The sequence below is a fragment of the Hemicordylus capensis genome, chromosome 10 (assembly GCF_027244095.1).
Source record: "Hemicordylus capensis ecotype Gifberg chromosome 10, rHemCap1.1.pri, whole genome shotgun sequence".
NCBI classification, from domain to species: domain Eukaryota; kingdom Metazoa; phylum Chordata; class Lepidosauria; order Squamata; family Cordylidae; genus Hemicordylus; species Hemicordylus capensis.
Genome location: NC_069666.1, coordinates 18,469,340 through 18,541,027, shown reverse-complemented (window position 1 = coordinate 18,541,027; position 71,688 = coordinate 18,469,340). Strand labels below are relative to the sequence as shown.

The 71,688-nt window shown below is 47.1% G+C and overlaps 1 protein-coding gene across 6 annotated transcripts; it reads left to right on the top strand.

Annotated features, from left to right (window-relative positions):
- The first annotated feature begins 35,896 nt into the window (after window positions 1–35,896).
- C10H15orf39 (chromosome 10 C15orf39 homolog) lies at window positions 35,897–67,568 on the top strand. Of its 6 annotated transcripts, XM_053273118.1 has the most exons (4): window positions 35,897–36,475; window positions 54,844–58,288; window positions 60,174–60,207; window positions 65,675–65,808. In XM_053273118.1, the coding sequence occupies exons 1-4, from the start codon at window positions 36,413–36,415 to the stop codon at window positions 65,676–65,678; spliced, it is 3,546 nt and encodes a 1,181-aa protein (XP_053129093.1). In that variant the 5' UTR covers window positions 35,897–36,412; the 3' UTR covers window positions 65,679–65,808. The 6 variants fall into 6 exon arrangements, with proteins under 6 accessions (XP_053129093.1, XP_053129087.1, XP_053129089.1 ...); XM_053273112.1 differs by lacking the exon at window positions 60,174–60,207 and having other exon boundaries at window positions 65,675–67,568; XM_053273114.1 differs by lacking the exon at window positions 60,174–60,207 and having other exon boundaries at window positions 54,839–58,288; window positions 65,675–67,568.
- The last annotated feature ends 4,120 nt before the right edge of the window (window positions 67,569–71,688 follow it).

Here is a 71,688-nt window from a genome sequence, read left to right as displayed (position 1 = left end):
CCATGCCTGCATGCTTGGTAGCTTGGTCTCCCTTGCTCAGTATCTATATTTGAAAATGAATAGTGCAGAAACACCACAGTTCTCCATTACTCTCTCCTCACAAGGAAACTGAACTGAACCTATCGAAAGTCATCCTTAGAACTCCAGACTATTTGAGGGAGTGGGGAGCATTATGTGAGAAGGCCTTTTTGGTAGTTGCACCATTTATGAAATAGCCTCCCCAGTGAGGTTCGCCTGGCTTCATCATTTTGTTCTTTTAGATGCCAGGTGAAGACCTTTTTGTTCACTCAGGCCTTTAGAATTTTGATCTGATTTTAGCTTTGTGTTTTTTTTAATGTCTTTTAAATTGTTTTGGATTGTATTTTGTATTTTCTCCCCGACCCCCTTTTTTGGTCTGTTATGATTTAATGTGTCATGTGTTTTTACCTCATATTGTAATGTTGTAAGCTGTCCAGAGAACAATTTATTATGGGGGCGGCTAACAAATAACGTTTATAATTATTGTTGTTGTTTTATAACAAGTAATAAATCTTCTTGTTTTGGGTTCTCAAACTTTGGATCCTCAGATAGGTTGGTGTACAACTCCCATCATCCCCTGCCTCAATGGCCCTTGTGACTAGGGATGATGGGCACTGTAGTCCAACATCATCTAAGAGCCCAAGTTTGAGAAAGGCTGTTTTAGGTGACTTTAAATTGTTTTTCATTCTGCTGAATTGTAGCGATCGATTGTGGTCTCCTGCTTTCTGCTGTTCTAAATCTGAGAGATCTCATTTTTTGCATCTTTTGTTTTATTCTTCAAATACAGATGTCCGAGGAGTTGTATACTGGAGGGCAGCATATACGTGAACTAAATACATAAAGGATCTGATAAGGATGGAATCAGGCTCCCAAGGAGCACTTAAGAGACCACTCTTTGGTAGTAGTGTCAGGGTGAATTTCAGGGAGACCTCTCCGTGACTCCTCAGTAATGACACCAAAGGGAGTTCATTAGAGGCATTCACACCACAACACCACTATAGAAGGTAATTGTTCCCCATGTGGTACCTAACCATTGCTCAGCAGATCTGCTTGTTCCGTGCTGATGGAGCATTATGGAGGCTGAGCATGCCTCGATCCCATTGTCAGCAAAGCGGTCCACTGCAACCATTGACTTCAGTTGATTGGCTCATGCATTACTGCCCATGCGTACAGGTTTAGACAAAGGGATGTGCAGTGTTTTGGGTTAATCCATTCCTTGATCCAGGCCAGCTTTTGAATGGAGCTTTAGTTACTTGTATTCCAGCCCTGGAGTGGCGGTGGGGCTAACAAAGAGCCAGCAGCAAGAGGCGGGGCTAAAAAGAGGCAGGGCTACCAAGACAGAGGTGGGGCTAGCAAACAGCCAGCAGCAAGAGCAAAGCTCTTGAAAGAGCAAAGCTCCTGAAAGCTACCCAGTATTTCTTCCCCTCTTGCTTCCACACAATCATATATACCCAGGTTTTCCTCCTACCTATCCACTATGTAGTCCTTTAGATTAGAGATAGGTCTTTCCTGTCTAAGTGTATTTAACCAATAAATGTTTAGTGTTTAGTCACACAAGGATCTCCATGTGTTTTCTCTAAATAGCTGTAATATCCAAACCATCCTCTGCTACCTACTCTGTAACTGGAGTGTGTGCTCATTCCTTAGTGCTCTGCTGTGTTACCTATTGTGGGTAAAAATCAACAACCTCTGACATTTTACAAGCCTCCAAACAGGTCTGAACACTGTGGGGGGAGGTGTTTTGAAGTTCGAGGCCGGGGGGGGATGCCGCTTTAAGGGTGAGGGAGGGTGCACTTACCCCTCCAGCTTTCCCCCCACAGGCGCTTGTTGCCGTTAAAATCCTTCAGGGAGGCAGTGTAACTCCCTGCTGCCCCTTCCCCCTCCTCGGCCAGAAGTGGCCAGAAGTACCAGGTGCACGTGCACCCATCTGGTGTGCATGTGCAAACAAGCGACGGGCGCACACGGACCCGGTACTTCCGGCCACTTCCACTTTGACTTAACCACAGTCATGGTTACAGCACCAGAAATGGCAGTAAAATGCCAAACACTAGAATCCATATTTTCCAGACATCAAAAAACTCAAGGTAAACCCTGCCCCAACTAAGATATCAAATAGATCAGGGGTTCCCCACCTGTGGTCCTCCAGATGTGACTAAACAACAACTCCCATCATCCTCAGCCACATTGTGGCTAAGGGTGATGTAGTTCAGCAACACCTGGAGGACCACAGGTTGGGAGGCCCTGGAATCAATAACCATTGTGCTTCTTCTCACTGAAGCTTGCGTCTGGGCTGTCCTACTTCAGACTGCAGATGTGTGGGTGGGGAGAGGGCTCACATTACCAAACGCTCCTCCCTAGGAAAAAAACTTCCCTCTGCACAGGAAGGTAGATGTCACCAAAGTCTTGTCTGGAACCCTGAAATGCTACTTTTCTACATGCAAGGACTATTTTGAATGGGGTAGTGGTCAGTCATGTGAATCCCTCGAGGGAAGTGGTACAGTCCAGACACCAGTTTTCTGCTGCAGTGAGACCATACCATCTTTAAGATGCCAGAGGAGTGTCTTTGCCATCCATCACATAAACCTCTTGTCGCCATTTACCAGGGACATATATTGGGGGATCTGCCTCTGTTAAAAACACTGGGCAACATCCCTTGCACTGGAATATTTTGGGTGCATCATTTTTGCCAATGCCCTTTCCCTCTGGTGCCCCTGGAGCCCCCTGAAAATATGTATTGGAGGGCTGGGGGACCCTCAGGGACAAACATGAGGGGCAACAAAGGTAGGGAGGGTGTTTGGCAAAAATCATTGCAATATCAAAACATCTGAACGCAAGGCCAGCATTCATCTGGATGCTCACCATTGTCCTTAACTTTTCCTTACTTTGCTTTTGGAGGAGATTTTTGGGATGACTAACATCCCAACACCAATAACAAATAAAGATTGTTAGTGGGCTGATTCTTTAAGTTTCAGCCCCTTCCTTTTGCTGTCTAGATGCTAAGTGGGACTAGAGGCATTTTTTTTTACCTTAGTGCACATGCACATAGATGCATCCTCATTCATAGTAAGGCACTGTGCTGTTTCACATGCTGCAGCGGGCAAAGTTCATTTTGAACTAACATATGAAATTATATTATAGGAGCAGCAGATGCACAGGAAATTATTACAGCATGCTGTAAACCAATACATCATACAGCAGACAGACAAGAGCCTTCAGAAATGTGTAAAAGGGGTGGGGAACCTTAGGCAGTGACCTTCGGTCAGCGAAGAAAGGTGATGTAAGGATATAAATGTTAGAGGTGTGCAGCTGCGTCTTTTCTACATGCATGTCAGACCTGGTATCCCCTTTGTCAGGCATTATCGGACAAAGTTCTATCACTATGTGAGGGACCCCTGATGGAATTCCAACTAAATTTGCTCCTGTCTGGTCTGTGGTGTTTTTGGTTTATCCATTCCTTGATTCAGGCCAGCTTTTGAATGGGGCTTTAGTTACTTGTATTCCAGTCCTGGAGTAGAGGCGGGACTAACAAACAGCCAGCAGCAAGTGGCGGGACTAACAAAACAAGGAGGGGCTAACAAACAGCCAGCAGCAAGAGCACTGAAAAGCAGTCTGCACTCGCCTCTCCTTACATAATATCTGTTTCATTAAACTATTAACATTCCTGATTCAACTCCACTGCCTATTCCTTGCATGCCACAACCCTTGGATTCTACACTGTCCTGGCAGAATTCTGTCAGAGTTTCAGACATGCCTGTTTGAACCAAGTTAAACGGCCAGCATGCTGATGTGTTTCCAGAATTTCTGGGCAAAATCTGAAGTGCTGGTTATAACCTATAAAGCCCTGAACAGCTTAGGCCCAGGGTATTTCAGAGAATGCCTTCTGAGCCCCACTGCCCATTGAAATCATCTGGGAAGGTCTGCCTGCAGTTGCCACTGGCTCCTTGGGTGGCTACTCAGGGACAGACATTCTCTGTTGCCACCCCAAGACTTTGGAATGCGCTCCCTGCTGAAATGAGAGCCTACTTTGATAGCTTTTTAAAAGTCTCTTAAAATGCATTTGTTCATCCAAGCTTTTAATTAGTTCACTAGTGTGTGAATTTGTTTTAAAACTGTTTTTAATGTTTTATTCTTTCTTTAATTTATGTTATATTTGTTACAAACCACCCAGAGACATGACTTTGGGGCGGCATATACTAACTAACCTAACCCTAACCCCAACCTAAACAAATAAATTTGACTCAATCTGACAAAATTTTGGGGGGAAATCAGAGTTACGATCCAACATGACACAAGAATTTGGGTAGGGGGTATGTTGGCCCTCTTGATAATTTCTCTGTTGGGTCTATGCATATCCTTGTTGAGTATTTTATTTATTTATTGTTGAATTTCTATACCGCCTTTCATTAAAAACAACCCCAAGGCAGTTTACAAAAGTTAAAAACATACACTAAAAATGACAATCAAAATATTAAGCTAAAAAAAACCACAAATCTAATTTAAAAACTATAAAATACAAGCATAAAAACTATAAATAAGTAAAAACACATAGAAGCAGCATAGAAATGGTCATGTAAAAGCCTGGGTAAAAAGCCAAGATTTAAGAAGCTTTCTAAAAACTGTGACGGAGTCTGAGGAGCGAATGGCCACTGGGAGAACATTCCAAAGTCTGGGGGCAGCAACAGAGAATGCCCTGTCCCGAGTGCACAACAGACGAGCCTCCTTCATTGTAGGCACCCGGAGCAGAGCCCCCTCAGATGACCTTGTCAAGCGGGCAACAACCCTTGGGAGCAAAGTATAGAAGTAAGGTATCTTCACTTCTACTGGTCAGTGACCGTAGTAAAGATTCTGGTTCTGTTGGGTCGGATTGGAAAGGGTCCAACTTTGTTAGGAGTGCACAGGCCAAAAGTCTCTGCTGTCTTAGAAACTTTGTATGCTACAGCCATTAGGGGCATGTATGCTACAGCTGGCCCACACTGATGGGCGGGGGAGTAGCAGTGGGGCCTAGAGGAGCCACCAGTGACCCGCCACCATGGAGCCACAGCAGAGCCGCTGCAACTAAGGTGACCTCCCCCCCCCCCACCACTCTTTTCAATGCAATTTAACTGGCTAGGGATCTCCCAATGCTTATAAAAGGGAATGCTTATTAGATTCCCCTTTACAAGTATCTCATAGAAAGCTGCCATATACTGAGTCAGACCATTGGTCTATCTAGCTCAGTATTGTCTTCACAGACTGGCAGCAGCTTCTCCAAGGTTGCAGGCAGGAGTCTCTCTCTCTCTCAGCCCGATCTTGGAGATGCTACCAGGGAGGGAACTTGGAACCTAGATGCTCTTCCCAGAGCAGCTCCATCCCCTGAGGGGGAATATCTTACAGTGCTCACACATCAAGTCTCCCATTCAAATGCAAGCAGGGCAGACCCTGCTTAGCTAAGGGGTCCAGTCATGCTTGCTACCACAAGACCAGCTCTCCCCTGGCCAAACTGGTTCGATCTGGTTTGTGTGCACGAACTGGACTGGACTGACGGTACGGTTCAAATCTCGTTCAAATTCGAACCGAACCACCGCTGGCCGTTTCGTGCACACTGCTCACAGCTGTAGCTGTAAGAAATTGAGAATTGAGGCTTACCCATTTCAGCACTCAAAAGAACACTTGCCTGAGCTCCCTTACCTGACCCGAGCTGAGTTAACAAAGTGCACTATGGCACCAGTAAGACTAACCATTTAAAACATGCATATTAAATATTACTTGGCACAACCAAGGTGTGCCTAAGTGAAGTTATTGGTCATTTAAAAAAAAAAAAAAACCAGTCTGGCTTGCTCCAGTGTCTTTAACAGAGGTTTAATATGCAGCAATTATCCACAGAGAAGTTTTTCATGGGATGGAGCTAAATATTAGAACTTGCTAATTGCTGCACATCAAACTCCGGTTTAAGGGTGAGCTTCCTGGGACTTGTTGAAATGTTGGCAACTCTATGTGGCTGTGAAGGAACGAGGCCCGAATCTCCTCTTTTTGTATACAAGATTTCTGCATTGCAATTGCTTTGCTTACTCATGTTAAAATGCTGAGCAGGGGTCAAAGGTTCACAGCTCCTGTTCTGCCACTTGAATTTGGAGGGAGAAGAATTGTACTGGTTTAATTTTGGAGGGAAGAGAGAGTTGATTGGATTGGATAGGTTTTTAAATAATGGGAGGGAACTTGGGTTGTTTTGATTGGTTTGTTTGCAAAAAAATATGGAGTGGGGGAAAGAAGATAAGGAGGCTGCCTTCAGCAGAGTTTTAGTGCAAATTGGAGAGCTGAAGAAAAAGTGAAAGTGAAGGGGGGGGGGAAGAGTGAAAGTGAAGGAGCTGCTGTCACAGTCAGAGTGGAAGTGGAAGTGAGAAGTGAAAGTGAAAGTGAAGGAGCTGCTGTCGCAGTCAGAGAGAATCAGAACTGGTGTTGGAAAGAGAGCTGAGATATCACTGCGAGAGCTGTGACTCTCTGGAGGACTGAATCACTCCCAAAGCAGCTGAAGGAACAGCCTGGGACTGAACCCCCAGAACTGGGAAGGAAAAGCAGGTCCTGAGGCTGAGTAGGGGTCAGGCTTCTGCAGAAGCTGACTAGGGGTGATTGCAAGAGGACTCTGGGTAAGGACTCTGTGTGAGGGCCCAGGATTAGTGCAGGATAGACTGGACGTGTTTTGTTCCTATCTGATTTCTTCTTTGTACTCATTTGGTTGCTGTTTGGTACTACATTTCCCCAAAGAACGATTGTTTTGAATTGAAATATTTCAAAGTTTGTTTTGAAGTTAAAGATTTGTAGCTGCTCCCTGTTTCCCCGCCCCACACTTAGAAGCCTTTCCATCCTACCTAACTTTGAATAAGACAGAGGTTTGGGAGGCTGTTTTAGTAGATCCTGCCAGAGAAAAAGTGGCGGCAGCAAAGCTTAAGATCACAGGGCTGCTGGAGATCTTAAAATCTCAAGACCTTAAGATCGCGGGGCTGTGGCACATGGTAGCAGCACAGTGGGATCCGTGACACTGGCGAAAATAATTTCAAAAGCATATGTGAAATATTGGCAACCTTGTCTGAAGACTTATTAGGCCTTTTCTTATGGCCCAATGCTGGGTAGGAGGAGTGTCCCTTCAGACTACAAGCCCCACATATGCTCTCGAGCAGTGGTTCTCTTTCTGGTCCAAAGTCTGGTCCCCTGCAGGTCTACGGGAACCCCAAATGCTCAGAAAGATTGCCACGCATATTGCTGCCCATGCTGCCGCTGGCCTGCCCACGCCATGCTGGGTGGCCAAGCACACCAGTGAGACTCACACAATGGCTGGGCCTGATCCCTCCCTCCCTTCCACCAACCAGCCTGGCAGCCGCGGAGCCCTGGGTGGCCAGATTGGGAGCCCTGGCCATCACGGATCCTGTAGGGGCTGCCTGGCCCCTGGAAGTCCCGGGATGCCCCATATGAGTGTGTTGGGCAGCCTCGGCAGACTCCTGAGACCAGGAGGCTTGGTTCAGCCTCCTAGTGGGGGGTCTCCTCATGAATCGCCATGGCATGGAGCTGTACCATGGCAACTCATGATGGCCAAAATGGCAATCGCTCTGCTAACCTCATTTAAGGGAAGGGCTAATTTGGTGGGCTAGCCACTAGAGCCTCACAAGGGGGGGGGAATGGGCTGGTTTCCCCCCGTCGTGAGAACAGCCTCAGTGTGTGCGGTGGCAGATGCCGGAGCCTGACAGGGTGAGAGAAGCTGTGGGGCAGACAGCAGCTTCTGCCCTGACCGTCCATGACCTGAGTCAATTGCAGGGAAGAAATAGCTGGGGACTAGAGGAGAAGAAACGTGGGGTGGAGGGGAGGGAATGCAGTGGCGATAGCAGCAGCAGCCACAGCAGGAAAGTAGACTGCACTAGCTAGTGTAATGGTTAGAGCCAGCGTGGTGTAATGGTTAGAGTTATCAGCGGCCTTGTCTTTAAATACCCCTGTGCAAAGCTGACCGGGCTTCAAGCCAACTTCCAGCCCCGCCCCCTTCCTGACCTGGCTTCCTGTTTCCTGCCACACCCAACCTAGCTGTCTCCCTGGAGCAGTTTCCTGCTGCTCTCCCTGCCTTGCCCTCTCAACCCCACTGGGACCTGACCAGGCTGGAGCCTTCTCCTCCCTCCTGCCCCCTGAAGGGAATGGAAGCCTCACAGGAGGGATGCCACACCCTTCTCTGGACTCCACAGGGCCACCCAAGCAACCTGGTAACAGGGCATCCTAACACTAACCCCTTGGATTTCCGTGCTGCCTCCTGGTCCATCCCCGAAGAAAGAAAGAGGTCCTTCAGTTGCACCTGAGCTACAAGGATCCACCTGCCAATATAAAGGAAGGAAGGAGGTTGTATGATAACTGCTGCACCCCAGTCTGGCCTACCTCTATCCCTGTTTCTCCTCTCTTAAATCCAGGAACCTGTTTCTCTGAGCCTCCTTTCTCTGGTCAGCCTGGAAGCTACTTTTATTTGGACACTAAGCTACATTTCCTCTTAGCAATAGCACTTACATTTATATACCGCTCTATAGCTGGAAGCTCTCTAAGTGGTTTACAATGATTTAGCATATTGCCCCCCAACATTCTGGGTACTCATTTTACCGACCTCAGAAGGATGGAAGGCTGAGTCAACCTTCAGCCCCTTCAGGATCGAACTTGCAACCTTCTGATTACAGGGCGGCAGTTTTACCACTGCGCCACCAGGGGCTCATAGCAGTGATATGATTAATCTTGTAACTTTTTTTTAGTAATAATATTGCTTTAAAGGAGTTTCTTACTCCATTGCACCTCTTAACCTCAAATAAAACCTTTGTTTGTGAACTTCAGCATTCTCTCTCTCAATCCTTTTTCCTGCCACCAAAGCTTTGCATAACAATTATTCTGACGTGGAACTGCTCCACTCTGAGCTAATTTCCCCACACAAAGCCCAAACACAATTTTGGGGTGTTCACCAATCACCCCGGGGCAGTTCCATTAACATTACCCCAGTGCTGCTGGTACTTCTCTTCTTTCCACAGGCTCTATGCATTCATAAAGACCATAACATTTCCCACTTTTTCAGAAATAGACATACGATTAATTAAAAGTTGTATACCCTGCCTATTTGTCTCACAATATGGGAACCCCAGTAGAGTTGAAAACCATAACAAATACCATTAAAGTCGTATCAGCAGCAGAGCAAAGCAGTATCACAGAGCCAGCAGGCAACAAGATTTCAATTACTTTTTATGCTCAAAGCACACCGAAGCAAGAAGGTCTTTACTGGACATCTGAAAGTCAGCAGGGAGACTGTCAAATGAGTAAAGAGTTTCACAAACTGGGCACGGCAACCAAAAAGTCCCTGTCCTCTGTGGCTAGTGGAATGGAGAATAGTGTCTCCTGGCTACAGTCCTCAGCTGGGGGCTAGAAGGCTAGAATCTTGAAGGAGGGCATGCACCTAAAATTTAGGGCCAGAAATTAAGTAAATATAAATTTAGCTACAGCGCCATGGCTAATGAGAGTAATCCAGTATCTATCTATCATATCATAAATATCTATCATATTTCTATACCTCCTGATATAGACATCTCTAGGCGGTGTGCAAAGCTAAAATGTAACAAATGTAAAACAATATAAAATGGTTAAAATTCACAAAACAAAGGAAGTAAGAACAGTATGACAGTGTTCTTCATTGTAATGGGGTCAGGGACGATCTCATCACCCCTAAGTGCAACTCCCTGACTAACTGTTTATAGGGTCTGTGTGAAACATTTCCCAAAGCTGAATGCTCTGCACAGTCCCTCTGGCATAGGTTTGCCATATTCTGGCTTTCCAAATCCGGTACCTATTTTGCATATTATGTAAATTGGCTGGCAGATAATTTGCATGAGTTAATTAGCAGCTGCACTTTCCAGTTGACTTCTATTTGCTCTGGACCAACATTTGCTTTCAACCAACAATAGCTGGGGAAGATGTCTTTGCCTGGCCATTTCCCTTGGCACCCCATACCCACTGGTTCCTCCATCAACTAACTTCCCTGCTAACTTGGCAAAGAGGCACCTTTCAATGTGGTGATTCTCTTTGTTTAGCAGGGGGAATGTAACTGGCCCTATCCACCCCCAGAACAGTACTTCCAGTGACTGTTGCTGGTGTCTATCTTATGTTTCTTTTTAGATTGTGAGCCCTTCGGGGACAGGGATCCATCTTATTTATTTATTATTTCTCTGTGTAAACCGCCCTGACCCATTTTTGGAAGGGCGGTATAGAAATCGAATAAATAAATAAAATATTAACAGCAGTAATAGAACAACAACAACAAAATAAAATTAAAAATGCACAGCTTTTTAATTAAGGCTGCAATTCTGTACACACTTATTTGAGAGAAGATCTGATGAAACCAACGGTGCTTACTTCTAAGCAGGTATGCATTGAACATAAAGCCAAGAAAGTCCTTAAACATTACAGTACACAGCCTGGTGGGCAGGTAGTGATTCACATCAAAAGCAAGCTATCCTCTCAACTGCCAGATAGAGATCCCCTGCTGATAACAAACAAGGCAACATTCCTCAAGGGATTACTGCACTTGTGAAAGTGAAACCCTCCTAGTTAGTCTCCTGTGATCTTCCTCTCTTAATCCAAGTCCAGTGGTTGATACCCGGAATTCTGGGGTGCATGGAGCCTCTGCATCATCTTGGAAGCCATGCACAGAGCACTGGGATGTGTAGCCCTTCTAAGAGCTCTCCCCATCTTAAGAGAGAGCTCCTTCTCTCTTAAAAAGCCCTCCCAGCACTGAGAAAAGTGTAGTACTGTGGAGAGGTTAGCATAGTGGGGAAAGGCTCTTGCATTGAGGGTTGGTTTTGTGTTTTGTGTTTGGGTTTTTCAGCCAAAGCAGCCCCCAGTTGAAAAATAGTGAAGATCACTGCTGTATGGATTCTATTTATTAATTATTATTATTATTATTATTATTATTATTATTATTATTATTATTATTATTATATTTTATTTTATTTTATTTTATTTTATTTAAAATATTTGTGCCCTGCCCGTCCAGTACACTACTGCTCAGGGCGGCTCACATTTATAAAATAGATACTGTGTAAAATAAAAGACTAATAAAGTCAAAGTTAAACAAGTTAAAAGCCACATTTCTTCTGCTAACTGGGCAAAGAGGCACCTTTTAAATAGGGCAATTCTCTTTATTGAGCAGGGGGAGAGTAACTGGCCCTATCCACCCCCAGCACAGGACCTCCAGTGACTCTTGCTAATGTCTGTCTTATCTTTCTTTTTAGATTGTGAGCCCTTTGGGGACAGGGAGCCATCTTATTTATTTATTATTTCTCTCTGTAAACCACTTTGGAAACTTTTGTTGAAAAGCGGTATATAAATTGTTGTTAAAATTACAATCTTTTAAAAAATATTCTAATTAAAAGTTATTAATAAATAGCTAAAAGCTGAGAACTATAAAAACTAAAGAACCTACCAGATATAAAGTGCAGATGAAACATTTAAAAAACCTCTTTAAAAACATGTTTTTAATTGTTTTTAAAGACACTGAGGGAGGGAGCATGACAAAGCTCTTTGGGGCGGGTGTTCCAAAGCCAAGGGGCCACAATCAAAAGGACCCCATCCCTAGTACCCACCAACTGGATCTCTAGCGGGGCCATGAGCAGGGCCTGGGATGACAAGTGGAGGGCCCTGGCAAGCTCATATGGGTGAATGCAGTCAAACAGGAACCCTGGCACCAAGAGCTTTAGAGGTCAAGACCAGTACCTTGAATCTAGCCTGGAAGTGGACCAGTCATCAATGAAGCTCCTGCAGGATGGGTGTGACACTCACAAAGCAACTTACACCCGCAAACATCCGTGTAGCAACATTCTGGACCAGCTGAAGATTCCGAACCATCTTCAAGGGCAGCCCCACATTGCAGTAGTCCAGTCTGGATGTTACCAAAGCATGAGTGACTGAGATCAGGTCCAACTTCTCCAAGTAGGGACGCAGCTGGCTTAGCAGCCGTAGCTAGTAAAAAGCATCTCTGCACACCACCGCCTGTGCCTCCAAAGATAGCATCAGGCCCAGAAACTCCCACAAGCGGTGGAATTTGCAGCAAACTTCCCCAAATACTCCTCCTCTTAAATGAGGTTAGTGGAGCGAGTGCTCCGCTAACCCCGTCCTTCTGATCATGAGTCGCCACGGCCTGACTCCGTGCCATGGCGACTCGCGAGAAGACCTCCAACGTGGAGGCTGCAGCTTGACCTACTCTGCTCCACAAACGAGCCGGCAGCTCGCCCTAGGCGCCCAGATCGGCTGCCCACACAATTACGGGCTCCGCCGTGGAGCCAGCTGGGGCAGTGGGGATTGGGGACCTCCTGCTCCCAGAAGTCCTAGCATGCCCCACATGAGTGTGCGGGGCATTCTGAGGAGCCTCCTGATGCTGGGAGGCTTGTTGTAGCCTCCCGGTCAGGGGGCTACTTGTGAGTCACGGTGGCATGGAGCTGTGTTGCGGCGACACATGAACAAACGGGATTAGTGGAGTGCATGCTCCACTAACCTCATTTACGGGGGGCGCAATGAAACGGGCTTGCCGCCAGGAGCTGCACATCTCCCAGCGATTCACACCGCGCCTGAGAATAGCCTCAATGTCATATCAGAACAGGGCTCTAGCGTAGGTTCTATTGACCGGGGCAGTCCCTACTTTCTGAAACCTGCATGTTGCATATATCCAGACCTTGGGCCTTGGGCATGCGCCTTCCTTGCTCACTGCACATTGTGGGGGCGCATGACAAACAATCTTTTATGAGATGTTTCAAACAAAAACGCCAAGCAAAGTGTCATCATTTTCCCATGACATTCTCAACTGTCTCTCCCTTCTTCCCCTCTCCTCCAGTTTCCCAGCACACGGAGTTCAGATTGGAAACATTCCTGCTACGAAAACAAAAGAAAGCATCCAAGGACAGAACAAGAACAGACATATACACACAAAGAAAGACAAGAAAAATGGGGAGCAATGAAGCAATGCCTATAAGAAAAAGTTGTCAGAGGAATACCACTGGCTCTCATTTCTCTCAGATTTCTCCCTTAAAAACACACAAATACACACACACAGAGTCCAGTTCAGTCCTAGATCCAGTCTCCATTTATTTATTTAATTTGATATTGCACATATATCCTGCTCTTCCTCCAAGGAGCCCAGAGTAGTGAGCATAGGGTTGCCATATTCAAGCTTCCCAAATCTGGGTGGCCTAATTTGCATATTTGCATATTATGCAAATGGATGCAACTAATTTGCATTTTATTTATTTATTTGACAGACTTGTATACTTTCCCCTCCTTCTCTGCCCTCCCATGTGATCGGATCCAGAGTAAAATCCGGGCAGAGCATTGGAAGTCCATGTAAATCCGGGTGGAATTTAGCAGTCAAGTGGAGGAGCCAAAATCCGGGGGCTAGCCTAAATTCTGGGGGACCTGGCAAGGCTAGGTGAACATGGCCATGTTTCTTCTCATAACCATCTGGTGACATAGGTTAGGTTGAGACATAAGTGACTGGCCCAGAGTCACCCATGTTTGGATGCAGATTTCTGACTCTGGTCTCCCGGGTTCTAGTCAAATACTCTAACCACTACACCACACACCACACTGGCTCTATATGCAAGTAAACCTAGGCTTCTAGGCCCATTTCATGCACCCCTTCTCTCTCTATTCACCTCTTTCCTGATATCTGTCTCTAGTAAATTGCTGTCCTGATTTGTTGATCTGCCTCCTGTGAGGCCTTGGCTACTGCTGGCTCTCAGTCTATCTGCTGCCACCCAAGAAACTGTTAAACCAGTGTGACTGCTTAAGCTTACAGTCACTAAACCGTCTGTCACTGAAAATTTAGACCAAACTTAGTAGTGTGGTAAAAACGGCAGGTAGGCATGAGGTAGGACTAAAATAACTGTTAGACACCAAATATATATATTTTAAACAAGAACAGATTTACTTATGATAAAAAGGTTTCAAAAATGCAAAAATGCAGTACAGGAACTGTACAGGAAGAAAGATTAGGTTGGCAAGAATTAAAAAAAAATACAAAATACAAACAAGTAAACTTGCTAGCCTTCTGTCACAAGGCCTGGGCTTTAGTAAAACCAGCTCCCTCAATCCTAACTTCCCGAGCAGTTCAGCCCAATCTGAACTGGGTCATGACCCGGCCACGCAGGGTCCCACTGTGCAGGCGGCCTCCAAAATGGCTGGAAAGGGTCAAAGATGCCTGAACTGGGCGATTTTTACAAAAAGCAAGGTCGGCAAGAGGAAGTGGGACTTCCATGGACCCCCCTCCCCAAGTTAAAAGAAAAAAGAATTGTTTAAAAAGTTGACGACCCCACCCAACCGAACCAAATGTGGGGGGGAGTCGATGAGGGGCAAAGCCAAACTGGCTCGGTCCGATTCGGGTCCAGTTTGAACTCGAACCAAACCAGGCCAGGTGGTTTTATGCACACCCCTATTGAGGTGGCCCATGGCCAACAAGACTAGTAGCCCTTAAAAGAGGTCATTCACACAATCAAAAACTTTTCTACCCAGGTTTGGGAGCTGTGTGTGCTCCCAATTTTTGGTTGTGTGGAAGCAAGGTAAAAGGAAAACCTGGGTAGAAGATTGTGTGGAAGCAAGGTAGGAGAAAAAGCTGCCCAGGTTTTCCTCCTACCTTACTTCCACGCAACCAAAAACTGGGAGCACACACACAGCTCACAAACCTGGGTAGAACACAGTTTTTGATTGTGTGAATGCCCTCATATTGTCCTCCATGGATTTGTCTAAACCTTGCTTAAAGCTATCCAAGCTAGCTGCCATCACCACAACCCACTGCAGAAAACTCCATCGGTTGATTATTCATTGTGTGGGAAAGTAGGTCCTTTGTCCCTCCTACATTTCCTGGCCATCAGTTTCATGGGATGACCCCAGTTCTCCTGTTGTGAGAGGGAGAATAACTTCTCTCTCTCCACTCTCTCCACACCTTGCGTAATTTTAAGGACCTCCGTATTGTCTCCCCTTAGCTTTTTCTAAACAAAAAAGCCCCAGAGGTTGTAGCCTTGTCTCATAAGGAAGGTCCTCCAGGCTCCTGATCATCTTGGTTGACTCTCTTCTGCACCATCTCAAGTGCTATCATGTCCTTTTAGAGATACCATTCTTGTCTACACTGACTGACAGCAATTCTCCAAGATTCCAGACAAGGGGCTTTCCCAGCCCTAACTGGAGATGCTGCCAGGGATAGACTGAACCTGGGACCTTCTGCATTTGAGATTTAACCATAGGATCTTCCTTGACAGAGCAAACATAGGAGTTGCTTTAAAAAGTGAAAGCATGAAGGCTCCCAAAGAAGGCATTTCTGGACGAGTTGTGGTTATATAGACAAGCCTGCTGCCTTATCTCTGAATTGATCTGAGGCGAGCCTCACATGACAGGCAGCTAACAGAATGACAGTTTGGTTAGGATGGTTCAGGGATGAGGTGGCTAGTGCTTAGTAACCACAGCTGCATGCATATAAACACTGGTAAACAATGTAAGATGGCAGTGGAGGGGAGCTTTTGCATGCAAGGTGTTTCTTAGAAACCAAATGTTGGTTTTTATTTCCTTCCTTTTTAAAAACAAAAAAGGGAAAAAATATGTTTAATTTTTTGAGAAATGTACACAAGAAAACAAATTACAAAATACAGCAGGTAAATCTCAGCTCAGGGACCAATAACGATAACACCTCAGGATCATTACTTTTTACTTAATGCATGTAGAATATTTGTTAAAAAACAAAACTAAAATAAAATCAGCAGCAGCTGCATGGGTTTTATTGTGTGACTACAAGCCACTACAAACAATTTAAAACAGAATAACAATTTTCCAGAATCACATATGAAAACAGAAACATTCAGTTTCACAAATCACCTTTACAGTTTGCAGCAATATTCTCCAAGAATTTGGCCCAAATAGATTTGGCAGCTTTTGTAAACATGGTAGTTTGATATGTGACACATGGATCATTATCAGCCAGTAAAGTAAAGGTAAAGTGTGCTGTGGAGTCCATTTCAACTCCTGGCGCCCACAGAACTCTGTGGTTGTCTTTGGTAGAATACAAGAGGGGTTTACCATTGCCTCCTCCTGCGCCGTATGAGATGATGCCTTTCAGCATCTTCTTATATTGCTGCTGTCCAATATAGGTGTACCAGCGGGGATTCGAACCAGCAACCTCTTGCTTGGTAGTCAAGCATTTCCGTGCGGCGCCATTAGGTGGTCACCAGCAGATTTTCTCCTTGGCACTTTTATCATTGATCAACAATAACAACAACAAATATTTATATAGCGCTTTTCAACAAAAGTTTCCAAAGTGGTTTATATAGAGAAATAATAACTATGATGATGGTTCCCTGTCCCCAAATAGCTCACCATCTAAAAAGAAACATAAGATAGACACCAGCAACAGCCACTGGAGGGATGCTGTGCTGGGGATGGATAGGGCTAGTTGCTCTCCCCCTGCTAAATAAAGAAAATTACCACTTTTAAAAGGTGCCTCTTTGCCCGGTTAGCAGGGACAATACAACATTTGACCTAGAAATCTCTCTCTTGGATTCTGACAAAGGGGAGAGAACAACATATAATGTTCTATGTAACTTCAGAGACACCACAAAGACAACATTGCATTTTAAAAAAAAAACTTCCTTTAACTTCCATCTAAAATGAAAAATCATTTTCAGCCTTTCGGGTGTCTTGTATATGCAGGTTTGTGGGCATCAACAAAATTTAAAAAGAGTAACCAGTGTTCTAAAAACAAGCACTTCTATCTCCTTCCTTTAAAACAAGCACAGTCAGTTCTCCACCCCAAACTGGAGTGACCACAACAGCTAATAATCCATCTGAAACAGTGGTCAGCATGTAGGCTAGGCTCATCATGACAATACCCCATGTAAATTAATGGAACTTCAATTAACTGTGATTAACTCATCTCATTGATTTCAAAGGTGCTTAGGTCATAACTATCAGCTGCGGTGGGGAAGCAGCTTGTCTAGGGAGCAAGAGGCTGTGAGTTCGAATCCCCGCCGGTGTGCTTCCCAAACTGTGCCTAGTAAATATTTATCTGTAGTCACCTAGATTGGGCAGCAGCAATATAGGGAGGTGCTGAAAAGGCATCATCTCACACTGTGCGGGAGGAGGCCCTGGTAAACCACTCCTGTATTCTTCCAAAGACAACCACAGGGCTCTATGGTTGCCAGGAGTTGACACCGACTCGACGGCACAACCAAACAATCTATATCGGGCAGCAGCGATACAGGAAAGTGCTGGAGGCAGATGTTCACTTCAGTGACAACAGCAAAGGCATCATTTCATACTGCGTGGGAAAAGGCAATGGTAAATCACTCCTGTATTCTACTGTCGAAATTGACTCAACTGAACAATCTTTTCTTTTTTTTCTAGTCATAACTAAAAAGTCTGGATGCTGCCCAATATAATAAGAATAACAACAACAAAACAGAACAACCCAGAAAGCTGGTCTTCTGGTAGCAAGCATGAATTGTCTCCTTTGCTCAGCAGGGTCTGACCTAGTTTGCATTTGAATGGGAGATTACATTGAGCACTGTAAGGTATTCCACTTAGGGGATGAGGTAACAGCTCAAGGAAAGAGCATCTGCATGCTTGCATGCAGAAAGTTCCAAGTTCCCTCCCTGGCAGCATCTCCAATACAGGGCTGAGAGAGACTCCTGCCTGCAACCTTGGAGAAGCTGCTGCCAGTCTGTGAAGACAATACTGAGCTAGATGGACCAAGGGTCTGAATTGGTATATGGCAGCTTCCTACGTTTCTAAAGAGCAGTAACAGACCATAGAGCAGGGGTGCACAACTCAAATGTCCCAGGGGGCCAGAAACAACCATGACGATGTATGGGGGTGGGGTGGCGAAGTCATTTTTCAGTGCATTTATTCTTGCAGTAAAATTATAAAAATAAATATTAAAGCAATTTCTAGTTAGTTGTGTCAACCCCCCGCCATGGCTGGCCCACAATTTTAACCAAGGATAGTGGACAGAAAATAAGTCTTGTCCTTGCTCAGTCAGCAAGCACCTTTCCAGCTCCAAACAAATGCCAGATTTGGGGCCTCCTGCTGTTGCTGACTACCTGGGCCATCCAAAATATCCCCGTGGGCTGGTACTGGCCTCTGGGCCTTATGTTGTGCAGGGCTGCTATAGAGTAAGTTATTTTGCAAACATTAAATAGTTTTACAAACATTAATTTCTACATCATAGGATTTTAAAACATCTAGTCATATTGATGTATCATATATCATGTGAGTCCGTAAACATCTCTCTTCAATATATGTTTATAGATGTAAACAAACATCTATGCTTTTATAATTTTTGTTTTAATTATTAACTGATTTTAATGGTGTTTTAATGTAAACTGCCCTGAGCCTTTTGGAAGGGCGGTATAAAAGTTTTAATAATAAATAAATAAATAAATAAATAAATAAATCTTGTTTGATAATGCATAGCCAATGTTTCACTTCCTTTAGTTATACACATGTAAATTGTTTTTTTTTTTTTACATCATTGGGTAAGTCCATTATTGTTTGAAGCTTCTTTATTGGAATTTCATTTCATTTTGAATATCTAATCTACAGTATTCGAATGGTTACCATAATATTAAAATATTTTTAAAGCTTTGAAGTTGAGATTTAAGGTGCTTAGAATTTGCACTTGAGCTCCAAAAACTGTGAAGGTTGGTTTAATTAAGTAAGTAATTAATTAATTAGATTTCTAGTCACCTTAACCTTTTGGGCCATGTAATCAGCAGCCAAGTCTGTGTATATTTTTGTATATTATGCTGGCTTTAGAAATTAGGCTTCATGCACCTACACTTTGCCTTGGTCTTTCAGCTCAACATTGGGCTGGGAAGGATATGTGTCTAGGCAGAAATTCAACAAGTGTGGCCTCCCTTGGTAGAGCTGCACCTGATGAATTTCTCCCTGAGGCATTTTATTTACACTTCACTGGGATCCTGGGAAGAGATGTGGGATTAAAATGTAATATACTAGTAGGTGAGGTCTGTCGTTGACAGGGTAAATTCATTTTGTGTAGATTACGCTGATAGGAAAATTCAGAAAATTAAATATATATAATAGAGGTTTTTTTTATTAATGAGCTTATAAAAATGATTCATTTTACTGAATAATTACCATATATGGTAAATTTGAACTATCATAAATTTGAATCTGAGAAAGAACTTCTGCTTCTCTTGTGCACAATGTTTTTGAATTATTGAGCTGATTAAAGGTAAAGTGTGCCATCGAATTGGTTTCAGCTCCTGGCGACCGCAGAGCCCTGTGGTTGTCTTTGGTAGAATACAGGAGGGGTTTGCCATTGCCATCTCCCACGCAGTTTGAGATGATGCCTTTCAGCATCTCCCTATATCGCTGCTGCTCAATTTATGTTTTTCCCCAGACTATGGGAAACATACCAGCGGGGATTAGAACCAGCAGCCTCTGGCTTGATAATCATGTCATTTCCCTGCTGCGCTGTAATATACTAGGTGGCTACTGAGTGTTTAAATTCTGTTGAGACCAATAACTCTTAAAGTTTCATGATTATATTCAGAATTTCTCTTAAAAGTACAACTTTATTGTATTTTTAAAAAATACAACTTTAAAAATACAACAACCCTTCTCCCCAGCATATTCCAGTGTAAAAAGTAGTTCAGTTAATTTCAGTGGCAGAAATTCTATACAAAATTTGATATCTGTAGGTCATCAGGAAATATGACTTTCTCTCACACAAACACACTCACAGACTCTTCAAAATACATATGAGATTAATTTTCTGGACTTTGAAGAAACAAGATAGAAAAAGTATTGATGCTTTTGAACTTTGGTGTTGGAGAAGACTTATGAGGATACCATGGACAGCCAGAAAAACAAACCAATGGGTCACAGAACAAATCAATCTAGAATTTTCACTGGAGACACAAATGTCCAAGCTCAAACGATCCTACTTTGGACACATTATGCGAAGACCCAGCTCCCTTGAGAAGTCTATAATGCTGGGGAAAGTTGAAGGAAAGAGAAGAAGAGGATGATCAGCAGCAATGTGGATGGATTTAGTTACAACAGCAATGGATGCACCACTGAGAGACCTTCGAGGCCAAGTTGAAGACAGATCATCCTGTAGAGAATCTATCTATGTGGTCACCAAGAGTTGACACCGACTTGATGGCACATAATCAATCAATCAATCAATCAATCAATCAATATGAGATTATAGCCTAACAGCCCAGTTCAGTGCATATTTACTCAGAAGTAGTAAATCTGATTCTCACAGAACTCAATCGGGGATTACTCCCAAGTAAATGTGGACAGGAGTGCAAGCACAAACCCCAAGCATTAAGTACCTGGCTAAGTCTTCCTTCTTTACTGATTTTGCAACTCAGGGCTTGGCTTACACTTTGCTCTTCCGTTGTATTGTCAGAGCAATTAGGGCAGACAAGTTACAATTGTTTAACAGAGGTGAAGCATTCCCTGGAAATGAGCAATTGTGTAAATAAGGAAAAGGAATAACTAGCAAATCACTTGACATTTCCACACCAGTTTACATATCCAGGAGCAACAATTATTCAACTTCCATGCAAAATGAGCTTTTAGCTGAATCTAAGGAGAAGACTATGATGCAAAGCCTTCCAGATGGGTGCTTGCTACTCTTTTGCTCTGACAATGGTCAATGGAGCTTTGCAATTAGCAACTGCATGGCTGGCCAATATTCAACAATCCAACTTTCCCTAATATGGAGATACTGTATAATGGCATCTCGGCCTGAATTTCAGCCTATAACACAGCTGTGAAAACTACAAAGTTCCAGGCAAGGAGGAAAGGTGCTGAACCTATAAGGCGGGGATTGGCAAACTCGGCCCTCTGCTGTTTTTGGACTACAACCTCCAGCATCCTCTGTCACATTATTGTGGCTAGGAAAGATGGGAGTTGTAGTTCAGCAACAGTTGGAGGGCCAAGTTTGCCTACACCTGCTATAAGACAAGGATTTCCAGTCCAGATATGGTTTATTTGTTTATGTATTAATTTAGTTGGCATTCTGTGGATGCGAAAGCTGGACTTTGAAGAAGCAAGATAGAAAAAGTATTTACGCATTTGAATTTTGGTGCTGGAGAAGCATTTTGAGGAGACCATGGACAGCCAGGAAAAAAACCACATGAATCATAGGACAAATCAATCCAGAATTTTCACTAGAGGCACAAATGACCAGGCTCAAACTATCATATCAGAATTGATTATGACAGCAATGAATGCACCGCTGAGAGACCTTAAAGGCCAAGTTGAAGACATGGAGAGGAGAGCTGGTCTTGTGGTAGCAGCCTGCTTCTCCTCCAAGTGCACACGGGAAGAGCATTTTGCTGATACTGGTCTATTCAGAACCTTTTAGGGGAAACTGCTTCCAGACTTGAGGCACAAATATTCAAACCACCACCCCAACTGGATATACGAGGATGTTTCATTCTATGCAGGTAATCAAAATTGGAGTTTGGGGACCCTCACCTGAAAGTATTGGTTTTTGTGCATGCATCTGTCCACACAAGTGATTGTGACATAATGGGTGGGCTATGTATCACTGTAAACCAGGGCCTCACAGCTCCAGCACATGGCACAGCAGTTCCCATCATCTCCAGCCACAGTGACCAGGAAGGGGAGAGCTGGTCTGATGGGAGGAAGCATGACTTGTCCCCTTAGCTAAGCAGGGTCTGCCCTGGTTGCATATGAATGGGAGACTTGATGTGTGAGTATTGTAAGATATTCCCCTTAGGGGATGGAGCCGCTCTGGGAAGAGCAGAAGGTTCCAAGTTCCCTCCCTGACAGCATCTCCAGGATAGGGCTGAGAGAGATTCTGTCCTACAACCTTGGAGAAGCTGCTGCCAGTCCATGAAGACAATACTGAGCTAGATAGACCAATGGTTTGATTCAATATATGGCAACATCCTATGTTCCTATGACAGATCATCCTGGAGAGAATCTATCTCTGTGGTCACCAAGAGTCAACACCGACTTGATGGCACTCAATCAGTCAGTCAGTCAATTTATGTAGTACATTTGTATACCGCCCTATACAAAAAAAGTCCCTGGGCAGTTCACTACAACTCCCACTATCTCATGCCTCAATGGCCAAAAATGATGGGAGTTATACAGAGGTGGAGCCACCACTGGGCAAATGGGTTCAAAGAACCCGGGCCACCACCAATCAGGGGCCGCGAGCGTGGCCCCAGACACACACACACACACACACCCGCATCTGACATCAGACACAGGGGCATTATTTAGGTCCCAAACGGGGCCGTGCAGCCTGTTTGGAGCCAAAATCGGCCCACACTGTGTGGGCAGCGTGGCCGGAGTGACTCTCCTGGCCCTAAAGGCAGGGAGAGCTGCTCCTGGTCTCGCTGTCAATGCAGTGGGGACGATCGATCTCCCTCCCAAATGGGGCCGCGTGGCTCCATTTAGGATAGAGGTCGGCCTGCGCTGCATTGGCAGAGCGGCTGGAACGGTGCAGGGAGAGTTGCTCTGGCCCACGAGACATTGCCCCCCGCCCCGTGTGTGACATCAGATGCGGGGGCGTGGCTAGCCGGGCCCCTGCGTCTGACGTCAGGTGTAGAGGCGGGGTCAGGTGGCCGCAGTGGCAGCCACACATGGGCCGCCCCCAACCTCGCTAAGCTCCTGGAGTTACAGTCAAACGTTTGGCAACCCAGCTTTGAAAACCCCTGCTGTATAGGATGGCTCTTGATTTATTGTGCTTTACGTTGCCATTGAGAGTTTCAGGTGCAAGACCCTCTGTTGCATCAGCCCATCGGCATGAGCACCCGTCAGCTGGGAGGAAGACAACTTCAACAACAACACGATCGACGGAAAGCAGAACAGAACGTTTTTTTCGTGGCATGGTGCCAAGCATCATGGCCTTCAGAGGCGTGCCGACCAAACTGTTGTATGACGCACAGGACCAAAAAGAGAGGGACAGAGTTGGGAATGTTAGAACAGGGGTAGGCAACCTTGACTTTCCAGCAGTTGCTGTATTACAACTCCCAACATCCAACATCTGGGAACTCAAAGGTGGGCACCCCTGCTGTAAGGGGGCCATTAACTCAAGGCGTCCCAGTTGTCAACTCCTTTCCATAGGTCAAGAAGCCAGAGAACTCTCCCATTGGTTGCCACCAGGACTGAGCAACTGACTGGACAGCTCCTAGCACGGAGATAGGCAACCTTGGCCCTCCAGTGGTTGCTGAACTACAATTCCCATCATCCCTGGCCACAATTGATTATTGTGAGGATGATGGGTGTTGTAATTCAATAACAGCTGGGGAGCCACAGTTGCCGATCTCTGACCTAGCATTACTACCTCTTTCATAAGAACAGCCTTGTTGGTCAGGACCAAGGAAGCCCTTCTAGTCCAGCATCCTGTTTCCCACAGTGGCCCACCAGATGCCTCTGGGAAGCCCACAGGCAAGAGATAAAGGCACACCCCCTCTCCTGTTATTGCTCCCCTGCAACTGGTATCTAGGAGCATCTTGCCTCTGAGGCTGGAGGAGACCTATTGCCACCAACAAATAACTAGTAGTCACGTCACTCTATTTTTGGTACTGTGCTTTTAACAACCAACCTGTGAAGGCTATCCTGCTTTGCTCCATGCCACAAAAAACGTCAGCTGCTGCTTCCTACAGACCATGTTGTTGTTGAATTTGTCTTCCTCCTCCCAGCTGATAGGCGCTCATGCACTGGGCTGATGGTGCACCAGTTGCAACAGAGCTTTACCTTGCATATTTAATGGCAAGGTACCAAAGAAAACCACAGGGCTCTGGGGGCACAAGGAGTCAAAACCGACTTGATGGCACACTTTTTACCTTTAAAGTGCCCTCAACTCCTGCCTGTAGGCTTCCAGCGGCATCTGGTGGGCCACTGTGTGAAAAAGGATGCTGGACTTGGGCCTGATCCAGCAGGGCTGTTATGTTCTTATGTTCTAACTAAAGCACGTTAAAGCCACCTAATGGCACAGCGGGGAAATGACTTGACTAGCAAGCCAGAGGTTGCCGGTTTGAATCCCCGCTGGAGGAAACAGCCATATTGACTATGGGAAACACCCATATCGGGCTTCAGTGATACAGGAAGATGTGGAAAGGCATCATCTCATACTGCGTGGGAGGAGGCAATGGCAACCCCCTTCTGTATTCTACCAAAGACAACCACATGGCTCTGTGGTCGCCAGGATTCGACACTGACTCGATGGCACACTTTACCTTTACTAAAGCATGTTAAATCAAGAGGTATCCTATACAGCACAGGTTCTCAAACTTAGGTCCCCAAACATTGTTTGATTACAACTCCCATCATTTTTGGCCATTGTGGCATGAGAGTGTAGTTGGACATTTGGGGATCCAAGTTTGAGGACCTCTGCTATACAGAGAGGTCATTCACACAAACAAAAACTGTATTCTACCCAGGTTTGGGAGAGATATACTCTCCCAATTTTTGGATGTGTGGAAGCATGGTAAGAGGAAAACCTGGGTTGAAGTGATTGTGTGGAAGCAAGGAAGGAGGAAAAGCTACCCAGGTTTTCCTCCTCCCTTGCTTCCACACAATTAAAGTTGCCACGTCCCCCCCCCATTCTTTGTTTCACCTGGATTTTAAGCATCTCACCTGGATTGCTTAGCCCACCCAGATTTGCTTGGACTTCAGCTTTCATTAAAAAATGGAAAAGAAAGAAAAGCTAAACCCTAGCCCTTGTAGAAACTGAGTTATGGAGCAAAATGTACAGTCACAATTCTGCTCAAAAATTACTTTCAAGCTAATTTCCATAATATGCAAATTAGGCACATGGATTTGGACAGCTGGAATATGGCAATCCTACACACCATCACTTCTACCAGGTTTTCCTCCTCCATCGCTTCCGCACAACCAAAAATGGTGAGCACACAGAGTTCCCAAATGCAGGTCGAACCGTTTTTGATTGTGTGAATATCCTCACAATCGGGCGTGGCTAAGCCCATTCATTTCACTGAATTTAAACACACTTAATTCTGCATAGGCTCTTGGATAGCTGTTGCTCTGTCATGGCAGGGATGAGAAAAGCTGGTGACTCCCCCGTCTCCACCAGCTACAAAATCCCTCCCCTGCTGCACCTGGTCAGCCTAGCTAGATCTCTCCTGGAGGTGTTTTGCTTCCTTGGAAGTCTCCCTCCCCTTTGTATTAGGCCTTAAGCTTCTGCTGCCCATGGGTCTTATTAGAGGAAACTTTCCAGTGCTGCTGGCAGCTCATCAAAAGCAGCCAACAGTTCTTGCATCATTCTCCAAAGTCTGCCTTGTTGTGAAAGGTTGGCAAGGTGAAGAGAGGAAGGAGGGGTAAGGTAAGAAACAGAGAGAGAGAAAGAGAGACAGACAGAGAGATTGTATGGAAGGGAGAGAGAATGTACATCTCGACAGTATAGTTTGAGGAGCTTTGGAATCTAATTGCAGTTAGGGCATATTCTGACTGAAGCTGTTCCTAAACCTTTCCCCCACTGTTTCTCATAATATCATAGTAACGTAAAGTAAAGATAAAGTGTGCCACCGAGTTGGTGTCGACTCCTGGCACTCACAGAGCCCTGTGGTTGTCTTTGGTAGAATCCAGGAGGGGTTGACCATTGCCACCTCCCACGCAGTATGAGATGATGCCTTTCAGCATCTTCCTAGATCGCTCCTACCTGATATAGTAGCAGCGCGGATTTGGACTGGCAACCTCCTGCTTGTTAGTCAAGCATTTCCCTGATGCATCACTTAAGGTGGCTAATAGGAATGTAGGAAACGGAGTCAAACCACTTGTCTATTTAGCTCAGAATTGTCCACACAGGTTTTCTGGCAGGATGCCCTTATTTGAAAAGTCCATGTGCCAAAAACTGCATTGTGTCTTGTTAGAAGCTTGACAAAGAAGCCACTATGCAGGCAGTAACAACTTCTAACAACTTGTTGCGGGGAAAAGATCCCTCTAGAATCCAGCCTTCCTGTTCGATTCAGCCACTTTGCTTTCATCCGTCTATCACTTGGATAGAGAATGGGGCGTCTTGGCAGAACCAAAGAGGATTAGACTCAATTCTCGCCAATATACTTGTTGTCTTAACTAAATGAAGTCAAACAACAAGGGTACGTGCTCAAAGAAAGCGCTTTATTTCATGTCATGAAAGGCACGAGTATCATCAGAGCGCATCTGGATGATACTGCGCCCCGAGTTATACAGCAGGTAAGTTTTTATAGGTTTCAATCATACAAGCATATCGATAAAACGATTAATACACGTCATTAGTTATCAAACTTACATATTCCAGAGGTGTCATCTAGAGCCTGAGAAGATGATTAACTACCTGGCTTCTGACAACTTTAATCCCTATGGTATCTTTTCATACCAGCCAGACCCTCTTTCAGCTGGCGAAGGAATTCAACTAATGGCCTGTGCTTGACCACTCCTGGTACCTGTTGCCTCGGTGGGTCCCTCAACCCACATTCTTGGGAGGGGGGCTTCTTGCTCTTAACTCTGGCCTCCTGTTAGTTTCATATTCCATTAGGGAATATTACACTTTAATACATACTTTTATATATTTTTATATACTTATTTGTAGGCCTGGATTAAACATTTCATTATCAAACTTCTATAAAGCATATCTAAGATAAGCAGTTCGAATTGCATCTAAAGATGCTTCCAGAATATTCTGGTTCATGCCCATTGGCTCACATAGGAAGCTGCCTTATACTGAGTCGGACCCTTGGTCTATCTAGCTCAGACTTGGCTACACTGACTGGCAGTGTGACCAGCAAAAACCACAGCTGGTCATGAGTAAAGTGTGGGGCAACACACCTCCAGGTCATAGCAAAGACCGAATGGGCCACCCTCACCCCTCTCTTTCACAAAAGAGAAGGCACTAACTGGTGAGCAGACTAGATTTCTGAACCAATTAAGGAAGGAATCCTCCCTTCCACCAGAGATAATGATATCCCCTGCTAACTTGGCAAAGAGGCACCTTTTCAACATGGTGATTCTCTTTATTTAGCAGGGGGAGAGTAACTGGTCCTATCCATCCTCAGCACAGTACCTCCAGTGACGGTTGCTGGTGTCTATCTTGTGTTTGTTAAGAATGTGAGCCCTTTGGGGACAGGGAGCCATCTTATTTATTTATTATTTCTCTGTGTAAACCGCCCTGAGCCATTTTTGGAAGGGCGGTATAGAGATTGAATTATTATTATTTTTATTATTAACAACAACAACAACAACAAATTTCCTCACACATCTAACTTTACTGGTCCTAATTACTAATTCCTGGTCCTAATTGTGAGTCCTTTGGGGACAGGGAGCCATCATTTATTTATTATTTTGCTGTGTAAACCACCCTGAGCCATTTTTGGAAGGGCAGCATAGAAACTGAATTAATAATAATAATAATAATAATAATAATAATAATAATAATAATAAATAGCACTCCTTGGGAGTCGCACAAGATAAGCAGTACATTTCCAAACCCATCTTTGAATTAACTATCAGTCAGCAAGGACTCAGGGAAATCAGCGCATCAAAACTGGTGTGGGTTGAATAGAGCTGTGCCAGATTGCATATCTGAAGAGGAGGACAACTTTAGGGGTATAAGATTAATACCCCTAAAGACATCCTGCTCTTCAGATATGCAGTCTGGCACAGCTCTGTTCAACCCAAGTAACACATTTTGCACAACTTATTATTTATTTATTTATTATTTATTTAAAATGTCTTATATACCGCCTTCTCCAAAGACTCTAGGCAGTGAACAATACCAATAAATAATTAATAATAATAATAATAATAATAATAATAAATAAGAGCAAACGCCTGGCGAGACAGGTGGGTCTTAAGAAGGGCCTTAAAAGCAGCCAGGGAGGGGGCTGAACGAATCTGGGGTTAAAGAACTTCACCTTGCCTTTGTTGGGTAAGATCCACTCAACCCGATTACTCTCAAGTAGCAACAAGCTTCTTCGTCTTTCATGGAATTTGCTACCCTCTGGGTAGACAGCATGGCTTGGAAACTGCCTCCAGGCATGTTCTGCAGTATATGTACCCTCCCCCAGGGGCGTAACTATAATAGGGCAAGGGGAGACAGTTGTCTGGGGGCCCACTGCCTTGCCCCCCCCGAGGCAAGTCACATGACTGACTCCCCCAGCCACGCACCCGCCCGGGCTTCCTTCAGTTGTGTTCATCCTCCGAAATTGATGTGAGTGTTAAGAAATGGAGCTACCAGAACAGCATGTCTTTCTCTAGTACCATTAAATGGCTTGCATCGTTCACAATTTGATGTTCTATTGTGGCACATAAGTATCTATCTATCTATCTATCTATCTATCTATCTATCTATCTATCTAGAGAGAGTGTTACCACTATTCAGCCCCATTTAAGATGTCTTTACTTCATGAGCTGAGCTTCATGGGGGGGGCATTTTAAAATCTTGTCTCTGGGTCCACTCCAACCTTGCTATACCCCTGGTACCCCCAGTCAAAGCACATGGCTGGGAATCTGCTTGGATTACTGTCCACACGGACTCTCAGAAGCGAGTGATAGCCTCCGCTTCCTCACCCCTTTTCTTCCCTGCCTTTCTGCTTGTTCCCTGCAAGAGGAGGCCAACCAACGTGCAAGGGACGCACCAACAAACCGGGGAAGGAATAGGTAAACTAACCTCTTGCCCTTCTAAGCCTCCTCACCGCCTCTCCCTCTTTCCAGCGTCCCTGCCCTCGAGCACTTTCCATGACCTGCGTGTGACCTCTGCTTTAGAGACAACGGGGAGAGTGGGGAAAGAAATCTGTGGGATAGGAATATGTTAAGTCACGTGTTGAAATGTTCCTGCTCATTCTTACATTCTTGTGAGTTCCGCTGCTGTTAGGGATGTGTAAACAGGTTTGATGTCAAACCGGTTTGGTTTGACGGCTTGATGTCGAGCCGAACCCCACCCACCCGGCCTTTCGGAGCGGGGGGGGGGTCGCGAGCTTTATCTCTGTTTTGGACTTACCCCCTCTGTGGGGCTTCTCTGAAGTTCCCCCTCCCCACTGGGCCTCCATTATGCCTCAAATTTTTGTTGTAAACTGCCCAGAGACGTAAGTTTTGGGTGGTATAAAAATATGCTAAATAAATAAAATATGCTAAATAAATACTTAAACTTGTAAGTAAATAAATAAATAACTTCGCCCCCGTTGTGGCGGCCATTTTGCGTGTTGAAAATTTCTGCTAATGCATATTTGCACAGATCTACCTGTTTTATATCTTACATTCTTGTGAGTTCAGTTGCTGTTTGTGCCTTCATGAACCCACCTGTTAAAAATACTGTGTGTGTTACAGTGTGTGTCACGGTGTGTGTGTGTGTGTGTGTGTGTGTGTGTGTGTGTGTGTGTGTAGGGGGGTGCTTAACTTACAGTGGGGGTGGCGGGGGGGGCGCCAAAGGCCTTTAGGTCCAGGCTCCAAAATTAGATAGGTGCACCTCTAGATTGGTGGTCTCCAGGCAGAAGGTTCTGGCTGCTGGAGGGAAGAAACTCCTTGATTGGTTAATGTGTGGGACTCTATTGAAAGTCCATTGTCTGCCCTTAAGAGAGAAAGCAAACCGATTCTGACTCTCTTCAGTCAGTGGCAGCGCAAAGAAGCAATTTGCCAAATCTATAACACTATAATAATTTGCACTATGTCCAATCTTTTGCATTGTTTCTATGACATTAGAAATGACCGGTGCCATCATAGGTGTTTTCTCATTAACTTTCCAAAAGTCTACAACCAGACGCCAAGTCTTACTGTCAGCTTTTTTCACTGGCCAGACTGGCCCCAATTCTTCCACTAAAACCATGTCAGGTTTTCCATCAAGTTTTCTAAGATCTGCCCCTTCCTGCCTCAACATTTCCCAAATCTTTCTTCTAGTAGGTGTATTTCTCTGAGAAGCGTCCTGACTATTAGGGCGCCAGCCGCTCTGATTGGAGTACTTAATATCACCCCGAGATCGATTTTGCGGAGTAAGAGACATTGGCGGTGCTGTAGGTTGTACAGCTTTTACCTGGCCAACATTGCTAGATACCCCCAGTTGAATCCTAATCATATCTATTAATAAATATAATAATAATAATAATAATAATAATAATAATAATAATAATAATAATTAATAATAGATGACTGTGTAAACAAGAAATAGTAAAAATAATTCAATTTCTATACCCCCCCCTTCCAAAAATGGCTCAGGGCAGTTTACACAGAGAAATAACAAACAAATAAGATGGAACCCTGTCTCCAAAGGGCTCAAAATCTAAAAAGAAACATAAGATAGACACCAGCAACAGTCACTGGAAGTACTGTGCTGGGGGTGGATAGGGCCAGTTACTCTCCCCCTGCTAAATAAAGAGAATCACCACATTAAAAGGTGCCTCTTTGCCAAGTTAGCAGGGGTCTAAGCATTGCTTTAACTGTCCCCAATTCGCTGGAAAATTTAAAGCCACCACCCCTATTGCATTCCGCCATTGAGGAAGCAATCCATCAAAAGGAATCCTTAGTAAACCGGGAGTGTTTAACATAAGAGCTAGTTGGTCAATAGTCGCAGGTATAGCTTGAAGACCTTCTAAAAGACCAGTCAAATAAAGACCAGCATACATCCCTTTGCAAAATCGTTCTGGTTCTTCTCCTTCCTTTTGCAACATTGCAAGAGCTTGGGCACATAACTTAGACTTGGAACCTTTTCTTTTAAGCCACTCCTTTAACACCCCTAAAGGGCCATTCTGGTTAACATTGTATGCTGCTGCCTCTGCAAGCCCAGGAAGGGATAAAAATAAATGCTTCATTTCTTCATTATCTAACTGATGCTCACATTGGACCTCTAACAGGGATATGCAATATTCCAAAGGATCTTTCATGGGTCCCAGTTTCCCCCGTATGCCTCTAATTTCACCTATACTGAGATGCTTTTGTGTCTCTGTATATGTGATACCTGCGGTTCCTGGATATCGAGTACTCAGCTCTCTAATCACTTTAACGGAGGCACTTCCTACTGGATTACAGCACGGATCATCTCTACATTCATCATCACAACAGGAAAAATCAAAGCCCTGGCAAGGATCATCACTGGCACAACCCAATTGGGGCAAACTCTGTGATGATCACGGCCTCATATACATGTCTCTTAAAGCCATGCTTTGAGCCGTGAGAGTCTGAATTTGTTTAGTCTGAGCCTCTGTTTGCTGTGGTTTGCAACCCAAATCAACCATTTGTTCTCGTAATCCCACCAATTTTTCCCCTTTCTCAATCAAATCCTGTCTCATAAGTAAGTTTTCCTGTTCTATCTGTTGTAAGACTTTCACATATCCTGCATTTTTCATTGCTAAGTTCCCCAAAATTTTCATCATATCTTTCAAAGTAGAATGCATCAAGGCTATTAGAACAGATTTCTGCTGTGATGGAGTCTCTAGGTTATGTCCTATAACCATTTCCCTGTACCCCTCATAGATAACGGGAATCTACAGCCTGCTGAGCAACGTCCAAGCTACAGGCATCCAAAGTACGCTTCAGGGTTTCTAATTCATCTTTTATACCCTTACAAAGAGCGTCTCTCGTATCTTTCATGTCACGCTTCACAAGAAGCTCCTTCTCCAATGAGAAGGTCAAGTTACCAAGCATTTTATGGCCATCCGCTTTGTCCCTGGGAGTAGGATAGTGCTCCCATAAAGAAAGCGATGGTGTGTCCTCTTTCTTCTTAAAGAAACTCATAATGGGTACCCACAGTCAAGTCTGTTCCGCAAGCCCTGCTAACACTTGCCTGGTCCGCACAGTCACACAAGGACAAATTAGAGTGCCCGCATTCTCCACCAAATATGTGGGAATCTATTGTCCTCTAGCTCTGCACGGCCCAACAGCAAGGCAGCCCCAGGAAAACGAGCACAGACACCAGCTGGTTTTAGTGAATCAATGAATGTGTGTCTTTATTATATTTGATTAAACAGCAAGCTAGCTCCTAATTCACACACACACACACACACACACACACACACACACACACACACACTCATACTCACCAGCCCCACTTAAAGGTGATCAGTCTTTAAAGGGGTGTTGGGAGATGCGGGAGGCCTCACTCTGGGTGGTGATGCTTCTCAGGGATCTTCTGGTTTCGTGCCTGACTTATAAAGGGATGTTTCCACTTCGGCTGGTACATCTGTAGTCCACTTTCATGTCCGTGATCACAAGATGTACTCATCGTACCTTTTTGTTCTTTTCCCAGTTCTTTCTCCTTTACAATGTCTTCGGCATTTCTCCCCGGTTCTCACCGATTCTTCAGGCCTTTGGCATCTTTCCCAACATTGTTCGTGTTTGAAAGGGAGTGGGGCTGGGGCACACTTGATGTTGCTCACTCATGCATTCTTCCATACATACTGTCTGCAAGTACTACCTAAGTTTCTCAATTTGTCAAGATTACATAGCTCATGGAGTTACAGAAATGAGCTGTTACAAATTAGTATATTGTTCCTTATCTCTAGATCATTATAAACTTGAAGTTCAGCTGAGTATTTTATGCATCACTGCTACTACAAGGCTAGCATAATTCTACAAATGTATCCCTTTGGAATTGGATAAAAAGAGCCAGTATGGTGTAGTGGCTAGAGTTCTGGACTAGGAACGGGGAGACCCGAGTTCAAATCCCCATTCACCCATGATACTAGCGGGGTGACTCTGGGCCAGTCACTTCTCTCTCAGGGATGTTGTGAGAAGAAACCTAATTATGTAGTACACCACTCTGGGCTCCTTGGAGGAAGAGCTGGATATAAAATGTAATAATAATAATAATTTAAGATAATAATAATAATAATTTAAAATAATAATAATAATTTAAAATAATAATAATTTTTAAAGTGAGGGCTGAACAACCAGGGAGAGGTGGGCTGTGGGAGAAGAGCTTTTTGAGAGTGCTGCTGATGAGTGCTGTGTGAGCCGGAAGCTTGGAACACCAGCAGAGTCGGGCTGAAACTAAGTTACCGTGTTTCCCTGAAAATAAGACAGTGTCTTATATTAATTTTAGCCCCCCCAAATGCACGAGGGCAATTAGCGGTACATCAGAAATTACTGCTAGGTCTTACTTTTGGGGTAGGTCTTACTTTCGGGGAAACAGGGTAATAAGTACCACTCACGAATTACTCTAAAGGACTGTTTAATTTTGTTATGATTCTTATTATGTGTTTTTAATGGTGATTGATTTTACTATGGTTTAAATATTTTCGCTCTAAACCGCCTTGAGATATTTTAATGAAAGGTGGTATAGAAATGTAACAAGAAATAAAGAAAGCCACAGGCTCTCCTCTAGACCACCTAACAGGACAGGGCTTCAGGGAGTGTGTGTGTGTGTGGATTTGTTGGCCCCCACACATGGCGGTGGGTGGCAATCAAAAAGCATGATTCAGTATTTCAAATGATCAGAGTGATCCTTTTCATTCAACGCAGTGAAGCCAATCTGTTAAAATATATTTATTTATTATTTATTTACCTGATTTATATACCGCCCTTCCAAAATGGCTCAAAATATAACCCCAGGGTCAAGGGTAATTTCAGTAATTTCAACATCAACCCAGAATGGACAGACCAACAGTGCATGATTTATCTATGGCATTCTCTGCCACTAGTCCTGATGGCTACAGGGCTACCTCCAGGCTTAGAGGCCTCTGAATACCAGTTGCAGGGCAGCAGCAGAGAGGGCATGCCCTCACCTCTTGCCATTGGGCTTCTTGGGGCCACTGTGGGAAACAGGATGCTGGACTAGACAGACTGTTCTTACACTGCTCAACATTATGCATGTGATAGGATGTCGCATTTGCGCAAGGGCAAATATAGTGCAAAGAGATGCGCAAAATGGTGCGGCCGTTACGGCCACATCGCTGTGCAACTCCGTTTGTGCACTTTTTTGGCCCTTGTGCAACTGTGCAAACACTACACCACACCACATCAGAAATGTTGTGTTGAGGTCACTTTTTCCGGGAAGGCCAAAAAGGCCTACCAGCTAACCTGATAGGGTTTGTTGACTCTGGACTCCTATGATTAATCAGCCAAATTTAATAAGAAGCCAGAAAGGAGATATAGTTCAGTATATTTATTCAGCCGAGCAAAGCTGCTGGGTGCGCACGCCAAAAAGTGGCACACCCCTACAAGCAATTACAGTCACTTTTATAGTTTTCAGATAAACAAGCATTAGCCCACCCAGTCCCTTTCTGTAAAACAATGCCTTTGGTTATATTCAAACAAGTTGTTTTCCAGACATATTGTCACACACTTTCAAGAGGTGGCTTCCCGTCCCCCCGCTTGCGGTTTCCAAACTCAAGTGTTTCTCAAGTGTCAGGATCCTGCCTTGTCTAGCCAATTGTTTGTGGTTTCAGCACAGAAATGCTTGTGACATTCAGAAAACTCCCCTGCTTGCATTTTATTCCTTCATCATTTATTCCCTAATAGCTTTTAGCAATGTCCTACAGAAGCAAAATGGCGTTAGTTATGCTAAGAATAAAACATAGCTTTTTTTACGGCCCCTACATCTGCACAGCAAGAGAGAAGAAAGTGGGGGCGGGGGGGGAGAGATGCGCTCAAAGGCACATTCTTAAAAGGGCCTTGTGTCAGGGCTATGGGGAAGAAGAAAGGGAACGCCGCCTCAGAGGCGTATCTAGGGAAAATAGCGCCTAGGGCAAGCATTGAAATTGCGCTACCCTGTCCAAACATCCGACACCCATCTTTCAGATAACTTTACCATAATATCAGCTGAAAAATACAAGTCAATCTCGTTAATCTTTTAATATTTAAAAAACTATTTAGCATGGACGTAGCCAGACCAAAAATGCTGGAAAACTACAAATTTCAGTATGCTGGGGCTCATGAAATACCCAAATACTATGCGGAGGTGTACTTGGAAAACTCAACAGAGTTGCCTGTCTAATTCTCTAAGCCTTGAGCTCCTTGATGGGAAAGTGAGCACACCGCACCCATGCGCAAGAACTGGGCGCCTGCGCGCAGTGCTGTTTTAAGTCCCCCTGCTTTCTTTCCTAGACTTGCTTTGCAAACCTCGGCTCCGTTTCCGCGTGTTATTGATGCCATCAGCCTGTCTGCGCACCTTTTTTTTTGGCCCATGTGCAACTGTGTAAACGTTACACCGCGCCACATCAGAAAGGCCGCACAGCCAGAGAGAAGAAAGTGTGTGCGTGTGTCTGGGGGCGGGGCAGGGCTCAAAGGCACATTCTTAAAAGGGCCCAGTATCGGGGCTACTATGGGGAAGAGAAAAAGGAATGCCACCTTGCGCTCCTTGATGGGAAAGTGAGCACACCGCACCCATGCGCAAGAACTGGGCGCCTGCGCGCAGTGCTGTTTTAAGTCCCCCTGCTTTCTTTCCTAGACTTGCTTTGCAAACCTCGGCTCCGTTTCCGCGTGTTATTGATGCCATCAGCCTGTCTGCACACCTTTTTTTTTTGGCCCATGTGCAACTGTGTAAACGTTACACCGCGCCACATCAGAAAGGCCGCACAGCCAGAGAGAAGAAAGTGTGTGCGTGTGTCTGGGGGTGGGGCGGGGCTCAAAGGCACATTCTTAAAAGGGCCCAGTATCGGGGCTACTATGGGGAAGAGAAAAGGGAATGCCGCCTTGCGCTCCTTGATGGGAAAGTGAGAGCACTCTGCACCCATGCGCAAGAACTGGGCGCACGTGCGCGCGCCGCCTACTTCCTCTTCTAGGCTCGCTTTGCAAACTTGGGCTCGCTTTCCGTGTGTGATTGATGCCATCAGCCCGTGCCGGCTCCGATTGGCCCGGCTCGTCCCAGCTTACGCGGAGGCTGGCTCTCACATTGCTCCCGCTCGGCTCCTCCCTCTCCCCACCCATCTCCCGCGTGCACCCTCAGCCTCCGGCCGGCCAGCCTGCGTTCACTTCTTCCTCTTCAGGAGATGCGGGGAGTTCCCGGAGCGAAGCGGCGGCGGCGACTCTGAATCTGAATCTGAATCTGGATCGACAGAGGAGCCAAGCGGAGGCGGCGGCGGCGGCTCGGAATCAAGCGATGGCGACGTCCGTTTCTGCGGCTGGAGTTGATGCTGGGCTGGGCGGGAAAGCAGCAAGTTTCTGGGCCTGAGCTCCGGTGTGAGTTGCTCAAAAAGGAGTGACTCCCGATCAGCCCTTAATCCGGATTAAAAGAATCGGGGCACTCTCCCCCCACCCCGCGGCTCCTTTGCTACCCTTCGACTCCCGTTTTAGCCCGAGGTCCCGATCCGAGCGCGGAATAATCTGCAGAGCGCTCCGACGTCCCAACTTCTATCTCCAGCAAGAAGGATTAAAAACAAAAATCGCACCGAATCAGCCCTTCGAGCGATTCCGCCTCCCCCCCCCCAGCTTCCCGGGGAGTAAGATGCGCTTGTGGGGGGGCACCTTACCTGCGGGGAGCGACGGACCCAAAGCCCCGCCGCGCCAGGTAAGACGGAGCCCCTCGCAGGAGGGATCGCCGCCTTTTGCGCCGCAATGTGGTTTCCTGCCCTTTGGTGCCGGAGGAAGGCAGAGCCCGCCTAAGCCAAGCCGGCAAGGCTGTCAGCGTGCACTTACATGCGAGTAAGCCCCGTGGGGACTTGCTGCGGGGTAAACATGCGCTGGATCGGGCCTTCCACACGAGGAGGGGTCTCTCTGGATAAACAGGCGCTTGAATCGCCGCCCTCTCCCGAAGTATAGCATAATTTCAGAAGAGACCCTGCATGGCAGCAACTTCACCCTCGCACATGACATGGCTGGGTGCAGAAAGGGGGCAGGAGGGGTCCTGCCCCCACCCCACCCCCCGTGCCTCTAAAGGGCTGCCGTGTTTCTGCGGTGGGGAGCAGAGAGTTGGAGGCTGGCTCGGAACGGCTGCTCCAGAATAATACAAAAAATGAAAATGAAAATATGTGTGTGTGTGTGTGTGTAAATAAATACACCCTAAAAATATATGTTCGTGTGTGTGGCAGTGGTGGGGTTGGTACATGGCCTAAAAACATTGTTTAGTCTGGCAGTGGTGGGGTTGGTACATGGCCAGAAATCGTGCTTCATGGGATGGATCCCAAGAAAGGATTTATGGCTCCCCGGGAAAGGCTGTTCCAGCTGTGCCTTTTCTGAGTGTGTGTGTGTGTGTGTGTGTGTTTGTTTTTAAATCGACCTGCATAAGTTTGCATTCTTGAAATAATGCCAGAAGGTCTGATATCAAAAAAGTGAGCTCTCTCCTGTTAGGGGGAATACAAACAAATAAGAACTTCCATAATTAACTGGAGAGAGAGAAAAGAGAGAGAGAATTGTTTTCTCCCTGGAAGCTGGGAATCTCTCTGAACTCTTACTGTCGCTTGCTTCTGTGGAGATGCCGTAGCAGTTTCCTGCACTGAGCCAGAGATTGGACTAGAAGATCTCAAGGAATCCTCCACCCAACACTAAACACTCTGTGATTCTGTGGTCTTGAAGTGCTTGGGGACACCCACTTCCCTATTGGTGCTTCTCTGCAGAGCCTTTCTTCATGTTTAAAATCATGGATGCTTTGCTGTTTCTTTTGTGAGCAAAGAGGTGAAGCTTGCTCTGTCTTCTCAGTGAAGGGTAACATAATCCCACCCATCCTTCCAAGGGAAAGGCTGGTTTTCATCTGCTGCTGACAAAGTGTGCTGTGTGTTTTTAAACTGACACTCCAGCGCCCCCACATTGACTAAGGGGGATTTGCTTTTTACTCCTTACTCATTCCCACCAGATCATCTGTTTCTTGTTGGAGATGCTTACGAAAACATGGCCTTCAGGCTCTGGTTATGGCCTCCGTAGCCATTTATGGGTTGCCAAAGTGGTGCCTGTGGTTTGCAGGGGAGAGTGTGCGTATGCGCGCGCATGTATGTAAGTATAGGGCCGACTCTTCTTGCTGGGAAGGCGCACAGTCAGCTCCTGTTGAATGCAGTACGTTGCCCCAAAGTATCTGGGCAGTGCCTGGTTGCAGGGCTTATTTTTGTGGTAACTATAGCACTTGGATGCACAAATGTGTTGGGCAGAGAGAGGTTAGGAAATTCCATTGGTGTGAGTGAGTGTGTAACGATTGGAGGGGAGAACATTTGGCTGCCTTTTGTTGTAGATGGCCAGAATGTGTAATTTACAGTTGTGTGCTTCTCTTTCCCCATTCTTTGTATTTGTGTTCGAAGCAAAGAATGAAGGTGGTGGTGTTAAGCTGTGCATTTGCATCCAGAAGTGTCAATTTCAAGACAGCTCTAAACACCCGGAGAGCTTGTGCCAGGTTTTGGGTCCCCAGATGTTGGATTACAACTCCCATCACCCCCCTCCACAGTGGTGGCAGGGGATTATGGGAGTTGTAGTCCAACAGCATCTAAGGACCCAAGTTTTGAGGACCCCTGGTTTAGTGGGTAAAATGTTTGGACTTTTGCTGGGAGTAAATCCCCACTCAGAGGCGACTTTTTGGACCAGTCCCTATTTCTCAGCCAAACGAGCCTACCTCATAGGGCTGTTGGGAGGCTAAAGCAGAGTTGCCCACATCCATATATAACTACCCTGAGCTCACTGGGGGAAGGGTGGGCTTCAGATGTCAATTATCTGTAGTTAAACAAAGGCTTCTTTGGAATAAGCCAATGAGAGCCAAACAAAATTATCACTAATAACCAGAAGTGCTAGTTCTAGATAAAGAAACACGCAGGCAGCCTGAATGGTCTCTTTAGAAAAACCCCAAATACCTAATGCTACTGTTGTGTTAGAGAGACCCTCCCTTAAAGGAGTTAATATCAGATGTGGTTGCATGCCAGGCTGCTGGTATTTGGTGCACAATTCTATTCCCCTATCATCAGTGGTAGTTAAGATCCCTCGGGTGCTCCCCAGTAATTATGACAATTGCACATGGCTGTGCGTACATTGGCAACAGGCATTTCGCAAGGCCAGTGGTGTACCACCAGTATTCAGCTGCCATGGGAGCAGCAACGTTGCACATCTGAAGCCAGATTCCAGCAGCTTGACGGGACCTATGAGCTTTCGAGCCATATTGGGTTAGTTGCCTGGCACAGATGTGAAGCGGCGCATCAAGGAAAATGGATGATATGCTGTGTGCGCGTAGCCAGACTTGGGCTCTTGCCACGTTGTGGTTTTGAGACAAAGGTAATTCTCAGGGGTTTTAATAGGATTGCAAGTCAGTAAAATTCTCCACACACACACCCCCCGGCAACGAGTTTGGAAGTGTGTTATAAGACATCTGTCATTTTGCAAATAGCCTTTTGACTAGGTGACATCCTTTCCAAACGGTGTCGAACTGAGTCCTTGAACAGGAGTAAAGTAAAGGGTGCCCCCGAGTCAATGTTGACTCTTGGTGACCAGAGCACTGTGGTTGTGTTTGGTAGAATACAGGAGGGGTTGACCATTGCCTCCTCCCGTGCAGTATGAGATGATGCCTTTCAGCATCCTCCTATATCGCTGCTGCCTGATATAAGTGTTTCCCATAGTCTGGGAAACATACCAGTGGGGATTCAAACCGGTGTGTTCTTGTTAGTCTAATAATGCTTGACTTCTTTGGTCACAATTCATAGTAGGCATTGATTGGAGAATTGACTTCATATAGAGCAGGGGTTCCAGCGTGTGCTGCTCCCGATGGGGCTCAACTACAACTGCCATCATCCACAGCCACAATAAATTATAGCTGGGGATGATTGTAGTTCAGCCACATCTGAACATCATAACACAGGTTGGGCTTGGGAACCCTTGATAATAGAGACAACACATCTCTAGAAACCTGATTTCCCACAAGCTATACACTTGATAGGTTTTCAACATGGGGATAAGACATTGCTAATATGCATGCACAGCCACCTAATGGTGCGGCGGGGAAATGACTTGATTAGCAAGCCAGAGGTTGCCGGTTCAAATCCCCACTGGTCGTTTCCGAGACTATGGGAAACACCGCTATCGGGCAGCAGCGATATAGGAAGGTGCTGAAAGGCGTCATCTCATACTGCGCCGGAGGAGGCAATGATAAACCCCTCCTGTATTCTACCAAAGACAACCACAGGGCTCTGCAGTCGCCAGAAGTCGACACCGATTCGACAACGATTCACGATTCGACAACGATTCGACGGCATTCAGAATGGGGCCTTGCGGATTCAACCTGAGCAGGATCTAAAATTTACTGAGTGTGTGAGTGCGTGCCTGTCCGTATGCCTTAGAGGGAACACTGGCCAGAACTATCCACAGCTTGGCATGCATAGGCCAAGGTAAAATTTTAGCACATTATTACATTAAAATTAAAAATATTACTTGTGGATCTATTCCCCCTGTCAATGGTTGCCAGCCCCAAACAAATGCTAAGTCCTCTCCTCTCCCTAGATTGTTGTTGCTTTCAGGCTGCAATGCTAGGCATGCTTACATGGGAGTAAGCCTCACTGGGCACACCATGGAGCGTATTTCTGAGAAAGCATGCGCAGGGTGGCGCTATAAAGTAGCTTCCAGCTCCTGTGTTGTGGCAGGATGCCTGGGGCCAGTAAAATGGTCACTGCCGGCTGAATCTGCTCTCCCCTTGCCCTTGGGCCTTATGGCATGCACATCTGTATGCACTCACACATTTTTTGATGTCCGCTTAGTAAATTTTGGATCCCGCTCAGGGCCGACTCTGAATGCACATGCGCACATAGTGCCTTGATACTGCCACTCAGAACAAAACTCATTCTGCACGAAATAATTGGAGGGAACAATAGCTGGAAATGACCTCCGAGGTCATTTCCGGCCACCATTTTGCTGCATAGAGCCTGGGGTGGGGGGTGTCCCTGTGATTTTTTTGTGCAAAAATGGCAGAATGGGGGGGGCATTGCTGGATGGCTGGAGACCCGCAGAGCATGGTACGGCACTTTCTTTTTCTTATTTCTTAAAAAATTCATTTTTAAGTAGGAACCTAACCCCCCCAATTCAAATCGCTTCAATGCCTCATCATCTGCTGTTTTGCCATCTGCGGCTTCAACTGAGAACTGATCCCCTGAGGATAATAAGGGCCACCTGCACAACATGTTCCAGGAGCCTTGTTCGCGAAAGGACAGCCAGAGCTCAGTGGTTGAGCATCTGCTTTGCATGCAGAATGTCCCGGGTTCGATCCCTGGCATCGCCTGAAAGGGCTAGGAAATGTCTGAGACATGGGGGTGCCGCTGCCAGTCCGTGCAGACGATAGTGAGCTCGATGTAGGAACAATCAATATAAGGTCCCTCCTTGAGGGGAGGGCCCACCGCTCAGTGATAGTGGATCCAGTGTTCAAACTCTGCCATTATCCCCATTGCAAGGATCAGGTAGTAAGTGATGGGAATGAGTTTTGCTTGAGATCTTAGAGTTGCTGCCAGTCAGTGTAGACAGTCCTGAGCTGGATGGACCAACATTCAGAAACTTTCTAAATTTTGTATTTTAATACCTAATCAAGGCAACCTTGACTCTCCTACAACCAGTGGTCCCTCTAATTTTTTTTCCATCTCTGTGTGGAATGAGTTTTGCTCTGGGTGGCAGTATCAAGGCAGTCTGTGCGCATGTGCATTCAGAGTGGGTCCTTCCTGATTCAACCTGAGCGGGATCTAAAAATGACTGAGCAGACATCCAAAAACGTGTGAGTGCTTGCACATGCGCATGTGTTAGAGGGAACACTGCCTGCAACTGAGCTATAACTGCCATCACTGCCAGCATGGGTCCATCTAGCTCAGTATTGTCGACCCAGGCTGGCAGCGGCTTCTCTGAGGTTACAGGCAGGAGTCTTTCTCAGCCTTATCTGGAGATGCTGCCAGGGAGGGAACTTGGAACATTTCCCAGTACTCAATATACCACTTAAGTGCTAAACCAAAACCCCAGGAAGCCAGCAAAGTGGGCACATGAGGCAGCTAGGAACCTAGGGAGCTGCCATATACTGAGTCAGACCATTGGTCCATCTAGCTCAGGATTGTCTACACAGACTGGCAGCGGCCACTCCAAAGTTGCAGGCAGGAGTCTCTCTCAGCCCTGTATTGGAGATGCTGCCAGGGAGGGAACTGGGAACCTAGATGCTCTTCCCAGAGTGGCTCCATCCCCTGAGGGGAAGATCTTACAGTACTCACACATCAAGTCTCCAATTCATATGCAACCAGGGCAGACCCTGCTTAGCTAAGGGGACAAGTCATGCTTGATACCACAAGACCAGTTCTTCTCTCAATGCTAAAAGGCCATAACAACCATGCTAAAGAGAGGAGAGCTGGTCTGGTGGTAGCAAGCAAGAATTGATAAGCAGGATCTGCCCTGGTTTGCATTTGAATGGGATACTACATGGGGCTGCTCTGGGAAGAGGACCTGCATGCTTGCGCGCAGAATCTACTTCTTGGGCTCCTCTGTCTGCAATGCTGAATCTGATTTTCCAGGAAATTCTGCTGAATGAATGACTTGTACTTTCAAGGCAATCTGCTACGAGTGCCAGATTGTTCATTGCGTTTTGTGGGTGAGTTACAAATATTTAGAGAAGAGATTAGAATCTTGTTGTAACATTTAACCTTTCATCTGTTTTCAATATGCCCCTTTGAGAAGCAGCAGCAGCAGCAGGAGACCATCTTCTGTATGTAGAACAGGGGTGCCAACCTCTGCCCTCCAGCTATTGTTGGACTACAAATCCCATCACCCCTGGCTATTGGTCATGGGGGCTGGGGATGATGGGAGTTGTAGTACCCCAACCGCTGGATGACCGAAGTTGTGCAGAACTGGTTTAGAGACGGAAGTTTGGGGCAGCATAGAAATATTTTAAATAAAGAATAAAATAATCTCTGGCTCACTCCCCTCCTCATCAGCGACCACAACAAAGTTTTGTAAGAGGCTGAGCATATCTTGCAAGTTGTAGTGAGACTTCGACGGATGATCCTGGAAATGGGCGGGAAACTCTGGCGGAACCCGCATGAACTTGTTTGAGTAGGACTAATAAATATTTGGCCGGGAGATGCCGGACTGAGTCAGACCGTTGGTCCATTGGACTCAGTACTGTCCACTCTGACTGGCAGCACCCGGGGATTCCGAGAGGGTTCTTCTTTTCCAGCTGGAGGTGCTGCTAGGGATTGAACCGGGGACCTTCTTTCTGTGTGCAAAGCCGCCACCTGGCAACCCCCAATCCTGGGGCCACCCATTGGCTGATCTACCATGAAGTTTCCGGCCGTGGTCGCTGCTTGCAGGAGGCCGGTCTCATGCAGCTGTGGGTTTCTGGAGGAGGTTGCAGCCTGACAAATCACTCGATGATGTTGCCTCGTTGGCTGGCCTGGATTGGCTTGGAGTTGGCGGCTTGAGAGTTGCAATGTGTGGGAAGCCGCAGAAGAACGCCCCCCCCCCAACGCCCCCGCCTGGCTGTCAAGTTGCTGGTCATGCGGAGGAAGTGAAGACTCTTTCTTGAGGATCCCTCGTGACTTCTCAGGCTCCTGAGAGCTGGAGTGAGTGTGCGTCTCCAGCCAGTGCCAACAAATGAGGGCCAACTTGGTTCACCGTGGTTGCCTGGAGGATAGTAGGTAGTTGCCTCGCTCCGATCGGCAAATATTTAGCCTTTGCAACTTGCCCAGGACACTTGCCGTTCGTTCTCGGACCTGCCCCCCAGCTCTCCCCCCCCCGCCCGCCCGCCCCCCGCATCCCGCATGGGTGCTTCTGGGAAAATCCCCTCCGAAAACAGGAAGAAGCCTATTGATCGAAGCTGCCCACCTCTTTCCTAACCGAGAGGTTTCGAAATGGCTCACAGAGGACTTTGCACGTGTTGCAATTCTGTCAGGCGTTCCCCCCCCCCCACCTCCCTGCTTGGCAAAATGATATCAGTGGCCTTTAGAGACGAACTAAACTGGGGGTGTCCGTTGGGGAGGAGCAGAGGGGTGTCTTTTCTGGAAAACCGTTTGAACTGGAAAATGTTCCAGTGCAAATTTCCGCTTCCTTGGTAGAGATTGGCATCATTTTTTTTCATTTAAAAAAACCTGCCCTAAATCAGGGCTGTACAACAGGGTTTTCTCTCTCTCTCTCTCTCATTTTTTTCATCTGTGTGTGGAATGAATTTTTGTTTCTGGGCGGGAGAATCAAGGCAGTGTATCAAACCCTGCTAACTGGGCAAAGAGGCGCTTTTTAAATGTGGTGATTCTCTTTATTTAGCAGGGGGAGAGTAACTGGCCCATTCCACCCCCAGCACAGCATCCCTCCAATGGCTGTTGCCGGTGTCTTCCTTATGTTTCTTTTTTAGACGGTGAGTCCTTTGGGGACAGGCAGCCATCTTGTTTGTTTGTTATTTTCTCTATGTAAACCACTTTGGAAGTTTGTTGAAAAGTAGTATATAAATATTTGTAGTTGTGTGTGCACACATGCATTCAGAGTGGGGCTTTCCTGATTCAACCTGAGCGGAATCTAAAATTAACTGAGCAGACATCAAAAAACTTGTGGGCGTGCGCACATGCGCATGCCTTAGAGGGAACACTGCTGCACAGCTGTAGAAGCTTCATTACTGTTCTTTTAGATGCCAGGTAAGGACCTTTTTGCTCACTCAGGCCTTTTAAATTTTGATGTTTAAATTTGATTTTTAACACATTAAACATTGTGTCGTCTCCCCCCCCCCCCCCGCCCCCGTTTTGGTCTGTTGTGATTTCATGTGCTAGGTGTGTTGTGAGCCGCCCACAGAACAATTTATTTTGGGGCAGATAACAAAGTTTGTTGTTGATATGAGCAGGATCTAAAATGAACTGAGCGGACATCAGAAAATGGGTGAGCGCACGCACAGGCGCACACCTTAGAGGGAACACTGACTACTACTGTCATCTTCAGCTTCAAGTGAAGTAGGGGATGGTGGACATGCTGGAGAGGGTGAAATGTTGCATTGCGGTGTCTGTGCATTAAACCTAATTGTGCAGTCAGCTTCTCAGATCATATCTGGGATATTGATGGTGCTTTTCAGGTCTCTGATGCTGAATTTTATGCACCAATATCCTTTTGGACCTTGGTTTTTTTAATCTTTACATCCATATCTCACTCTTCCTCCAAGGAGCTCAGAGCAGTGTACATGGTTGTCTTTACCCCCACAACAACCCTGCAAGGTAGGTTAGGCTGAGAGAGAAGTTACTGGTCCCGAGTCGCCCAGTGTATTTCATGCCTGAGTTGAGATTTGAACTCGAGTCTCCCTGGCCCTAGTTCAACACTCTAGGTGTGCCAGGTGGATGGGGAGGAAGATGCAACTGAGGTACAGATTCAGTTTAATTTGATTTTGAATGACTGACAGTTCACGGTGCTTTTTTTAAAAAAAATATTTTGCAATCATCACATCTGTGGTTTCTGAGGGGGAAATCCGACAAAGAAATCAACATTTCTTAGTCTGGTTCTTGACAGTCTTGCATTACAGCATTTGAAATAGTGCAGGGCAGTGTTTCCTCTAACAGGGATTCCCAGATGGTATTGACTACAACTCCCATAATCCCCAAGCAAAAGCTGGGGATTCTGGGAGTTGTAGTCAACAACATCTGGGAATCCCTATTAGAGGGATGGTGCAGGGGTTCTCAAACTTGGGGTCCCCAGATGTTGTTGGACTACAACTCTCACCTCCTGCCATGGTGGCCCAACATCATCTGGAGACCCAAGTCTGAGGAACCTTGAAATACTGCATTTGAGATGATGCCTGTCTTTAGTGAAAACCGATGCCAGCCAGTCAGCTGCGCACACTTCAAAAATGTAGGTTGCTAGATGGGTTGAAGTCAAAATGTAGGTTGCCAAAACGTAGCTTGCCAGATGGATTACAGCATTGGCTGGCTGGTCTCTGTTTTCTGCAGCGGAGAGAACTAGTCACTGCTCCCTCTTCTTGACAACAGTGTTTCTCATGATGATTGTTGTACATCACGACTGTGGGTTGCTTGGCTGTTCAACTGTCCAGATATATTGTCCAACGCGTCAACGATGCCAGTCCTATCACCGACCATCGTTTTGCTCGCGCCCTCGAAAGAAGCCTGTCGTCAGCATCTTCTGATGGGCTTAGGCTTCTGAAGGAGAATTTGGGTCTAGCTCTGAGCTTTGGAACGTGAGCCCGTGGCAATGTGGTGGGCTTGATGAGAACTGGAGCCCCTGACACAATCTGGCTGCGTATGTGGCTGTTGAGACTCTGACCTCACCGTGAATCACTTGTCCATCCAGACCACTGATAAAGCAATGGTGTCTCGGGATTCTGGTTGGTTAGAGGGGTGAGCTAGGGGTGGGGAGTTGCCTAGGGGTTGCCTCCAAGACTTTATCAGCTCTTCCTAGGGATTCCATCAGCCACAGCCTAGAGAGACATGATGATGCCAGGATGTTGGGCAGCCACGCCAGCATCCAGATTTGACGTGGGTGTACTTCAGCTCAGGATTTGGCGTGGGTGTGCTCCAACCGGTGTTCCCTCTCAGGCGTGTGCACATGCTTGCACTCGTGAGATTTTTCATGTCCGCTCAGTTAAGTTTATATCCCGCTTCGGTGGAATCAGGAAGGCCCCACTCTGAATGTTGCCCAGAACAAAACTCATTCCGCACACAGATGAAAAAACGAGAGAGAGTGCACTGGCTCCAACTCCAGGATTTGATGTGGGTGTGCCCCAACTCTTCCATGCAAGCAGGGAGAGCCAGAGCGTCCCTTGAATGAGGTGAGGTGAGGCAGTCACCTCAGGTGGCCGATTATGGGGGCACCAGCCAATAATAGGAGCATAGGAAGCTACCATGTGTTGGGTCAGACCATTGGTTCACCTAGCTCACCTAATATTGTCTACACAGACTGGTAGCAGCTTCTTCAAGGTTGCAGGCAGGAATCTCTCCCAGCCCATTCTTGGAGATGCTAGGGAAGGGACTTGGAACTGTCTGCATACAAGCCAGCAGTTGCTCTTCCCTGAGCAGCCCCCACCCCGGGAATATCCTACAGTGCTCACATGTAGTCTCCCATTCAAATGCAAACCAGGGCAGATCCTGCTTAGCAAAGGGGACACAGGAAGCTGCCTTCTACTGACTTGGTAGTCCATCGTAGCTCAGCATTGGTCTATCTACACAGTACTGTCTCAGCATTGGTCTATCTACACAGTACACACACTATCAATATTGTCTACACAGGTTAGCAGTGTAGAAGGCACTGCCTTCTACTGAGTCAGACCATTGGTCCATCTAGCTTAGAATTGTCCACTCAGACTGGCAGCGGCTTCTCCAAGGCTGCAGGCAGGTGTCTCTCCCAGCCCATTCTTGGAGATGCTAGGGAGGGAACTGGGAACCTTCTGCATGCAAGCCTGCAGGTGCTCTTCCCAGCATGGCCCCATCCCCTAAAGGGAATCTCTTCCAGTGCTTGCATGTAGTCTCCCATTCAAATGCAAACCAGAGCAGACCCTGCTTAGCTAAAGGGACAAGCCATGCTTTGTACTACAAGGCCAGCTTTCCTCCCTGTCCTCAGAACAGCTTTTTTTGGGACTGATCTGACCCTTTCAAGGAATGCCTCTTCCTTGCAAAACTTGCAAGAAACACAAGGAGAGAGGGGTGCTGGCAACCTTCCCTCCTCTCTGCGCAACCGTATCCCCCCCTCCACTCTCATTGCAAGAGTTGGTTTTGAAAAGGAACTGGTTCCCAGTGGTGTCCTGGCCCTGGCGCAAGGAAGTACTTGATGCTTCATCTCGGGTGCCACAAATTCTTGGGCCAGCCCAGAGTCGAGATGGAGAGGAGATTCTGCTCCGTTGACCAGGCAAGAAGAGGCTAAGTTCTGTAGATATTGGCCTACAAATCCCATAATTCCTGGCTATTGGCCACTGGGCTGGGGATTATGGGAGTTGTAGTCCAAAAACAGCTGGGGAGGCCCTAAATTGAGTAGGCCTGGTGTAGACAATACTGAGCTAGATGGACCAATGGTCTGACTAGGTATAAGGCAGCTTCCTATGATTTGGATTTCCTCATCTATTGCAAATGATGCGTCGTCTATCTGAAAGGGCTTCTAAGGACTACCATCGGGAACTGCTTTATTTCAAGTCCAACCACTGCACCACCTACTTCAGTATTGTCTACACCAGGGATTCTCAACGTTGGGTCTCCGGATGTTATTGGACTTCAACTCCCATAATCCCCAACCAAAGACCACTGAGGCTGGGGATTATGGGAGTTGAAGTCCAATAGCATCTGGGGACCCAACGTTGAGAATCCCTGGTCTTCACCAAGATGCTCAACTTCACCCCGCCTGCAGATGTTGGCCTAAGGTAAAGCTTTGACATCGAGTCAGTGTCAACCCGTGGCAACTACAGAGCCCGGGGTTGTCTTTGGTAGAATACCATTGCCATCTCCTGGCATGCAGTATGAGATGATGCCTTTCAGCATCTTCCTATATCGCTACTGCCCAATATAGGTGTTTCCCATAGTCTGGGAAACATACCAGTGGGGATTCGAACCGGCAACCTCTTGTTCCCTTGGCAAGTTATTTCCCCGTTGTTGGCCTACAACTCCCATAATCCCTGGCTATTGGCCACTGTGGCTGAGTGTAGTGGCGCTGAGGAAGATATGACAAAGAGTGGTATGGTCCCCTTTGCCCATGTAGGATTTTTTCTTATACTCCTACATATAAAGGGTTTCAGTCTAAACTTTTGTAACTATTGTCATCCTGTTTTTTCCATGGAAGACGGTGTATCCACCTGCATTCCTGTATTCATATTTTGAAAGTATATCTTTGTGCCAATTAGTATAGCAAGGCAAAGATAAGGCAAAGAGTATGTTAAAAACATACTCCCTAATCAGCCACCTGAGATGGGGAGGATGAAATGTTGTGCAGCCAAGGACGATATCTTGATTGGAATGTCCAGTGTCTGAATCCTACACATGCTACTGATAAGGTGTACCATCGGCCCTTCTGCAGGTGGTGTTTACGAGTTTTGTAAAACTATAAGACTGACATAGGAAGCTGCCATATATTGAGTCAGACCATTGGTCCATCTCACGCGGTACTGTCTACACCAGGCCTGATCAATTTAGACCCCCAGCTGTTTTTGGACTACAACTCCCATAATCACCAGCCATAGTGGCCAGTAGCCAGGGATTATGGGAATTGTAGGCCAACATCTGCAACAGGGCTGGAGTTGTGCAGTCCCATACAACTCCCATAATCCCCAGCCAAAGGCCACTGCAGCTGAGGTTGCTGGGAGTTGTAGTCAACAACATCTGGGAATCCCTGTTAGGGATTCCCTGAGGGAACAGGGGTCCATTGACAGTGGGAATAGATCCACAAGTAACTAATAATATTTTTAATTTTAATGTGATAATGTGCTAAAAATTTGACCTTTGACCCTTCACGCCAAGTTGTGGATGATTCTGGCCCACCATGGCATTTGAGTTGTGCAGCCTTGAGCTAGAATGGACCAATGGTCTGACTCGGTATATGGCAGCGGTATATGGCAGCTTCTTATGTTCCTAAGTAGGTTAGGGAGAGAGAATGAGAGCAAGACTGAAGCCAGAGATCATCAGAAAGGACATATGAGCCCAGGTCTTTCTGTCCCAAGTGCATTATTTTGGCCACTACTCTCCACTGGCTGTCAAATATAAACAAATCCTAGTTGCAGAACCTTGTATGAACCTTTCCAAATCTTTGGAAGACCTTTCCATCCCGTCAGCAACAGCAGACCTTAGAGCAGCGACTCCTTTTTGAGACAGTGGTGTGTTGCACTCTCTTGTTTTCAGATGCTAGGATCTGCTTTCGAGATTGTGCGTTGCTTGGAAACACCAGATGCTGGCCCACCCGATGAGGGCATGCCCTCTCTCCTGCTCTTACTCCCCTGCATTGGGTTGGAGTTGGCCTATAGCCCTCCGACTAGTAGCCGCCGATAGACCTCTCCTCCATGAAGTTATCCAAAATCCTCTGAAAGCCATCCAGGTTGTTGGCTGTCACCACATCTTGTCGCAGAGAATTCTACAAGTTGATTATGCGTTGAGTGAAAAAGTACTTCCGTTTGTTGGTCCTAGATTTCCCGGCAATCAATTTCATGGGATGACTCCTGGTTCTAGTGTTAAGTGAGAGGGAGAAGAATTTCTCTCGATCCACTTTCTCTACACCATGCATGATTTTATAGACCTCTATCATGTCTCCCCGTAGTCGTCTTTTTTTCTAAACCAAATGGCCCCAGACGTTGTAGCCTTGCATCATAAGAAAGGTGCTCTAGGCCCCTGATCATCTTGGTTGCCCTCTTCTGCACCTTTCCCAGTTCTGCAATGTCCTTTTTTATTTTTATTTTTTGAGAGAGTGTAAAAAAACCGACACAACTGAAAGCAGGACCTCAATGTCCGAATGAGCACTCTGGCAACAAAGTAAGTTTAGAACTTGCCTAAAAGTTGCTGGGCTCACCTGAAGTGGCACAGCGGGAAAATGCTTGACTAACAAGCAGAAGGTTGCCGTTTCAAATCCCCACTGGTACTATATCGGGCAGCAGCGATATAGGAAGATGCAGAAATGCATCATCTCAGACTGTGTGGGAGGAGGCAATGGTAAACCCCTCTTGTATTCTACCAAGAAAGCCACAGGGCTCTGTGGGCGCCAGGAGTCGAAATCGACTTGATGGCACACTTTACTTTAAAAGTTGCTGGAGCGGAATCTGAGTGTTTTATCCTGTGCAATCTGGTAGGCAGCAGAGCAGGACTTAGAAGAGGAATTGGGAGAACCTACTAATTCATGTGAAACACACCGGCCCCAAAATGGCGTGGGTTGCTGATTATGCACTTGCTGAAAAGCTAGTTCCTAAAAAATATTTTGATGTTGTGTCTTGGAGAGTCACGCAGAAGCCTTGTGCTGTCTGAGGCTTTTCTTCTCCTTATTCAGACCCTGCCGACTGCTGAAAAATTTCAGCTAGCTGCAAAGATGCAAGTATCAATGGACGCTTTAAACCAGTATAATATTTGAGACAGTAGCCAGCCAGTAAAAATCAATTTATGCAAGGGTTCTCAAACTTGGGTCCCCAGATGTTGTGGAACTACAACCCCCATGATCCCCAGCTACATGGTGGCTGGGGGTGATGGGAGCTGTAGTCCCACAACATCTGGGGACCCAAATTTGAGAACCCCTGCATTCATGTGAACAAGAAGCACATCCAGGAGCCTGGCATTTCTATCCACACAGAAGAACTTCAAAAAAAAGAACCTCAAATGTCACATTGTACGTTTCTCCAATGTTTGGTATTTATTTATTTTATTAGCCACTTAGGGTTTATTGTTATTTCTTGGCCACATTACAGAATTCCAGTCTGGAAAGTGCATCCAGGTACTAATTCAACATGCAACTCACATGTGATGCAACTTTTTTTGGTTAATGCTATGTGTAAATACCCCTGCTAACTGAGCAAAGAGGCACCTTGTTAAAGTGGCGATTCTCTTTATTGAGCAGGAGGAGAGCAACTGGCCCTATCCATCCCCAGCACAGCATCCCTCCAGAGGCAGTTGCTGGTGTCTATCTTCTGTTTTTTTGTTTTTTGTTTTAATTGTGAGCCCTTTGGGGATAGGGAAGTATCTTATTCATGTATTATTTATATGTAAACCGTTTTGAGAACTTAGAGTGGTATTTAAATATTTGTAGTCGTCGTTTTAAATGTGCTGGGAAGCCATTTCCTCTTACAGTGAAAAACCCGCATGTGTATTCATCCCAGGACAATGGGAGGAAAGCTGGTCTTGTGGTTGCAAGCATGACTTGTCCCCTTAGCTAAGCAGGGTCTCATTTGTCCCCTTAGCTAAGCAGGGTCTCATTTGAATGGGAGACCTCATGTGAGCTCTGTAAGATATTCCCTTTGGGGATGGAGCCACTCTGAGAAGAGCATCTAGGTTCCAAGTTCCCTCCCTGGCAGCATCTCCAAGATAGGGCTGAGAGAGATTCCTGCCTGCAACTTTGGAGAAGCTGCTGCCAGTCTGTCTAGACAATACTGAGCTAGATAGACCAATGGTCTGACTCAGTATATGGCAGCTTCCTATGTAATGTACTCGTGGATTGGACACTGATTCTTTGATGATGTGCACTAATGATAGTGGACAGCATCGACTAGTTAGCAGTGGGTACCGTTGAAATCGATGGGAAAAGTTACCGTAGTAATGCAAGTCATGTTAATGTCGGTGGGATTTAGTCGTGATTAACTTAGTCTGGATGTTGTTTGTTGATCTTTTCTTATCTTCTCTCTGATCTTCCTGTATCTTCCCTTAAAAAGTATAGGGTAGAAAATATTGCCAGTATGAAAACCATACGGGTGTCCTTCAGTGAACTGATGGCCCTGTTCGCTGTATTTAAATAACACTGATCTGATCTATTTCACTAGAGCATTGCACAGGGGAAAAGCAGGCAGTGTTTGGGCACCATCTGCCGGATGCATGTTGAATTAAAATCTCTGGACGCTCTGGTCACATGGCGAAATGACTGTAGTTCTCGGGGTGAAAGAGCCCATAGGAGAGCCTTCTCTGTGACTATCAGTTGTTATTGGTATTGTTGTTCACTGCCCTAGAGTCCTTGGAGGAAGTGGTATATAAGAATATTAAAATTAATTAATTAAGACATCCGAGGGAGATTATCACTGTAAATTTATATACTACTTCTCAACCAAAAAGTTCTCAAAGCAGTTTATGGAGGAAAAAGAAATTAGATGGTTCCCTGTCCAGAAGGGCGCACAACCTAAAAAGGAACATGATAGACACCACCAGCAGCCACTGGAGGAATGCTGTGCTGGGGCTGGAGAGGGCCAGTTGCTCTCCTCCTGCTAAAGAGAAGAGAACCACCACTTTAAAACGTGTCTCTTTGCTCAGGTAACAGGATTAGAGGTTCTGAATGATATGGAGAGAAGTGTTCCTTCTAACAGGGATTCCCAATGGTTGTTGACTACAACTCCCATAATCCCTGAGCAAAGGCTATTGCAGTTGGGGATGCTGGGAGTTGTAGTCAACATCTGGGAATCCCTGTTAGAGGGAACACTGACGGAGAGTGGATATTTTTCTCTCCTTCTTTTATAATATTTAGCCCTCTGGGCCAGTGTCACGGATGGGTCAGTCTAGTTTTATTCCCACTTGCATTTCACAAACCAAATCATGGAGAAGCAGTTTTCCATTTCTCATACCGAAGATCACAGCCGACACCTGCTCCAGGCACTCCTGTGTTTTCCTGAAGACTCTTCTGTCTGATATTTGTTGTGTTCATTTACTCTGCAATCACTTGCCTTCCGCCAGTTTTCAAAGCTGGAAAGGTGCTTGTTAATATTCACACACTGGTTCAAAAGTTGCTTAAAACTAGGTAAAAGGAAAGATTGTGCCCTTGAGTCGGTGTCGACTCCTGGCGACCACAGAGCCAGGTGGTTTTCTTGGTAGAATACAGGAGGGGTTGACCATGGCCATCTCCCGCCCAGAATGAGATGATGCCTTTCAGCATCTTCCAATATTGCTGCTGCCCGATATAGGTGTTTCTGGGAAACATACCAGCAGGGATTTGAACTGACAGCTTCTTGCTCCCTAGGCAAGTTGCTTCCCTGCTGCTCCATTAGGTGGGTAGTAGGTTTCAAAACAAAAAGCCATGCTTAATACAAACACTTCTAAGATCTGCAGAGGACAAGTTCTGTCTTGGAAGAGGCATTCCCGTTCTCCTTGCACACAGGCGGGAATTCCTCTTCTTCTAAAGTCTTCTATTAGACATGCATGTAGCATCTAAAAAGAAAAGGTGCAGGGGCATAGGGAGCTCACCAACGGCCATGGGGCGGGCTCTCCCTGGCAGCTCCTCCCTTGTATTGGTTTGTGTGTGCCCCCAGCCACGCCCCTGCATGTGATGTCATAGATGGGGCGTGGCCACTGGTGGCAAGACTGCCCTTCTGCCTCTCCCGGTTGGCACTTTGTTCATGCGCTACGTGGGCCAGGTGCTCTCTTTCTCTGCCTTGCTCTGAGCAGAGGAAGAATGCGCCCAAACCGGACAGCGCATGAATGAAGTGCCCGGCTGGAAGCAGCCGACAGACAGTGCGGTCCACTAGTAAGTGGCTACGGGTGTGGAGAAAGCGGGGGCGGGTGAGCATCTAGCAGCCCCCCAGAGGAGTGGGGGAAAGCAGGGCTGAGCCCTGGGAGTTCTCGGGACAGCGGCCTGAGGACGCTTGTCTCCCTCTGCCCCCCCCCATGTGCCATGGTAGCCACGAACCTGCACAGTGGTGATGGCTCCTAACTTGGATGGCTTCCAAAGGGGCTTAAACCATTTCATGGAGAATAGGGCTGCTAGTCTTGTGACTTTAGGCCACCTCCAGCCTCCGAGGCAAAATGCCCCTAAATACCAGTTGCAGGGGAACAGCAGGAGGAGAGGGGGCATGCCGTTGTCTCTTGCCTGTGGGCTCCCCAGAGGCATCTGGTGGGCCACTGTGTGAAACGGGATGCTGGACTAGATGGGCCTTCTTGGGCCTGACCCAACAGGGCTGGTCTTATGTGCTTCTCCTTCGGAACGATTGCTTTCTTTGCTTGCAAATCTAAGAGCAGAACAGGAGAGCAGCCCAGCTGGATCAGGCCCAGAATCTAACAGAGATTCCCAGATGTTCACTACAACTCCCATCATCTGTAGCCACAATGGCCTTTGGCTGGGGATTATGGGAGTTGTAGTCAACAACACCTGGGAATCCTGGTTAGAGTGAATCCTGATCAGGCCCAAGGAGGCCTATCTAGTCCAGCATCCTGCTTCACACGGTGGCCCACCCGCTGCCTTTGGGAAGCCCGCAGGCAAGAGGCGAGGGCATGCCGCCTCCTCTTGCTGCCGCTCCCCTGCAACCTGTATCCAGAGATGCCTTGACTCCAGTCCTAAAAAACTGGTGTGGTGGGCTTTGCTGATCGGTCCCTTCCTCTTGTTTCAGAGCAGCCTGAGCAGATCTCCCGCCGCCCGTCCGAAACCAGAGACCGAGAGGGCCGTATGATGGCAGAGAAGCGGTGTCCGGAGCCGGTGGGGTCCCTGACGTACAGCAAGCTGCCTCGGCTGGAAGCCCATCAAGGTCATGTCCTCACGGAGGGCTTGTGCCAGTCCAGCATGCTGCCGGCTGGAGGCCATTACAGGTACAAAGGCAGCTACCTTGCGTACTCGCTCCAGTGCCCTGAGGGGCCCGAGGCCATGGCACACTGGAGTCCCATGGAGGGCTACGTGCACTGCGCAGAGGGTGCCATAAGCCAGGCGCCCGGGACGGAGAAGGCCGTTTGCATGCTGTACAGGCAGGAGCCCGAAAGCTTTGGGACCCGGCTGCAGCCTTCCCGGGAGGAGAAAGCCAAGGATTGCCTCGCTCGAGACACGCACCCGACTCAGGAGAAATGGGCCAGTTATTTGGACCATCCCGCCCTTGCTCCGCAGGGCTGGATCCACGGTTTCTCGGTGCAGCACCCTTCCCGAGCGCCATTGGGTTGCCCGACCTTAGCTGCCCCCAAACCGGTCTACCGAAACCACGTTTATTGCACGGATCCCGGCTACAGACCCAAAGGCTCCATGGCACTGGCCGTGCAGACAGAAAGCTCATCCCAGCGGCCTCTGGACGCGGAGTGGGCACTGCCACCTTTAGGGCACCCGATTCGCGGGGAGAGCCCAAGCTGCAAAACTGCGACGCCCCCCAAAGCCCACGCTCCAGAGTCCGGCTTCCTGCGGTTACAGCCAGGTCCCCAAGACACCGAGGGGGCCCCTCCTGGCTTTTCACCCTATCGCAAGCCATTGGAAAAATGCCATCCGGCCCTGGGTGCCTCCTTTCTGGAAGGAACCTACCCTGCAGTGTATAACAGTCCGAAAACCGCCCCAGAGGTGCGGGGCGACAGTCCCAGCAAGCCTGCATGGTCTCAACTACCTCCTCCTCCTGCCAGCCCGCTGGGCAATCCCCAGACTCTGGTGTATCCAGATAGGTCCTCTGCCTGTTACCCATTCCCTCCGTACCCAGTAACTTCACATGAGCACATGTTGTTGTATCATCAAAGCTGTGCGCAGGCGGAAAAGCAGAACTCTGTGTATTCCTTGCCGGCTTGCAAGGGCTTCCTTTCCCCAGGCCGCGAGGAAGCCCCGATTCTTCCCAGATCGTATATTCCACCAGCGCCTAGAAGCTATTATCCTAGTCACCTCGAGAGCTATCTCTACAGGACAGTTGGCTCCCCACCAGTGGCTCCTCCTAGCTCCGACAGGGACCAGGGGTTTCCACACAACGCCAGGGCCCGGGTGGATTTTGTTCCACAGAACCCCGTCTCTGCATGTGCCTTGGCCGAAAAAGCTCCCTACTGTGGCTTGCTGCCCGGCAGAGACGGCCTTTGGGACTGGCGGGAGAGCGGCAAAAGCACGAGACCCGTCGCCGAGAGCGTTCTGCATGCCGCTCCCCAGACGCTGGCTTTTCAGCCCCTACAGCCTGGAGACCGCTTGCCTGGCTGTTTTGGTGGCTACGGGCAAACGCGGGCGGGCCTTTGTCATTTGGAAAGGCGCAGTGGGACCGAACAGGAGCCTTCATGCACACACAACAAGTCCAGCGCGGCCCCTGAAATCAAGAAGAAACCGGTCCACAAAGCCGAGTCGGGAGCATGCATCGTGATTTCGGACAGCCCCGTGGCAACCCAGGACTCCAGCCCCAAAGGAGATCTGCCGAAAAACATCCCCCCGGGTTCTAATTCCTCTCTCCAGAATACGGGGCAGGCCTCTGAGGAAGAAGCAAAGAGTGTGGGGAAACCAGAGGGCTCCCCGCCTCCGTCCTCCCCGCCCATGCCAGTGATCAACAATGTCTTCAGCTTGGCACCTTACCGAGAGTACCTTGAGGGGTCTGCGGGGATCCCTTTCTCGAAAGCCTGCCGGGATGAGAAACCCGGCTGCAAGCGGATGGCTAGCAAATGCTCCCCTCGGCCTGCCTCTGTGGAGACGTCGGAAGCGTCCCGGGCGCCGCTTCCGGAGGGGAAAGAAACTGCCGGTAACGTCCTAATGGAGGTGGGTCAAAAGGTTCCCGCTAGCAACTGTGCAGTGATAGAGAGAGGCGGCGGAAGAGATTCCCTCGGGTCTTGGGAAAGCGGCAGGCTTGGGCTGCTGCCTCAAAATGGGCCTGTGATGAATCGGCTGGCCCCAGCAGGTGGCGTGAACAGCAGGGTCGGGGATCTTGCCAGAGAAGACCGTGTGCTAGACCTTAGCTTGAAACCGGAAGGATTGGTGGGAGTGCCCATTTCCCAGAAGCCGGTTGGAAAGACTGAGGCTCTCGAAAAGGTGAGTCCAGAGAGCAAAGTTGAAGAGGGAAAGGAGGCCCCAGCCCAAAGGCCGGAGGCTAATTCGAGCGCCAGAGTGCTGTCAGTGACAAAGAGCAATTTCCACAGTTCTGCGGCGTTCCTGTTCAAAAAATTCAGGATCCTGAAATCTCACACAGCGGCCGGGGCAGGCTCCCGGGCGCCTCCGAGCTGCTCCTCCCCCTTGCAGCCAAGCGCCCAAATCGCTGTCGTGGCCCACAGCTTCTCGCTGCAACAAGGCTCCGAGCAAGCGGCCGTTTGCCAGGGCAGCGTCCTCGTTCAACAGAGCTCTGTGCCGGTGCCAGGTGGGCAGATCTCTGTGCGGCCGGCTGCCCAGCCGACGGCAACGTGGCCGCTTCCTGTGCAGCAAACTGCCCAGCCTAAGCAAAAGCGTCTCGCCGTCACGCCGCCGGAGGCTTCGAAAGCTCTGCCTCTGAGCACCCCGGCCGGCTCCCCTGTTCTCGGAGAAGCCGGTGACCCACCCCCCGCCAGCTGTGACTCTCTTGCCCAGCAGAACTCGCCCTGGCAGTATTTCACTGCGCTGCACACCGCCATCTGCGCCGCCGTTTCCTCCTCCGTGTCTACCTCTTCCCCGGAGCAGCTGGAGGCGTGGCTGAAGCAGGCCGAGCCCAGTGAAGACGAGCTCCGAGAGAAGGCCGTGGGTCCCGCCAAGCACAGGAAGGCCTCCGAAGCCCCGAAGCCAGCCAAGGGCAAGGAGATCTGGCTGGCCTTCCAGGACGTGGCCTTGCTCCTCAACAAGCTCCTGGCTCAGCTGGAGACCTTCCTCCTGACGCGCAAATGCCCCTTCCCCCACGTGGTCCGGGCGGGCACCATCTTCATCCCCATCCACACGGTGAAGGAGAAGCTCTTCCCCAGCCTCTCGGGCGCGGCGGTGGACCACGTCTTGCAGGGCCACAAGGTGGAGTTGCGTCCCACCACCCTGACCGAGGAGAAGCTGCTGAGAGACTTGAAGCTGAAGAACTGTACCTCCCGGATGCTGAAGCTGCTGGCACTGAAACAGCTGCCGGACATCTACCCAGATCTGCTGAACCTCCACTGGCACGACTGTGTCAGGCGACAGCTGGGTAAGTGGAGGGCGCTGGTGACAGACTGTGGAGTTTCCTTCCTCACTGCTTCTTTTCTTGGGTGTCCATCTTGCTGTGCTCTGCCCTGGTGTTCTTGGTGTTCTTGGATGCTTGGATTCAGAAGACATCTACCCCAGTCTCATCACTAGTATGCAGGGAATCTGGTGGCGTATGTGGATATCACCACTATAAATATGTATACAGGAGAACCTCGTTAATCGCGTGGGGGGTTCCGTTCTCGCCTACTACTACCAGTAATGGAACAGTGAGTAATGAGCTATTATTTCTATGGGGAAAGGATGCATAGGTTTCAAAAAAGTGCCACTGAGTCGTCAACGACCCCTGGTGACCACAGAGCCGTGTGGTTTTCTTGGTAGAATACAGGAGGGGTTGACCATTGCCTTCTTCCACGCAGTATGAGATGATGCCTTTCAGCACCTTCCTATATCGCTGCTGCCCAATAATAGGAGTTTCCCAGCTGGGATTCGAACCAACAACCTCCTGCTCTCTAGGCAGGTTGCTTCCCCGCTGCGCCATTTGGCGGCTGCCAAAGACAAAATGGCAGGCGGAAGTGCCCTCTGCGGTCACTTCTGGCCCTCTAGGAATCATGGATACGTGAGTTTTAACCCTTTTGTATCTGCAGATACTTCAAACAGGTGTCAGTGAGACACCCCGCAGATATGAGATTCTCCTGTATAGCGCTTGTCAACCAAAGTTCTCAAAGTGGTTTGCATAGACAAACAAATAATAAATAGACAGTTCCTTGTCTCCAAAGGGCTCACAAGCTAAAAGAAACATCAGGTAGACACAGCAACAGCCACTGATGGTCTGGAGTGGTCAGCCAAGGGTCTGCCCATTCCACTCTTTTAATCTGGACAGGATACAAGAAACAGTGAATTTAGCCTCTAGGGAGGGCAGACATAGGAGTGGTTAAGGATTAGGAGGGGAGAGGTCCTGGGTACAGGAGAACCTCAGTATTCGCTGGCGTTCCATTCTCCGCTACTACTGCGGATACTGAAACCGCAAATATGGATCATTGGGGCTATGGAAATCCCAGGGGTCAGAACAGTGTCCCCAAAGCGGGTAGAATGGCCTTATAAACATGGGGGGAAGTGGCCTACTGTGTGGGTCCCCAACAGTGCAGCAATGCCCCCCAAGAGAAGAAAATTGGTGAAAAATTGCAGGGGGTTTTGGCATTGAAAAAAAGAGAGCCATAAAATGGCTCCCAGTCTCTACTGAACCCAAAATGGTGGCCAGAAATGACATCCAAGGTCTGCGGATACACCCCCAACCTGCGGATACATGGGTTTAACCCTTCCCCTCCACACACACACATACACACACACACACACACACACACCGAGGTTGGGTGTCCATCACTTGACTGCGTATACACTAAACGCGAGTGCCGGACCCGCAATTAACGAGATCCTCCTGTATATGTAAAACTAAATGTATGGAATGAATGTGGTCGTGGTCATTGGCTTCGAGCAAGGGTTTTCAGACGGATTCTCAGATGCTGTTGGACTGCAACGCCCATCACCCCCTGCAACAATGGCGGCGGTGACGGTAATTGTTGCAGGGGATTATGGGCATTGTAGTACAACGGCATTTGAGGACCCAAGTTTGAGAACCCCTGGCTCAGAGGGCTTTAAGAGGAGATCAGAGACATACATGGAGGATTGGTCTCTCAATGGCTTTTGGCAAAGCCCTGGGCCTTTATAAACACCAAAAACCCTCCAGTCACCAAAACTAAATTGCACACACCTCTTTGCAGAAGAGCCTCTTGGATTAGCTGGGAGCATCACCCCCCTGCCCCATCAGTTTTGTGACCAACGCTTCTGCTTGTACTTCACATGATTATCCATAACTTTATTTTTTCCAGGTTCAAGTTCACAGGCTGGCCTGCATACCTCCAAGTAGGTATCTGTTTTTCGGGTGGGGTGAGGGATGTTTGATATACAACTGCTCAAAAAGGAAATAAGAGTCCAAATGCACTTTAAAAAACTGTTGGAAGAAAGGGGTGGAGGCGGGTGCCAAAGCCAAATGCGAGAAACTGGTTTGGGGTTCCTTGCTTGGAGAAGGAGAAGCCCGATTCAGACATGATGCTGTACAAGCCTCGAGATGTCAGTACACTCGTACATGTGTTTGTGTGAATGACTGTACCTGTGTTCATTTTAAAAGTGAACCTGGATACAGGTCCCTCAAATGCATGGGACATATAGGAAGTGTATTTCTGTACCTGTGCTCAGCATAATGTGTGAATGACTGTACCTATGTACATTTACACTTTTTGACATGTGAATAGAGACGTGCTCTAGAGAGAGAGGTCTTGTAAGATGGTAAGAACACGTTCTTTGGATGCAGAAAGATGTGCTGTCTCTGAAATCAGAGCTTGGGTCCCCAGATGATGTTGGACTGCAGCTCCCATCATCCACAATGACTGGGGGTAATGGGAGTTGTAGGGTAAGAACCTCTGGGGACCCAGGTTTGAGGACTCCTGTTGAAAGGATTTCTGGTTGCAGGAGCTAGAAAGAGCCCTCTTCCTAAGACCCGAATGAAACACGTCCGGTCAGAGATGATGCTTGTCTGTGGGGAACAATAGACTGCCTTAGATCAGAAGCATCGGATGACTTGTCCCCTTAGCTAAGCAGGATGTGCCCTGGTTGCATATGAATGGGAGACTACATGTGTGAGCACTGTGAAATATTCCCCTCAGGGGGTGGAGCCGCTCTGGGAAGAGCATCTAGGTTCCAAGTTCCCTCCCTGGCAGCATCTCCAAGATAGGGTTGGGAGAGATTCTTGCCTGAAATCTTGGAGAAGCTGCTGCCAGTCTGTGTAAACAATACTGAGCTAGTTGGACCAATGGTCTGACTCAGTATATGGCAACTTCCTATGTTCCTCTGCTGTATCCAGTGGCAAGGAATATATCCTGGCTTCCTTATGTGGAGCCTTTTAATCTAGAATTCTGACTTCGTGTTACGTAATTCAGGACTTTGTGTGCATTTTGTCCAAGTGGCATTTATTCTGGAGCCAAACTAGTGTTCTATGACTATCGTTGCTGTTGTGGCTTTTCTTGCAGAGGAATCGCTGATGAGGTTCCAAGGGAGTCCTCTGACCCACTGTTTGAATATCATTGTTCTAGTACAGGGGGGGCTAACCTGAGACTCTCAGGTTATTGTCGGGCTGCAACTCCCATCATGCCCTGCCATGGGGTGATGGGAGTTGTAGTCTAGCAACAACTGGTGAGCCTCGCGTTGGCCATGCCTAATTTTGCGATTTGCCATTGAGACATTTAAGGTTGCAGCTGTCAGAAGACCTGCGAACCAATTGTCTTGTGGCACAGAAGTCAGATAAATCAACTGGGGAATATTAGAGCCAATGTGTTAGTCAAGATCAGTTCTGCAGTGGAGGAAAGCTGAAGGTGCCTAGAGCCCCTGAATTCGGGTGCCTAGTTCCTCTCATTCCGGCTTAACTGTAACAGAGATAGGCAACCTTGGCTCGCCAGCTGTAGCTGAACTACAACTCCCATCATCCCCAGCTACAATTTATGAAGGGAGTTGTATTTCAGCAACAGATGGAAAGCCAAAGTTGCCGACTCTGTTCTGTAACTTTTTGTACTGAAATCCCCACAGTTTACCAGTGTGTGTTTCTGTTTCATGTGGTGTGCATAGGAAGGGTCACATTGCTAATCTGTGCTCCGTGATTGTAAGGACAAGCTCTTGCTCAAGAGCATATAAAGTGCCTGGCAGGTTCAGCTTAAGATCTGTTGAGTTCAGCATCCTTGCAAAATCCCAGAAACCAGTACAGCTACAACTAATATTACCAAATACCGCTTTTCAGCAGAAAAGTTATGAAAGGGGTTTACATAGAAAAATAATGATGAGAAGATGGTTCCCTGTGCCCACAGGGCTCACAATCGAATTAAAAGGGTGGATAAGCACTGATGCTTTGAAATGAAATGAAATGAAAACCAATTATTTTGATTTTAATTTGATTTTTTAAATAAAAAATGTAAATAAAATACTAAATTTTTAATTCTCAAATATAAATATGACGAATATTTATATACTGCTTTTCAGCAAAAGATCCCAAAGCGGTTTACATAGATATAAATAAATAGATAGATAAATATGGATCCCTGTCCCCAAAGGGCTCACAAGCTAAAAAAACAACACAAATCTAAAAAAATCAATGGAGGGATGCTGTGCTGGGGATGGATAGGGTCAGTTGCTCTCCCCCTGCTAAAAGAAGAGGAGGAGGATTACATTTATATCCCGCTCTTCCTCCAAGGAGCCCAGAGCGGTGTACTACATACTTAAGTTTCTCTTTCAGAACAACCCTGTGAAGTAGGCTAGGCTGAGAGAGAAGTGACTGGCCCAGAGTCACCCAGCTAGTATTATGGCTGAATGGTCACCACTTTTAAAAGATGCCTCTTTGCTCAGTTAAAGGTAAAGTGTGCCATCAAGTCGATTTCGACTCCTGGCGCCCATAGAGCCCTGTGGTTGTCTTTGGTAGAATACAGGAGGGGTTTACCATTGCCATCTCCCGCACAGTATGAGATGACGCCTTTCAGTATCTTGCTATATCGCTGCTGCCCGATAGAGGTGTTTCCCATAGTCTGGGAAACATACCATTGGGGATTCGGACCAGCAGCCTTCTGTTTGTTAGTCAAGCATTTCCCTGCTGCACCACTTAAAACTGTTAGCGGGGGTTTAAAACAACACAGTTAAAATGGACTGTCATCTCAAATAGGCTACAGCAACAATTGAGTCTCTTAAAAAGAAATGAATGACTCTTCACACACCTTGTTATCTACCACATAAGCAAACAGGGGCATTCATTTCAGTGTCCACTTGTGAACAAAGCTGTCGGCTGCCCAATACTTTCCAGCAATTACTGGCTCCTGCTTTTGGAGTTTTCTAGGCTTTCAGTTTCTGTTCCTAATCAGACTAAAAGGACATGTGCAAAGACACTGGCTGTATAGTAGGGTGGTTGTTCCATGGTGAGGTTGGATCAAGGCAATGGAGTTAAGACAGAGAGACAGTATAAGGAAGGAGGTGGAGAAGGGGGGAAAGTGGACAGAAAAAGGGAAGGCATCATATATACGAATATGATGAATATATACATACCGCTTTATAACAAAAGTTCCCAAAGCGGTTGACATAAATATATGCCTTCTATATTGCCACAGAAGAGCGTTTCTAGCTTCTGGGTGCAGCGAACTCCATGTCTAGGAATATTTTGAAAAAATATCTTCCCTGGGCTAAAAAGGACAATGTGTCAAGTGTAAGACAGAGAAGAAGTGCAGCTTGACAGAGGTAATGGGTAAAGCTGCCCTATGCATTAAAAACCTGGCATCATGTACAATAAGAAAGGTAAAGTGTGCCGTCAAGTCGATTTTGACTCCTGGCGCCCACAGAGCCCTGTGGTTGTCTTTGGTAGGATACAGGAGGGGTTTACCATTGCCTCCACCCGTGCAGTATGAGATGATGCCTTTCAGCATCTTCCTATATTGTTGTTGCCCGATATAGTACCAGCGGGGATTTGAACCGGCAACCTTCTGCTTGTTAGTCAAGCATTTCCCTGCTGCGCCACATAAGGTGACTTATGTACAATAATACAATTCCTTTATTACAGTCACCGACCAGCACAGTATGCAAACAGAAGCCCAATAAAACAAACCTACAAGGTTATGATGCAATAGTGAAGCACAGTTATTGATTCTTAAATGAACTCCTGGCAAATTTTATCGGCTATTAAACAGAACTTAGCCATATTATAAGATCTCAAGTCAGTCTGGTCAGTTAAAAGATAATCAAGATAAAAAGAATCTGTACAACCTGGATGGCAGCTAATAAAGAGGGGTTATATGTTTCTGCTGTGTATCTCGTTAAATTGACAATAAACAAGCACATGAGCCGGTATTGTGTACGATTTCCTAAAACATGGCGGGGGGAAAGTTACCTAAAAAATTACACAAAGTATGCCCTCGCTGATGTTATAATTGCTCTGTGAATTTTAGATTCTGCTCTGGTTGAATCAGGAAGGCCTCACTCTGAATGCACGTGTGCACACACTACCTTGATACTGCCGCCCAGAACAAAACTCATTCTGCACACAGATGGGGGTGGAAACATGGGAGAGATGCTCTGCTGGGGGTGAATAGTTCCAGTTCCTTTCCTCTGCTTTATATAGAAAGAGAATCACCGCTCTGCCTCTTTGTCCAGTTAGCTCTTGAAAAGCAAGTTCTTCGAGGGTTAGGGTTAGTGCGGGGATTCTCAACATTGGGTCCCCAGATGTTATTGGACTTCAGCTCCCATAATCCCCAGCCCCAGCGGCCTTTGGTTGGGGATTATAGGAGTTGAAGTCCAATCACATCTGGGGACCCAACGTTGAGAATCCCTGGGTTAGTGGACCATGGGCTGCCTCCTGCTCACTCTATAGCCTTAAAGAACTTTCTTTTCAAGAGCTGGGGGATCTGGGGGTGCATTGAATAGATGAATGCATTTATTATTACAGTCAGTGACCAGCAATCAAAAAATAAAATGGAAAATAAAAATTAAAGTGAAATAAGATCAAGAACAGGACTGGGTAATAGAGTATCAAAACATATACATACAGAGGTCTCAATTACAATTAGGAACCTAGGAAGCTGCCATATACTGAGTCAGACCATTGGTCCATCTAGCTCAGTATTGTCTGTACAGACTGGCAGCGGCTTCTCCAAGGTTGCAGGCAGGAATCTGCAGGAGATGCTGCCTGGAAGGAAACTTGGAAGCTAGATCCTCTTCCCAGAGCGGCTCCATCCCCTAAGGGGAATATTTCACAGTGCTCACACGTCATCTCCCATTCATATGCACCCAGGGCAGACCCTGCTTCACTAAGGCGACAAAGTCATGCTTGCTACCACAAAACCAGTTCTCCTCCCATCAACTGTTCCCATCTCAGTTTGGAGACAGAATCGTGAGACGACAGTTACCCCAGTTGTTATTGCTGGTCTGCCAGAAGAAAGGAAGTATAATACTCTTCTGATCGACCTGGCATGGGTTTTTTTAATAAGTGGTTCAGTCCAGGCAATGCGGATGTCCCTGTAATATAGGCAGTATAAAAGCACATGTGAGATGGACTCGATATTGCCCGGACCGCATGGACATAGCCGGTTCCTGAGCAGTATGCTCTTAAATCTGCCATCCAAAATGGCAGAAGGCTGGGCATTAAAGTGTGCCAGCAAGAACACTCTCCTCTGGTGAGGGGGCATTGAGGCTGCTAAGAGGGAGTCCATTGGATCTTCTGAATGAGGACTGAGATTTTTTGGAAAAAGGGAAGTCCTGAAGTAAGCGAAGGTGCTAACTCACTTGGATGTTTCATTCTTCCATTTCCTAGGTGATGCTGGCCTGGGTATCCTGAACAGCAGCGGCAGCGATTCAGCAGAAGTTGAGGTGAAGGTGACCCAAGTGACCAGATGTATACAGAGCACAAGCCCAGAGTCCTCCAGCCAGGACTTCAGAGGGCAACCGAAGCAAGGCCCAAACTGGGAATCTGCAAGTGACTCTCCATCTGTGCCCCCCACGAGCCCCACACCAGCAAAGCTTCAGGGCTCCCCTTCGCCCTGCACTGAAAAGAATGCCCTACAAAAGGAAGCAACGTCTCTGCCTCAGGAAGACACTTGCCCTGTGGCGCTGAAGGCGAAAGGACACACTGGTTCTAAAAGCCAGCTTTTCCAAGCCCGTAAGCGACCCAGGACCCTCCAGGTAAAACTGAGCAATAAGGTTGCCAGGAATACAAGCACCTCAAAGGTCCTCCGTCTTCAGAAGTCTGTTGTCCACATCAAATTTCAGAATGCCCTTCAAGACATCCAAGGGCCTCCTGTCTGTACCGATGCAGGGAAGAAACGGAAAAAGCTACTCGTGAAGAGCTTCCGGCAACGAAGGCGTGGTGGGAGAAGCTCGGCTTTGAGTCCCAGTCACCCAGAATTGGTTGGCAAGCGGATCAGGCACTTGTATGAGGAGAAGGACAAGACAGAGGCCTGGTACCGGGGGGTGGTGTTGAGGGTTCACAAGCGCCACAAAAACCCTCTGAAGACGGTGTACGAGGTGAAATACGACAGTGAACCCGAGTGGCAATATTACCTTGAGATTCTGCAAGACTACAAGAGAGGCTGGCTGGAAGTGGATGAGTGAGAGGGGCAGACCAGCTTGACCGAACTGCTGGTAGACTGGAAGACCAGAGTAGAGATGACTGCAAGGATGCCTCTGTTAGTAGTGGCATATGCCGAATCGGTTTGGCACGAACCGGCGCCGAATCGGTTTGGACAAGAACAGGTCCTTCTCTGCTCACCGCCACTCGCAGCTTCCTGGTCAGCATGGGTGTTGCTGACCACGCAAATGGCATCCATGCATGCGTGGACGCCATGTGCATGCTGGCACAGTGCACATTTTCTTGGGGGCAGAGCCATTGCTGCAGGAAGCTGCATGGGGCAGCGGAGAACAGGTAAGAACCGGGATCTCTTAAAAGATCCCGCTCGCTGCTCCCCTCCCCGGGGTGCTGGACCAGTGCACAAACCTTTGTTCATGCACATCCCCAACGCTGAAGTCAGTGGTGGAAAAGAATGCATTAGAGCAGGGTTTCTAAATGTGTGGGTCCCCAGATGTTATTGGACTTCAACTCCCATAATCCCCAGCCCCAATGACCTTTGGTTGGGAATTATGGGAGTTGAAGTCCAATTACATCTGGGGACCCACACGTTGAGAATCCCTGCATTAGAGCTCGCTACCTGTTTCTCTGCCGCCAGCTAGGCAAAGCTGGGAGTGGGGAGGTTGGGTGTGTTTGCTTGCTGGACATCCCAGGAAAGACCCAAACTTTTCCAGCCATCGGTGCTGTTTTCCCTCCAGCCATCTCTTCACAAAATTCAGGGGGAAAGGGGGCGAGGGGAAGAGACACATCAATACTGTGAGCTGGTCGGATAGGAAACCTTGTTCCTCGGCAAATTCGCAGGCAATGGATGCCTTGTGGGCCTCGGAGGCAAGGCAGGCTGCATTTTGTACCCTTTTTGTCATTACTGTATGAAGGTGTTAGTCAGTTGGGGAAGAGGAAAGCGTCCCGTACCATTTCTTCAGCTTTTTCTTTTGCGGCCAACATCTGTTTGGACCCAAGGGTTGAAGACTGTAAATTTTGTACAAAGTTCCATCGGGGGCACATTTTGCCTTTCTATTTAAAATGTTTTGTATGAATGCAATTTTAAGAGGTGCTTCTCTGAGATTAAAGTGTCTGTTTTGGACTTTGTGTGCACCTGTCTTTCTATGCATGCCTTCCTTCCTTCCTTCCTGAGCCTCACCTCTGTGGGCAGAATTGTCACCTTTGAAGCTGACAGTTGATGGATAGCCACCCCCACCCCCACCACAACATACGTCCATAGAAAGCTGCCTTATGCTGAATCTGACGCTTGGTCCATCTAGCTCAAGATTGTCTACACTGACTGGCAGCAGCTCTCCAGGGTTTCAGACAAGAAATTTTCCCAGCTCTACTTGGAGATGCAGGGATTGACCCCGGGGCCCTTCTGCATGCAAAGTATCAGCTCTGCTCTGAGCTATGGATGTGCCATCATGATGAACCTATGAAGCTGCCTTCCTCCGAGTCAGACCATTGGTTCATCTCGCTCAGTATTGTCTACACCAGGCCTGCTCAACTTCGGCCCTCCTGCAGATGTTGGCCTACAGTTCCCATAATCCCTGGCTATTGGCTGCTGTGGCTGAGAATTACAGGAGTTGTAGTCCAAAAACAGCTGGGGGGCCTAAGTTGAGCAGGCCTGGTCTACACTGACTGGCAGCAGCTTCTCCAAGGTTGCAGGCAGGGGTCTTTCCTAGCCCTATGTGGAGATGCTGCCAGGGATTGAACCTGGGACCTTATGCATGCAATGCCGATAGGGATGGGCATGAAATGCGATTTGGCCCCCGAATTGCAGCACATTCCCCACATCTTTAACAAGGAAGAGAGCAGGTCCATGCCTGCTTCTCCTGCCCCTGCTGTCATGGGAAGTTCAGCGCCCCCCCCAAAGCTATGACTGTATGCATGCTGGCATTGTCAGAGGGCAGCTGGTTGATGCCCTGCTAGCACGAAATCATAGCTGGGGTGGGTGCTGCCAAAATTTCTGTGGCGGTGAGTGCAGGAGGAGAAGGTGTGGACCTGCTCTCTAAAGGTGTGTGTGGGTGTTGCGGGGATGTGCTGCAGTTCAGTGGCTGAATCGTGTTTTGTGTACATCCCTAAAAGCAGGAGCTTTACCACTTGAGCTACGGTTCTGTCCCTTGTATCAGTGGGGCCTGAAGGCACTTACTGTAAAATGTGCCATCGAGTCAGTGTCGAGCCCTGTGGTTGTCTTTGGTAGAATACAGGAGGGGTTTACCATTGCCTCCTCCCGCGTAGGGGTTGACCATTGCCTCCTCCCGCGCACATATGAAATGAGGCCTTTCAGCATCTTCCTATATCGCTGCTGCCCAATATAGGAGTTTCCCATAGTCTGGGAAACAGACCAGTGGGGATTTGAACCAGCAACCTCTTGCTCCCTAACCCTAGACAATATCAACATCTTAATTGAGAAGTAAAATGTGCTGCCATTTGAAAGTGAAAGTGAAAGTAAATGTGAAAGTAAAGTGTGCTGTCGACTCGTGGCGACCACAGAGCCCTGTGGTTTTTCTTTGATAGTATACAGGAGGGGTTTACCTTTGCCATCTCCTGGCGTGCAGTATGAGATGATGCCTTTCAGCACCTTCCTATAACGCTGCTGCCTCATATAGGTGTTTCCCATAGTTTGGGAAATATACTAGCGGGGAGTCAAACCGGCAACCTCTGCTTGCTAGTCAAGTCATTTCCCCGCTGTGCCATTAGGTGGCGAAGATGCTGGAAAGGCCTCATCTCATACTGTTTGGGAGATGGCAATGGTAAACCCCTCCTGTATTCTACCAAAGACAACCACAGGGCTCTGTGGGCGCCAGGAGTTGACCTCAACTCGACGGTACACTTTACTTTACTTACTGTGACCACAGTGTAATCATGGGTATCTATTGGCATGGTGTCATGGAGTTTTCCAACAATTAACTATTCCTAAAGATCATTAGGGACTTGTACACTAGTTTCAGTTTTTGTCATTCTGGATGTTAGACCTGGTATTCTTACATAAAGGACTACTGCCTGAACATCACTCCTTCATTACGCATTTTGGGAGGTCTTCTCTACCTGCACTCAGAGCAGGTTTAAGGAATTCTGAGGCCCTGAACAAGTAAGAGACCCTGTACCCTTAAAAAAAACATTTATTCACACAAAGGATATTAAATATATATAAACACAAAAGCTCTGTGTATGTGTATACACATATATAAACATAAAGATGGAAAATGGAATTCTAACCAAAACATGCATTGCAACATGCCTATTGGCATTATAAAACAATCTCAGGTGAACATACTTTATGTATCATTTCCTAGTAGATATGGAACCTATATAGACAGCAACAAAAAGGCCATTAAAGTTACCCAGGCCTAACAGAATCCGTGAACCCTGCTTTATGCCTCTGCACATCACACTGATTTTACTACTGAAATCGGGGGGAAATTCTTTTGTAATTTTTTGAATAGTACAGTTTTTCTGGTTCTGCTTAACCTTTTATCCTCTTGCTGAAACTAACTTTGAATAAAAGATAGGAAGCTGCCATATACTCAGTCAGACCCTTGGTCTATCTTGCTCAGTATTGACTACACAGACTGGCTGCGGCCTCTTTCTCAGCCCTGTCTTGGAGATGCTGCCAGGGAGGGAACTTGGAACCTTCTGTTCTTCCAAGAGCAGCCCCCTCCCCTAAGGGGAATATCTTATAGTGCTCACACATCTAGTCTCCCATTCATATGCAACCAGGGCAGACCCTGCTTAGCTAAGGGGACAAGTCATGATTGCTAGCACAAGATCAGCTCCTCTCCTCTCTAAAGGGGAGGATCAGGCATAGGAAGCTGCCAACTCCACCCCCACTCCCCGTAACTTTTTAAAACCAATGCAAACATAAGCCCTATTCAGACAATGAGATCATTCACACAATCAAAAACCGTTCTACCCAGGTTTCGGCGCTGTGTACTCCCAATTTCCAGTTGTAAGGAAGGAGGAAAACCTGGGTAGCTTTTCCTCTTACCTTGCTTCCATACAGTCACTTCTGCCCAGGTTTCCCTCTTAACTTGCTTCCACACAACCGAAAATTGGGAGCACACACAGCTCCCAAACCTGGGTAGAACGCAGATTGTGTGAATGACCTCATGCTGTATGGATGTTCAGATGCCTGTATACTCACACCTGTGTTTGTACGTATGAATGACCCTGCATTCATTTCAAAAGTGAACATGTCCCCCATGCATGGTACTGCTGGACCAGTGTTTAACGTAACATGTGAATAACGATACAGATAAACAGTGTACAGATAACTAGGGATGTGCCGAATCGCGGGGCACATCCTTTTCAAACCGAGGGCTTACACAGAGGAAAGTGTTTTTACCTTTAAAGCAGAGGAGAGCAGGTCCATTCCTCCTCTGCTCATTGCCATCATCTACTGAACATGCAAATAGCTGCTGCACATGTTTGGAGGCCACGTGCATGCCCGTATCACGCAGCAATAGAAAGGGATGTGCCTCGCAATTCGGCAGCCCAATCACGATTCGGCAGCCCAATCACGATTCGGCACATGCCTACAGATAACTTCCCAGAGGATCTTTATTAAGATTTTCTTATATGCTGCCTCCAAAGACGCTGGCGAAACAGGACCTTAAAAGTAGCTAGGGAGGGGGGCTGAACGAATCGGGGGTGGGGTGGGGGAATAGGGCTACAGATAACTGTAACTGTGTCTGCCTGTAGGAATAGGCAGTGTACTGTACCTTTGTTCAATGTAACATAGTGAACGTTTCTAGGGACAGGTACCAGAAAAGGATTCCTTCGTGAACAGAGACATGGGGAACCCAATGAGAAGACAATCACATGCTTAGCCAGGCATGAATTTCTAATGCGGAAGTTAACGTAGCAGTTAATCTTTGTAAAATCAAACCAGGTTTGGACAATCTTCCAGGTAGGGTTGCCAGCATTGGCTCAAGCTATTCATAGGAGCTCAGGAATCTGCCTTGTACCAGATCAGAGCCTTGGTCCATCAAGCTGAGGACTGTCTACACCAGGGGGTTCCCAACTGGTGATATTCCAGATGCTGCTGAACTAGAACTCCCACCATCCCCAGCTACACTGGCCGGCAGTGGCTTCTCCAAGATTTCAGGCAGGAGTTCCCTCCCCAGCCCTACCTGCAGATGCTGCCAGGGATTGACCTTGGCACCTTCTGCCTGCAAAGCGGATGCTCCACACCACTGAGCTATGGCCTCATCCCC

Excerpts from the sequence above, each read along its gene's own strand:
- C10H15orf39 (XM_053273112.1), top strand. The coding sequence starts at position 36,413 with ATGCGCTTGTGGGGGGGCACCTTACCTGCGGGGAGCGACGGACCCAAA. Across the intron at positions 36,476-54,843 it reads CCAAAGCCCCGCCGCGCCAG|CCTGAGCAGATCTCCCGCCG; the intron begins GTAAGACGGAGC and ends GTTTCAGAGCAG. Across the intron at positions 58,289-65,674 it reads CTGTGTCAGGCGACAGCTGG|GTGATGCTGGCCTGGGTATC; the intron begins GTAAGTGGAGGG and ends TCCATTTCCTAG.